The sequence below is a fragment of the Chiloscyllium plagiosum genome, unplaced genomic scaffold (assembly GCF_037043375.1).
Source record: "Chiloscyllium plagiosum isolate Xiang-an unplaced genomic scaffold, Cpla_swu_hap1 HiC_scaffold_40, whole genome shotgun sequence".
Lineage (NCBI taxonomy): Eukaryota > Metazoa > Chordata > Chondrichthyes > Orectolobiformes > Hemiscylliidae > Chiloscyllium > Chiloscyllium plagiosum.
This window is the reverse complement of record NW_028270178.1, coordinates 61,646,520-61,718,608: the sequence shown is the minus strand read 5'-3', so window position 1 is coordinate 61,718,608 and position 72,089 is coordinate 61,646,520. Positions and strand designations below refer to the sequence as shown.

Sequence of the window (72,089 nt, the reverse complement as noted above, 5' to 3'; positions counted from 1 at the left end):
TCACTCTAAGCCCCACACACTCTCCCACCATCACACACACTGCCCCACAACGCACCCATCATCAGTCTCACCCCCAAACACTCCACCACTCTCACACACACTGCTCCACACCGCCACCATCATCACGCTCACCCCCACACATATCATCAACATCGCATACACTGCCCCACACCATCCCCACGGTCACGCTCACCCCCACACACTCCACCACACTCACACACACTGCCCCACACCAGTCCCATCCTCACGCTCACCCCCATACACTCCACCACCATCACACGCACTGCCCCACACCATCCCCACCATCATGCTCACCCAGACACACTCCACCACCATCACACACACAGCCCCACGCTACCCCCACCGTCACGCTCACCCCCATACACTCCACCACCATCACACACAGTGCCCCACACCATCCTCATAGTCACACTTAGCCCCACACACTCCACCACCATTACACACACTGTACCATACCACTCCCCACCGTCACGCTCACCTCCACACACACCACCACCATCACACACACTGTCGCAGACTATCCTCGCCGTCACGCTCACCACCACACCCTCCACCACCATCACACAGTGCCCCTAAACACCCTCACCATCACGCTCACCTCCGCACAATCCACCACCATCACACACACTGCCCCATACCATCCCCACCATCACGCTCACCCTCACACATTCCACCAACATCACACGCACTGCTCCACAGCCCCCTACTGTCATGTTCACCCTAAACACTCCACCACCCTCACACACACTGCCTCACACCACCCCCATTCTTCCCGCTCACCCCCACACATATCATCACCATCGCATACACTGCCCCACACCGCCCCCACCATCACGCTCAGCCCCACAAACTCCACACCATCACACACAGTACCCCACACCACCACCAGTCACACTCACCCCCACAAACTCCACACCATCACACACACGACCCCACACCAGCACCACCATCACGCACGTCCCCACACACTCCACCACCATCACACACACTGTCCCACTCAAGCCCCACTGTCACGCTCACACCCACACACTCCACAACACTCACACACAGTGCCCCACACAATGCAACCGTCACGCCCACCCCCACAAACTCCACAATATCACACACACTACCCTACACCACACCCACCAGCACACACATCCCCACACACTCCACCACCATCACACACACTGCCCCACACCATCCCCACCGTCACGTTCACCTCCACACACACCACCATCACACACACTGACCCACAACACCACCACCATCATGCTCACCTCCACACACCACCACCACCATCACACACAATGCCCCACACCAATCCCACGTCACTCTCACCTCCACACACTCCACCACCATCACACACACTGCCCCAGACCACCCTCACCGTCACGCTCACACCCACGCACTCCACCAACTCACACACACTGCCCCACCCATCCTCACCGTCACGATCAACCCACCCACTCTCCACCACACTCACACACACTGCCCCACACCATCCTCACCGTCACCCTCACACCCACACACTCCACCACCCTCTCACACACTGCCCCACACCACCACCACCGCCACGCTCACCCCCACACACAGCATCAACATCACACACACTGCCCCACAACACCCCCACCGTCACACTCTTCCCCACACACTCGACTGCCATCACAGACACTGCCCCACACCACCCCCACCGTCACTCTAAGCCCCACACACTCTCCCACCATCACACACACTGCCCCACAACACACCCATCATCAGTCTCACCCCCAAACTCCAAACCACTCTCACACACACTGCTCCACACGGCCACCATCATCACGCTCACCCCCACACATATCATCAACATCGCATACACTGCCCCACACCATCCCCACGGTCACGCTCACTCCCACAAACTCCACACCATCACACACACTAATCCACACCACCACCACCATCACGCACACTGCCCGACACCTTCCCCACCGTCACGCTTAACCACAGTCACACCACCACCATTACAGACACTGCCGCACACCATCCCACCATCACGTGCATTTCCACACACTCCACCACGACAACACACTGCTCGACAACACCCCCACCGTCACGCTCACCCCCACACACTCCACACTCTCACACACACTGCCCGACCCCACCCTCACACACACTGCCCCACACCACCCCACCGTCACGCTAACCACCACCCACTCCACCACCATCACACACACAGCCCTACACCTCCCTCATCGTCACGCTCACCCCCACACACTCCACTACCCTCACACACTCTGACCCACACCACCCTCACTGTCACGCTCAAGCCCACACACTCCACCACCCTCACACACACTGCCCCATACCAGCCCCACTGTCACGCTCACCCCCACACACTCCACCACACTCACACACACTGCCCCACACCACACCACCATCACGCTCACCCTCACAAACTCCACACCATCACATGCACTACCCCACACCACCACCACCGACACGCACATCCCCACATACTCCACCACCAACACACACACTGCTCTACACAATCCACACCGTCACGCTTAACCACACACACACCACCATTACAGACACTGCCACACACCATCCCACCATCACGTGCACCCCCACACACTCCACCACGACCACACACTGCTCGACAACACCCCCACCGTCACGCTCACCCCCACACACACCCCACTACTCTCACACACACTGCCCTACACCACCCTCACACACACTGCCCAACACCACATCACCATAACACTAACCACCACACACTCCACCACCATTGCACGCACTGCCCCACACTACCCTCAGTGTCACATTAACCCCCACACACTCCACCACCATCACATACACTGCCCCACACCACCGTCACCGTTCACACTTACCCCCACACACTGCACCAACATCACACACACTGCCCCACACCACCCCAACCGTGACACTCACCACCACACACTCCACTACCCTCACACACACTGCCCCACACCACCTTCACCATCACGCACACCCCCACACACTCCACAACCATCACACATATTGCCCCACACCACCCTGACCGTTCACACTAACCCCCACACACTCCACCAACATCACACACACTGCCCCACACCACCCCAAACGTGACACTCACCCCCACACACTCCACCACCATCACACACACTGCCCCACACCACCCTCACCGTCACGCTCAACCCCACACACTCCACCACCATTACACACACTGCCCCACATCATCCTCACCATCACGGTTAACCCCACACACTCTACCACCAACACACACACTGCCCCATACCACCCCCACCGTTTTGCTCTCCCCCACACACTCCACCACCATCACACACACTGCCCCACACTATCCTCACTGTCACGCTCACCTCCACACATTCCACCATCATCACACACACTTCCCCACACCACCCTCACCATCATGCTCACCACCACACACTCCACCACCATCACACACACTGCCCCACACCATCCTCCAGACTCTGTCGTGTCCTATTATTCCCCCACTCTTTTCCTGTTCCTGTTTCTCCAGTTGTGTGACTGTTTCTAAGAATGTCTTTAAACTTTCCTTTCTCGCTTCTGTAGCTATTGTCACTGCTACTTCCCCAAATGTCTGCACTGTTTCAGTCAGTATTTTACCTGCCTTACCCAAATATTCACTGCTCTGTTGGTGTGGAGTTTCTACTTTTGTGAGCTCTAATCTTCATCATTGTTGCTTCACTGGGAAATTTAGCTGTTTCCACCAACTCTCTGACCTGTTCCTCATGTTCAATGTGGCCCCCAGAGGGTGATGTACCCTCACTGAGCCCAGGCCAACACATGGTCATGAACAATGTCAAAGGCATGCTGTGTACATGTTTCCTCCCTGTCCCCTGGCTAATGCCAGTGCTTCTTTCAGAGCTTTCGATGGCTCTGCCAATTCTGGATATTACTTACAAAATTCCCACAGTAGTTAAACAATCCTAAGGTTTGCCTTACGCCCTTCACGGTGTGCGGGTGGACAGTTTTAATATCATAGTTTTTGGTTCTGCTGGGACTGTCCCCTCACGCTTCATGATTTGATCTCCCCAGTTCAGATATCCCTACCTTCCCAGTTGCGCTCTCTCTGTGAGTTAATTTTAAGCCCGGCCTGGATGACATGACCCATACTCTGTTTAATATCCAGAGATGTTCTATCTCACCAACTGAGGTGATAAGGTGTTGGTAAGATCAATTTGACTAACTCCATGAGCCATATCCCGGTGGGATATACTGGAATATTGTGGGATCCCTGAGGTAACTGTTTCCTCAGACAGCTATCCGGCTTCAGTCAATTAGTAAGGGATACTGTCAGTCTGATGATCCTCTGCTTCAATCTGTTACTGTCACAATTACAACCTCCTCAGCCCCAGCTTTAATGGGATCCTGTTTCTGTGGGGAGTGAGAGGGCCCTCGATCTTTACAGGATCTACAGATAATAACCCACATTCCTGTTTGGGTTACCCACACCGCTGAGTGGGTCCTAGCTGTAACTCCCAAGATTCCCTGACTGTCCCACTCTCCCTGCAATTCAGCTACTTTGGCGATGTCGCCTCTTATTTTCTTCCTGTCCCATTACTGGCTGGAGCATCCCTATGTTATAGTCCAGGTCTCTACATCAATAGTTGCTCCCAATTGTTCTAAAACGGCAACTACCAGAATGGTCCTTTCCTCAGTTTCACACTCCCATATCTGATGCATTTTGTCATATTCCTGATCTACATCGGGACAGGTTCTTCCAGCTTCATCCAGCTTCCTCAGTTGCCACTCCGACTGCTCTCATTTTAGTAATTGAGAGGGTGAGGGGTAAATCCATATCGGTAACTGATATAGATGCTCCTGTGTTAACATCATGTGTTGCTGGAGCCCTAACAGCATGTCAATAAATATTCATGGGCTATGCATGTGCACACGTGAACACAGGCCACACACAATGTGAACACCTATCTCCCTCTCTCTGCCTACGTTCCTTGTCGATGTGCCCTTTTCTGCTTCCCTTGCAACATTGCGAGTCTGGTTCCCCTCCCTGTACTGCAGCTATTCCCTTGTGTTTCTGAGTTTGCCTCAGCTCTCATGGCCCAATTCAGAATTTGTTTACAATTATCTCCCACTGGGAGTCCCATGTTTATAATTACAGTTACATGGGGTTTCGTGTCATCTTTTAAATACATCAAACAAATTTCATCATCACAGGTTGAGGTTTGGTAATCCCCTGTGGTCCTTATATACCTCAAGCTTCCTGTCTGTATGATCCTCGATATTACCCTTGGGACCCTGAGTCACCAAGGTTATTTCAGCCCATTCAGCCTGTCCCCTCCCCAGTGTGTCCCTGTAATATCTGAAAATGCCTGGAGCCGTTGATCGGCTGTGCACTGGGGGGAACCGGCTCACACCCCCACCCTCTCATTGCAGGGACAGATTCTGCTGTACACGTCAGGGCAGCTTGGCCTGAAAGTTTTTTTGCCTGACATCCTCATCAGTGAGATTGCTCACTTCAATTAATTCATCCATCTTCTCCCAATAAGACCCATTATAACAATTTTTCTATCAGGCTGGGTGTTCATTCACCAACATCTGTCATTCAGCCGGGTAAACGGTTCGGGTTTGGTTTTTGTCAGTTCTCTTTGTTGCCCCCTCCTGTCTGTCCAAGTTTGAGTTTTGATGCCAGGCGGTGCCATAGACACGGCCTTCTGGACTTTACAGGGCAGTGGGTCATCCCACCCAATGCCGGCCCTCTCTCTATACATACACTCATAGAGACATAGAGATGTCCAGCATGGAAACAGACCCTTGGGTCCAACTCGCCTCTGCCCACCAGATATCCCTACCCAATCGTGTCCCACCAAACCTTTCCTATTCGTATACCCATCCAAATGCATTTTAAATGTTGCAATTGTACCAGCCTCCACCACTTCCTCTAGCAGTTCATTCCATACACATACCACCCTCTGCATGAAAAATTAGCCCCTTAGGTCTCTTTTATATCTTTCTCCTCTCACCCTAAACCTATGCCCTATAGTTCTGGACTCCCCAACCCCAGGGAAAAGACTTTGCCCATTTGTCCTATCGATGCCCCTCAAAATTTTGGAAACCTCTATAAGGTCAACCCTCAGCCTCCGACACTCCAGGGAATACAGACCCAGCCTGTTCAGCCTCTCCCTATACCTCAATACCTCCAACCCTGGCAACATCCTTGTAAATCTTTTCTGAACCCTTTCAAGTTTCACAACATCTTTCCGATAGGAAGGAGACCAGAATTGCACGCCATCTTCCAACAGTGGCCTAACCAATGTCCTGTACAACCGCAACATGACTTCCCAACTCCTGTACTCAATACTCTGACCAAGAAAGGAAAGCATACCAAAAGCCTTCTTCACTATCCTATCTACCTGCGACTCCACTTTCAAAGAGCTATGAACCTGCACTCCAACGTCTCTTTGTGCAGCAACTCTCCCTAGGATCTTATCATTAAGTGAATAAGTCCTGCTCAGAATTGCTTTCCCAAAATGCAGCACCTCGCATTTATCTGAATTAAACTCCATCACCACTTCTTAGCCCATTGGCCCATCGGGTCCATATCCTGCTGTAATCTGAGGTAACCTTCTTCGCTCTCCATTACACCTCCAATGTTGATCTTATCTGCAAACTTACTAATTGTACCTCTTATGCTCGCACCCAAATCATTCATGTAAATAACAAAAAGTAGACGACTCAGCATCGATTCCTGTAGCACTCCACTGGTCAGAGGCCTCCAGTCTGACAATCAACCCTCCACCACCACCCTCTGTCTTCTACCTTTGAGCCAGTTCTATATCCAAATGGTTAGTTCTCCCTGTATTCCATGAGATCGAACCTTGCTAATTAGTCTCCCATGGGCAACCTTATCGAATGCCTTACTGAAGTCCATATAGATCACATCTATTGCTCTGCTCTCATCAATCCTCTGTTACTTCTTCAAAAAACTCAATCAAGTTAGTGAGACATGATTTCCCATGCACAACGCCATGTTGACTATCCCGAATCAGTCCTTGCCTGTGTTGGCTGTAATAGAACTACCCAGGCTTTACAGCATTCTGTACTTACCAATGAGAGCAATAATTTCAGACTCTGAATTCGGCCTTTCGTGTTATAATCTGTTTTTTCATTGACAGCTGCATACCTTGTTTCCTTATTTGTTTCCCAGCCTTAACTCCATTCCCCGTGGCCTTGAGGCACTACCATTTCTGCTATTTAATCTCTCCTGTCTTCCCCCGTGTGACAGACTGTCATTTTGTCTTTGTCTCACCCCCACCTTCCTCACAACCTGTTACATTTCTGATGGTTCCCAGGCCTCTGTAACTTTCACTGCGCCCCCCTGGGACAATGGCACGAGTTTTGAATTCTCTTCCTCCAGAGATAATCGGAAATCTTTATGGCTGCAGTTTCCCCCAGATTTTATTTTCAAAAACACAGCAATTGCGTCAGTCAAGTATTTGTGAGAATTCATCAACAATTCCAAGCATTTTGATGTAATCTGTGACCCTCCAACAGATGTGCAGGTTTGCTCTATTGGCTGTGCTAACATGGTCTGTAGTGTGCAGGTTAGGTGGGTTGGGTTAGCCATGGTAAATGTGGGGTTATGGGGATAGGGTGGGAGAGCAGATCATTGCAGACTCGATGAGCTGAGTAGCCTCTTTCTGCACCTCAGTGATTCGAACGAGTTGTGATTGTCATCACATTTTCCTGATGCCCGGTTCGTTCAGCTCAGGTACACATGCTGCCTTTGTGTTTCTGTGGGTGCTCACTCACTCCTTTCCTTCTGTTTACATCAATTTCTCACTGTAGGTGAGGCTGAGAATGAATTTGTAAACACAAATATTCCAACCAAAACCACTCACAGGTCAGGACCTGTTTCTGCTGCTGCCGTCACTCACAAGGAACAGGAAAATAAAAGTTCAGTCACGAAACTTACAGGAGCATAGAGGTTATAACCACCAGGAAATGCTGAACTGCTCAAAACGCTTTTCTCAAGAAAAGAGGAGGCTGAGAAGCAGCCTTTTACAAGTAGGAAGCTTTGTGTTTTTGTGTTCAGAGATTTGATGTTGGAATCATTGGGTCTGAAGCATGGTTCACTGCCCCAGGTCACCAAAGTTGCTACCTAAATGTGCATTTTTCTTTCTATCTGTCTGAGTTAACAATCAGATAGACAGGTCAGTGTCTGAGTGCTTTCCCAAATCCCTGATTGAATGTCTTCCCCCACAATCTCAGGTGCCTCACCACTCACTGGGTCATGGAGAAACTCTGCCGTTACAATGAGAACTGTCTTTGCTGTCACCGCTCCTCGTGCTTCCGCCTAATCCCAACTTCCCTTCATTAAATCCCAGCTGCCTCTAGTCCACATGGGCATGTTGAAGAGCATGACAGGAGAATGGATTGAAACCGAGAGTTCAATAGCCAGAATGAAAGAGGAGGAAGGAAATAAATCAGGTTTGTGGATCCCAGGGAATACAGACTCCAAGCTGAGCCCTTTGTGGGCATTCCCACAGTAATACGAGACAGCATTCCATGATGAGAGTTAAACCCGGGTGGCAGGAGATGGAGCCACTGAACATTAGCATGTGTAGCTCAAACACAGGAGGTTTGTTCAGTCAGTAACAGTGTGTTAGACATGGAAGTGAAGTGAGCAATGAGGGGAAATGTTGCCGAAAGCTGCAGATGGGCAAATTTCATTGGAACAGGAGGAGGCTATTCAACCCTTCAACCCTGCTCTGCCATTCAATAGATCATGGCTGATTTCTGGCCTAACTTGCAATTTTCAAAACTCTTCAAACTCATCAATAAACTCCTCTGCAACAGACAAGATCAATATTGAAAAACTAACCATCTGCAAATGCTGGGAAATCAGACACAAAAACAGAAATTGCTGGAGAAATTCAGCAGATTTGGTAGCATCTGTGGAGAGTGAACCTTTGGGGTCAGGTGACCAGCTGCAGCTGACCATTCTGCCTTTTCTGCAACACTCTCTGGAACAGGTTCTGGTGCGAGGGGGATGAGACTGTCAATAACAACTGAGAAAACAGGAGGGCATGCTCAATTAGAATAAAACCCATTTTGGAAAAAGTGAGGACTGCAGATGCTGGAGATCAGAGCTGAAAATGTGTTGTTGGAAAACTGCAGCAGGTCAGGCAGCATCCAAGGAGCAGGAGAATCGACGTTTCGGGCATGAGCCCTTCTTCAGGAATGAAGAAGGGCTCATGCCCGAAACGTCGATTCTCCTTCTCCTTGGATGCTGCCTGACCTGCTGCGCTTTTCCAGCAACACATTTTCAGAGCTAAAACCCATTTTGATCTTTCACTTTTAATTCAACTGCAAACATTATTCATTATCATTTCAGAAATAATAGGCCAGAAATCAACTCGTCATGTCATTGGGCCTGGGAAACTGGTAGTTCTGACCTGGTCCAGCCGGCATGTGAATCCAGACCCTGAATAATGGGGTTGCCTCTGAATCATCTTCTGGGCAGTTAGAATGGATGACAAATGCTGCCCCAGCAAGTGATGCCATGATCCCATGAACAAACAAAATAAATCCGATCACTGTGGTTACCTGTGAACTCGCCGGTGTTTCATCAAGTTGGATATCTTAGTGAATTTCTTCCCACACTGAGAGCAGGTGAATGGCCTCTCCCTGTTGTGTATTCACTGGAGTACAGTGAGGCTGAATAATGTCCTGAACCCAATCCCAGAATGAGAGCACCTGAATGGTCTCGCACTGCTCTCCTGTGACCGGGAGAGATGTAGTCACTATCCTAGCGTATGGTGGGTAAAGATATCTCCGAAAGGGATCTAGTGAGAGTAGATCAGGACAAACTGTTCACATGCATGAAAGAATCAATAATGAGGAGGCACCGATGTAAAGGGATTGACAAAAGAAGCACATGGGACATGAGACAAAATGTTTTCATGCAGAGAAAGTTTATGGTCAGGAATGCACTGCCAAAGAGTGTGGTGGAGTCAGGTACAATGAAGAGGATAGAATTGAACAGTCATTGGAAGAGGATGAATGGGAAGGTTTATGGGGTAAAGGCAGAAGAATAGCATTCAGTGAGGTGATCCTTTGGAGAACTGATGAGCCAATCAGCCTCCTTTTGCACAGTAATAATTCTGTGAACAATTAATTCTGAGCCCTCTAAGGAAATATCAGGGCAGGGTTTGCAAAGAGGTCAGATTGAATGAGGGTCTTGGTGAACAAAAGTGAGACACAGATACAGAAAGGTTTTGGGATGGATTGAATCAAATGTTATCAACTTGCACAGCCACCAACATTACAGCAGTTACAAACAGGAGTGATCAAGAGCATGGAATAAGAGCAGCAACTAAATCTTAAACATTTATGCAGCTGAAGGGGATGCTGGGTAAAGATAACACTGTTAGCGCTTATTTCAGCCAGGGAGCACATCCTTGCTGTATTTATCCCATCGAGCTCCTGAAGAATTTTGTTCATTTCAAGTGTTTCATTTTAGATACTCCAGAGAAGACAGTTTCATGCTCTGCAATCTCTCCTGCCAGGGCAATGCTGCTGTTAGAATTCAATTCACTGCGGCATGTTACTGGCTGCTTCATGGACTGGAACTGGCAATTGAGACTGTAAGGTCACTGTATAAAATATCTTCAATTGTATTGCCAGATTGCCAGACACATGAGGGGCTTTAAGAAAAAAAACTTAACTTGCGGGCATTGAGTGTCCATTGTGGGGACATCCTGTTTAGATAAAATCTATTGATAATTGTTAGAATTGACTTGCACTGGCTCTGGCGAAGTGGTCAGAGCATTATGACTGTCATCGGAGCTGGCAACAAACTTCCCCTGGGTTAGAACTCGTACATGATAGAATAGGTGTGTGTCCTTCATGTAAAGTTATTCAAAATGGTCCTAATTTACTTTCAGAAACAAGTGAGAGAAAGGCACATTACTGAGGAAATTGCATTAGTCCAAAATTAGAAATTCAGGAGAACTGAAGGGAGAGCTGGTGTTGGGAGTTGTCGTAATGATATGGAGAAACTTTTTTTAACAGAGAGAAAGTTCCACATGGGAAACTCAGCTTTACCATCACATCAACTGCAGAGTCGTCCAATTCCGCAGGTCCTGATCCTTATCGGTAATATGGAAAAGGAAAGCCTAGCCCAGAGAAATAATTCCTATGCTCTGCATGCAGTTGAATATTTAACCGGTCATGTGATTTGCGAAGACACCAGTTGGACGGGACCAGGGCTCGGGTATGTAAATGTGGGGACTGTGGGAAGGAATTCGCTTACCCCTCCCAGCAGGACACACACCGACACAGTCACACTGGGGAGAGGCCATTCACCTGCCTCACGTATGGGAAGGGATTTACTCAATCTTACAATCTGCTGAGGCACCGGAGAGGGCACAGAGGATGTAGACCCTTCACCTGCTCCATGTGTGAGAAATAATTCATTCAAATCTCTCACCTGCAGAGACATAAGTGCATTCCCACTGGGGAGAGGCCATTCACCTACTCAGTGTGTGGGAAAGGATACACTAGGTCCTCTGAAATGCTGAAACACCGAGCTCACTCTGGGGAAAGGCCATTCACTTTCTCACAGTGTGGGGAGACATTCACTCTCTCACAGTGTGGGGAGACATTCACTCAAATGCACTACTTGCAGTGACCCCAGAGAGCTCACACTGGGGAAAGGCCATTCACTTGCTCCCAGTGTGTGGGGAGAGATTCACTCAAATGCACCACATGCTGAGACTCCAGTGAGCCCACACAGGGGAGAGGCCATTCAGATGGACAGTGTGAGAGGGGATTCGTGATTCATCCTGCCGTCCCCCCGAGACCCCAGTGAGCCCACACAGGAGAGAGGCCATTCAGATGGTCAGTGTGTGAGAGGGGATTCAGTGATTCATCCCACCCCCTGAGACCCCAGCGAGCCCACACAGGGGAGAGGCCATTCAGATGCTCAGTGTGGGAGAGAGGATTCAGTGATTCACCCTGCCCCCTGAGACCCCAGCGAGCCCACACAGGGGAGAGGCCATTCAGATGGTCAGTGTGTGAGAGGGGATTCAGTGATTCATCCCACCCCCTGAGACCCCAGCGAGCCCACACAGGGGAGAGGCCATTCAGATGCTCAGTGTGGGAGAGAGGATTCAGTTATTCATCCTGTCCCCTGAGACCCCAGCGGGTTTACACTGGGTAGGAGTTGTTTCCCTCTCTGTGTGACAAGGGATTTGCTGAGTCTTCAACACGACTGACAGCCCAGTGAGTGGACACAGGGAAGTGGTCATCCACCTGCTCCGTGTGGGGTAGAGTTCACACATCACTGCAAGACTCTGATTCTGATGTTACTGTTCATCAGAGTCAGAACTGGACCTTGCACATGATGACACTGTTGGAGTATTGATGTTGTGGTTGTTAATCAAATTAACTGGGCTGGAGTTGACTGAATTTATATTGCAACCTTCTGAACCTCAGGATGTCTCTTTGGGCAGTAAGACTCCACAAACAGCAATGTGACAATGAGCAGGGGCCATCTATTTTGATTTAAATTAATTATAGCACTGCTGCTTCACAACATCAGGTACAATGTTGGAGTCCAGCCTTGGTCAACGGCCTGTGTGGAGTTCGCACATTCAACCCATGATAGTGTGGGTCCCCTCCAGGTACTCTGATTTCCTCGCACAGACTAAAGATGTGCAAGTTAGGTGGATCAGTCGTGCTAAATTGCCCACAGTGTCGAGGATTGTGTAGACTAGTGGGTCAGCCATGGGAAATGCAATGTTACTCTGGATTGGTCTGGGTGGGATGCTCTTCGGATGGTTGGTGGGATTTGATGGGCCAATGCTCTCCTTCCACACTGTAGGGATTCTATTCTATGATTGAGGATAAAGGCTACACAGCAGGGTGTCCTTGAGAAGGAGCATGTGGTGTGTATCAATGCTCTTGATGCCTTTATATAGAGATGGGCACCCCTTTATCTCCAGCGCTGACCCCTCACCTCCAACCCTACTTTGATTTCGTCCTTTCCCACTCTGCCACTTGTAATGGTTTGCTTTGCCCATAATGGGCTTTGTTTATAAATATTCAATTGGTTATGCAGGTTGTTTACTGCTATAATCGCATAATGATGATTTTGATGGTGGGAAGGTTGCTGTGATAACACTTCTGGGTCGGAGAAATGGGGAAAAAAGAAAACTCCACAGCTCACAGAACGAGAACAGAAAAGCAGTTAAATCAAACCAAAGGTTCTGACATGGAGGGAATATCTCCCTGGAGTTTGAGTAACTGGAAAGTGATGGTGTCCGGAAGTCGTCGGGATTTTGTTTTATACGGTGTTTGAAATTTTAAAACTGTTATATTCAGATCGTTTTGTTTCTTTTCTTTTTGTTTCATTTATCGTGGAATAAATCCTTACATGTTTTAAAACCAAATTTACAAACTTTGCATTAAACACAAATGTCAAACAAAGTCTATCAAACCATCCCTCACTGAAAACTGATGTGGAAGTGCAATCTCCTGGAGAGTCCCTGTCCTGCCCACTCCTTCCTCCCCGGGTTCCATGGTTATATACAGACCTAGGAGATAGCAGCAGGAGGGGGGCTTTCGGCTTTTCAATCCTGTGCCACCATCCAGTGGGAAACAGCTGACCATCCAGCTCAGTCTCCTGTTCTTGTTGTGTTCCAATCCCCTTTGATGCCTTTACCTTTAAGAACTATATCTAAGTCCTCCTTTAGCTTCATTGCCTTTTGTTCCAGTGCCATTGCTGAGTTACTGTGTGGGTAGGCAGGGGTAATGTGAAGGTTCTACCTCCTGAAGCATGCACTCAGCATCCCTCATCATCCTGCAATAAAAATCAGGTTTCAGTAAATAGAGATAGAAACCATTTCCAGCATATGGGCATCACTGGCTCAAGCAGCATTTATTCCTCATCTCTAGTTATCCTTGAGAAGATGGTAGTGAGCTGCTGTCTCAAACTATTTGCAGTTCATTTGGCGCAGATAGACGACAATGCTCTGAGGGAGAATGTTGCAGGATTTTGGCCGATTGACTCTCAGTCTTTGGTTCGTCAAATGCTGGTTAACTTAATCACGATCTGCACATGATTTTGAGAATTCAGTCTGTGAATCTTCACCATCTAGCACCCTATATAAAGGAATATGTACAGATTAGAAATTCAGAACAGACAATTTTAGTTTCTCTGGAATATCTTTTTCCCTGTCTTTCCCTAAAGCTGTAACCCTCCAGCCCACTTACTCTCTCCCTCCATTCTGACTCTGCTACCCCCTAATGTACACCCTCCCTATTCTCGTGGAGTTCCTGATAAACAGATCAATGCCACCACTTCCCGTCCCTGGTTAGACTCTGCACCCTTTCTGGGTTCACTTCCTTTCCCTTCAGTTGCTGCAAGTCAATAATGTAACAGCAGAATGAAACAAAAGGAAACAGAAAGGTAGGTGGCAGATCCTGGACAGAAGAGGAACCTTCAGCCTGGGAGAATGGGTTAGATCCTTCTTGGTTTCCCATTGTTCGATTCCCAGCATTATGACGCATTGGGGATGTAACTTGGTCCCACGTGGGTGTGGTGACACCTTAACTCCCCGGCAGATCAATACTAAGAGTGGATGTGTTCCTCCTCCAGCCAATCACAGTGTGAAGTACTTTCCGCTAGGTACGCCAAAGCACATGCTCCAAAATCCGCCCACATTCTGTACATGTGCAGTGCTGGGTTTTTCCACACACGTGTGGTCCCTGCCTCAGGGATTGTGGGAGTTGTAGTCCCCAGGAAGCTACTTGAGCCCTGTCTCTGGAAAGTGAATGAAAAGTGTGGGCTGGAGGGTGTTGTCTATCAAATCCCCATTCAGACACACAGGACATATGGGCTGTCATTGGGTTTCATGGAGACATTCGTTTCCACGACCTGATTTCTGACGTGAGGAATATGGATTCAGCAAATTGGGTGATAGAGAGGTTAATAAGGAGGAGCAGATTTTAAGCAGAGGTAGCTGAGTGGTTAGCACTGCTGCCTCACAGCGTCAGCGACCTGGGTTTGATTCCAGCCTAAGGCGACTGTGTGGAGTTTACACATTCTCCCCATGTCTGTATGAGTTTCCAGCCGTGCTCCAGTTTCCTCCCACAGTCCAAATATGTGCAGATTAGGTGGATTGCCCATGCTAAATTGCCCAGTTTCCATGCATGTGCTGGTTAGGCAATTAGCCACGGGAAATGCAGGGTTACAGGGAATGGGTGGGTCTGAATGGGATGCTCATCATAGGGTTGGTGTGGACTCTGCACTATTGGGACTGTATTCTATTCTCATGAAGAAGAATGTACCTATCTCAATGTGCTGTGAATCTGTGGAATTCCCTATTCAAAATGCGGTGGATGCCAGGACAATGAGTAAATTTAATGAAGAGATACAGATGTTTAATTTGCAATGGTTGAAGGGTGAGAGAGAGCAGGCGGGAAAATCCAGCTGAGACCGAGGTGAGCTCAATGATCACCGTATTAAATGGTGGAGCTGGTTCGAAGGGCTGCATTGCCTCTCCTGTGCCCAGTGCTTATCTTCTTACGGTGATAACTGGAAAGCTGAATCCAAAACTCACCACCTTCGCCAAAGGAGATTTTCAGGAAAAGCAGGATAGTCAGGTGGATTAGCATTTCAAACTTAGAAGATGAGGAAGCGTGTAGGAGATAATGATTTTGCAATTTTAAACTGAGGGGAGACAGTGATTTATGGTTTTAGACTGTGTAGGACATTCACAGCGTCCAGAATAGTCTGTTGTGAATATCTATCCTGTACTTTATTACAAAGCCAAGGTCTTTGACAATGAAAACCAAAACAAACAGGTAACATCATCTCACCTTGTAATCTGATAAAAGACTTGTGATAAGTATGGTCAAATTTAGAATACTGTTGGAAAGCGGGAAGGTGAAATCCGATCCAGATCCTGTGCTTAAACAAAGGAGACTACAATAGGATGAGGCAGGAGTTGGCTAATGCAGACTGGAAGCAAAGACTTTACGGTGGGACAGTTGACAGACAGTGGAGGAATATCAACAAATTTTTCAAACTGCTCAGCAAAAGTATATATCAGTGAAAAGGAAGCACTGTAGGAAAAGGAGTAATCTGCCACAGGTGGCTAAGGAAATAAGGGAGTTTATGAAATTGAAATATAAAGCATACAAATTGGCAAAGACCAAGGAGAAACTAGGAGATTAGAAAAACTTCAAAGATCAACCGAAAGCTAGATGGGATTGGGGGAGAAAAGCGATGAGTAGCTATCCCAGGCCAGAATAGCAGTTTACACGGCTAGAGGGGAACCTATTATGTGGGGAACATATGGCCTCTGTAATTGTTGAAGCACTTAACTGTTACCATAGAGATAATCCTGATCAAGTTAAAAATCACAGCACACTCCTAAAGCTTGTACTTCCAAATAAACCTGTTGGACTATAACCTGGTGATGTTTGGTTTTTAACTTTACCCACCCCGCTCCAACACCGGCTCCTCCACATCAGAATCCTGACAGACAGCCCCACTGAAACTGAAGTGCCTGTCAGATACCTGACTGAGCCACAGGGGCGTGGGGGAGGGGTATGTGGTTTAACCACAAAGTGTTGAGCTTAACTCAACTTTTTAACTGTCGTTGCCATGGCGATAACACTGAGAGACAGCATCCATTCAAAACCACAAACCACAAAGGTATAAGAATGGGAGCGGCACATCGGACAGGCGGAGAGTTACCTGATGCTGTCTGGAGGTGTTCTGCATGTACACTATCCAGGTAACTACCATGTCTCATCAATAAAGATTCAAAGAAGACCTCTCAGAGTTCTGTGCCCAGTTATTCCTATCCAGCAGGGTTCAGGAATATGAGGACACAGCAGTCAGTCTTTACAATGGAGGATACGAAGAACATGCCAGTAATTGATAAGGAGACTAAGGAAGGTGAGGACCAAGAAACAATCATTATCACGAAAGTGTTAGAGCTGGGCAAGCTCATGGAGCTAAAGGTAGACAAGTCTCTTTGCTCAGATGAAATACATCCCAGGGTGCTACCAGAGATAGTGGGAGAAATAGTAAATATACTTGGAGTCAGAATCCTACAGCAGAGACAGGCCCTTTTGCCCAAACTGGCCCATACTGACCAGAACGTCCATCCACACTAACCCCATTTCCCTGCACTTGGCCCATCTGCTTCTGACCCTTTGCTATCCATGTATTTGTCCAAATGCCTTTTACATGTTGTTAATGTACCCACCTCAACCACTTCCACTGGCACCTCATTCCATATACACTCTCTGTGTAAAACTGTTGACCCTCAGGTTCCCTTTCATAATTTCTCCTCTGACCTTAAACTGGTGCCCTCCACTCCCAGGGGGGAAAGAAACGGAGTGCATTCACCTTACCCAGGCCTCTCATGGTCTTATACACTTCCAGAAAACATCCCCCCTCTGTTTCCTCTGGTCTAAACAAAAACAATCCTCGCTTGTCCAACCTCTCCCTGTAACTCAGACCCCTGAGCCCTGGCAAAAATTCTTGAAAATTTCTTCTGCACTTTTTCCAGTTTAATAACTGAAACCTACATTACATCCATCACATTTCCAGTATCTCCTCATGGCACTGGAACCGACGTGACAACGTCAATGGATTACAAGCCATGATCGATAATTAACTCCTTTCCAACAATCCCGTTTTCATCGTTTGTTCCATGGTGCAGGTTTCCTTGACTCTTTCTGGTTGCTTGGTTAATTAAAACCTTGTCCTCATACAAAACAAATCTGTAGCTTAATTGTTCCTGGGAAATGTGCCATGTTTTTTCAGACTTTTAACAACAAATGAACTCTCTCTCCACAGTCAACACGCTAACATGGACTTGGCTGTGTCTCAGTAATGTTTCCAGTCACACTGACATTTGAAATATTCGCCCATGGACAGAATATACACCTTTCCTTCCACATGAAAAGGCCAATGATATTCAGATCGGCACGGATCAAGTAACCATCAAGACTGAACAGTAAGTTCAATTTGAATTTCTCATCCACAAATCCGCCCTTTCAGAACCCTACAACAGAGAAAACAGGTCACCACCGTTAACACAGGATGGAAATTCATAAGACAGTGATAGTATTAAATTGTAGTTTCTTTGTTCCCCCAAAGCTTTAAATCTCAGTCTCACAATTGCTCTCTTCTGTGAACTGAAATCCAAACCAATCTCCTCACCCCTTTTCCTCCACACCCAGTTCTCACACACTCTCTCTTCTCTTTGAAATCAGCTTCCTAGCTCCTGCCTGCAGACTAAGAACCAAAAAAAGGTTTCCTCCCACAATCCAAATATGCGCAGGTCAGGTGAATTGGCCATGCTAAATTGCCCATAGTGTTAGATGCATTAGTCAGAGGGAAATGGGTCTGGGTGGGTAACTCTTCTGAAGGTTGGTGTGGACTGGTTGGGCCGAAGGGCCTGTTTCCACACTGTAGGAAATCTAATCTAATCAAATCAATGAATCTGACTTGGAGCCTCCTGGATGTTGGTGAATCCTCCCCCCACCTCCCAAGTTTCCTTCCTGGTCAGAACCAAACTGATTTTTTTCCCCCCCGTCTGGAACATTTTATTTATTTCCCCCCAGGAACCCTCTGATAAGAACCATCCTGCACACACTGGCCAAGTCATATCTGATTGAACTAAGATAAACCAAATTAGAAATTTAATTGCAGGCCCATCTGTGTTCCTTTCCATAACATTCCTGAATCTTCACACGAGTTCTGATAACTTTCTGCAAAATGCTCTCCCCACTGATAGCCGACCACTTGTCATGATATCGGGGCAGGGCCATTTCCCTGGGTCCTGTTCCCAGAGGGAGGAAACTGCGAATGACAGATTAATCCCATACACGCACAGCCTCCCTCCTGGCACTGACCCGCCCTGCACATACACCAACAATTGCTCAGTACTGCGCCTGTGCACTGGTCTCCCCTCCTACAGCACATGCTCCAGATCACACACGAAGCTGGGTGATTGACAGCAGCTGCTGCCCAATAGGGTGGAGGGGGCGGGGCTGGAGATTGTAAACAATGAATGAATGTGGATGACACTGGGGGGTGGACAGGTCAGTGAGGGACAGGATCAGTGCAGCAGTGGGAGGGGACCCTGGACAAACTGAGCAATGGGAGAGTCTGACAGGAGAGAAACTACAGGAAGGTTCTGTTGAGGCTCAGGCAGGGACAGCTGGGAGACAGCATGGCCTGGTGGCTTGGGCATGTTTTCCAATCAGCCTTTTCAAAGATGCTGTTACTCAACTCTGAGCCCGATCCTCCTGGTTCAGAGGTAAGGACACTACCACCATTTCCTGGTGGACTAGTGGAAAGAAGGGAAGATTTTCTCAATCTCTCTCACATGGAAACTCCATGAGCTCCTCCCACTTACTGTCTACGGTGGGGATAGAGACAAAGCCAATGGGAGCGTGGTTCGGGATATAGGGACTGCCTTTCAAATGGAACTTACCTGTGTGGGTGATATTAACATGACTCAATACACAGTCACCAACACAAACCTGATGTACTTGAACTTTATCCAGAATATTAACACCCATAACTGGGTGACACACACCCAATGTACAGAGTTAAGGCCTGGATATTAATAATGGCTTTGTGTATGAGAAATCACGTCTCATGAACTTGAGTCAATTTTTTTGAAGTAACAAAGAGTAACAAACATGACGGCAAAGCAGTGGAAATGATCTACATGGACTTCAGTAAGGCATTCAACAAGGGTCCCCATGGGAGACTGGTTAGCAAGGTTGATCTCATGGAATACAGAGAGAACTGGCCATTTGGACACAAAACTGGCTCAAACGTAGAAGATAGAGGGTGGTGGTGGAAGGTTGCTTTTAAGATTGGAGACCTGGGTGTCACAAAGTATCAGTGCTGGATCTACTAATTTTCATAATTTATATCAATGATTTGGATGAGAATATAGGAAGTATTGTTAGTAAGATAACACCAAAATTGGAGTTGTAGTGGACAGTGAAGAGGATTACCTCAGATTACAATGGGATCTTGATCAGATGGTTGAATGTGCTGAGGACTGGCAGATGGAGTTTAATTTAGATAAATGTGAGGTGCTGCATTTTGGGAAAGCAAATATTAGCAGGATGTATACACTTAATGCTAAGGTCCTCGGGAGTGCTGCTGAACAAAGAGACCTTGGAGTGCAGGTTCATAGCTCCTTGAAAGCAGAATCGCAGGTAGATAGGATAGTGAAGAAGGTGTTTAGTATGCTTTCCTTTATTGGTCAGAGCACTGAGTATAGGAGTTGGGAGGTCATATTGCGGCTGTACAGGACATTGGTTAGGTCACGCTTGGAATATTGCGTGCAATTCTGGTCTCCTTCCTATCAAAACAATATTGTGAAAGTTGAAAGTTGGCAGAATAGTATTACAAGCACGTTGCCAGGGTTGTGATCAAGTGCTGAAGGTTGCATTTGGGACGCTGACCTTTATTGGTCTGTGCACTTATCAATAAATGGACCTGGGTTCAATTCCACTATCCTGGATTCATGTCACTGACCCTGACTACTGCATCCCCTGTCACTACAGCTCTGCCATTCTCCTTCCTCCCGTTCTGTGCAGCGGAGCTATCTGTGGTGTCATGTCATCATCTGTTGCTGATTTCCCCTGAGAGTCCACCCCCCTTATAAAATCCCAATCGGTGCACAATATCTGTTTGAGAAGCGGAGCGATCAGTGGGGAGTCCTGCACTTCCTTCCTGAGCCTCTTACTTGATCTGATGGTCACCCATTCCCTTTCTGCCTGTGTAACCCTCACCTGCAGTATGACTAACTCACTAAACATGCTGTCCATAACATTCTCAGTATTGCTCCACAGTGAGTTCACTCTCAGCTCCATGTCTGAAAAGCAGTTTCCCAGTAGTTGCAGATGGGCAGTCTTCCTGCATACATAGCCATCGCGGACACTGGAAGTGTCCCTTATTTCCCACATTGTCCAAGAGGAGCACACCACTGGTCTGAGGTCTCTGATCACAATGTATCTCTCGTTTCAGCTAGTTACTCCTATTAGGAGAATTTAAATGAGCTAGCAACCTTCCTTCTCTTCAAACATTTCCATTATAATCAAAAGCCCCGATCTTTACTTAAGCTGACATTTTATACTTTAATAACTGTTTTTTAAAAAAAACTCAGCAGGTATCGCTTACAACTTGGCTGTTCCCATTGAGATCATATGAATTTCTGAATGGCCAGCACGAAAACTGAAGCTGTCGTTCACATTCTCCCTGTCTCCCCTCGCTCTGTTTCCAACCAACTGCAAAACACTCTCATTGAGCCAATCAGCACCCACAGTGCAGCCCTGTCATTTTCATTGTCTACTCCCACCAACACTGCCCCAACCTCCAATGTATCTCAATGGGAGCTCAGGAACAGCATCTCATCTCTCAATTCAGCCCTTTGTAATCCCAGAGTCAACAAGGACTTCAGCAGTTTCTGAATGAACAGACAGTTGTCAGAACCTGGAACATTCCACCTGAAATGGTGCTGGAATTTGAGTCCATAAGGAATTATAATGAGAAGTTTGCAGGAATTGAAAATAAGGAGTTTACAGATTAACATCATGAAGTGGGTGGTTGGGTCTAAATCTGAGAGTTCTTACAAAGAGATGAGGTGTAATTTGGATAAATCTGTGCTCTCTCTCAGGCTAATACCTCCTTCCACAGCTGCAGGTCCCAGAATTGAACACAAACCCCAAGGGTGATCCAACCACAAATTTGAACATCTTTCTGCTTTTTGCTTGAAATAAAAACCAGATACTTGCCCACAGACAGAACAGACACACCTTTCTCCTTCCACAGTTAAATGTCAATGGTATTCAGATCCTGATGACCCTGCTGATGATAGAAAAATGCTTTTGAGATCCCTGTCTCAATTATTCTCAATTAATATCCTATAAAATGAATTGACAAAACAAAATTCACAGTCAGTGCAGGCTGAACAGTAAAGACAAATATTTCTCTTGGTATGTGTTTGATGTGTAAATTCTCCTCTTTCAATCACCCCGCCCCCACCCAGGAAGAGGACATGTCCATGTGCCTCGCTGTACCTTGCCCCCAATAAAGATGGCGGCCATAACCCAGGACCTATCACCGCCTGAGGGCCACAGCCATTTTCCCTTTTGCCCTAAACGTGGGACCAAGAGTTTCTAATTCAGGCCTAACTACCTGTACAGAGTGTAATTAAACCCTCCCAGTCTAAACCGGATCCAACTCCCCTTTCCTGGTTCCTCTTCCTGCACACACCAAGGGTCATTCTAGGTCCAGTGACCCTTCCTCAGAACCGATGGCAGCTGGGAAAATTAGAATACCTACAGTGTGGAAACAGGCCATTCGGCCCAACAACTCCACACCCACCCTCTGAAGAGTTTCTCAACCAAACCCATCCCCCGACCCTATTATTCTACACTTCCCCTGACTAATGCACCTAACCTATACATACCTGAACACTACGAGAAATTCTGCTTGGCCAATTCACCTAACCTGCATACCTTTGGACTGCAGGAAATAGGGGTATAAAGAGTAGATAATAGGTGAGGTCAGTGCCCAAAAGAAACAGTAACATTTGGAAAGACAAAGGAGTGGATAACAATCTAGTGGGAGGGTGCTTGCCTGTTAATGAAGGGCACAGGAACCTGTGTCTGGCAGCATCTCAGTGGAGGTGCTGGAAATGGCAGCTGATGATCTACGCTCTGCTACAAAAAAGACCCTGAAATTCCAGCTGCCTGCTACTTTAACACACGAGTCTGTTCCCTGGCCAACATCTGTCTCATGCTTACTGCAGTGTTCCAGTGAAGCTTGATGCAAGCTGGCAGAACACTCCAGGACATACCAAAACGCCCCGTATTTCAAGGACTGCAATTTCCCCTCCCGTGTGGTCAACAACAGTCTCCAGTGTATCTCCACCACTTCCCACACCTCTGACATTGAACCACACCTCTCCAACTGCAACAAGGATAGAACCCACTAGTCCTCACCTTCCACCCAGATACAATGTATCATCCTCCGCAATTCCACCACCTACAATCGGATCCCACCAGATATATTTTCCTCTCCATTCCTTTCAGCATTCCACAGAGACGATTCCCTGTGAATTCCCAGTCAGATCCATCCACCCTCCACTCCCAGCCCCTTCACTTGCCAATGCAAGAGGTGTAAAACCTGTGCCCACATCTCCCCCTCACCCCCAAAGGACCCTTCCACATCCAGCAGAGATTTTCCAGCACATCCAAACACCTCACCTATTACGGCCTTTGATTTCGGTGTGGTCTCCTCTCCACTGGGGAGTCAGGACACCAACTTGCGGAATGTTTCAGGGAACATTTCTGGGACACATCCACCAACCAACCCAACCATCCTGTGGCCGACCACTTCAACTTCCCCACCCACTCCGCCAAGGACATGCAAGTCCTGGGCTGCCTTCACCACCAAATCCCAGCCACCTGATGCCTGGAGGAAGAAAACCTCAACTTCCACATTGGGACCCTTTAACCACAGAATCAAGGTTTCCTCATCTCCCCGCCCCTGCCTTATCCCAGATCCAACCCTCCAACTCGACACCACCCTCTTGAGCTGTCCCACCTGTTCAACTTCCTTTCCAATTATTCACTCCACCCTCTCTCCATTACCCTCCACCTACATCTACCTATTGCCTTCCTAGCTCCCTTCCCACCAATCCCACACATCCCTCTTATTTATCTCTCAGCCCTCTTACTACACCCCTCCCCCTCCAATCCCGGCATTCCTGATGAAAGGCTTATGCCCAAAACTCTTGCTCCTGGGATGCTACCTGACCTGCTATGCTTTTCCAGCGCCACACTTTAACGCAAGCTGGAAGAACAACACGTCATTTTCCACTTGGGGACCCTGCACACCTCTATCCCCAGTATCAAATTCAATAATTTTAGGTCCTGAACTCTTCAATGTCCTAGCGCCCTAGCCTCTTAACCCACACACCAGTCCTTGTTATCATATAGCCTGCCATTACACACTACCTATGCTTAGCCACTAACAGTCCCCATAAACAGCTATTTACCCTTCCCCTCCAACGCTCCCATCTCTTTCTTTGGACTCTATCACCACCTATCATTTACTCCTTAACTCCAACCTTCTGCATATAAACTGACATTTCTTTTCAGTCGCATCAGTTCTGAGGAAGGGTCAGCGGATCCAAAATGTTAACTCTGATTTCTCTTCACAAATGCTGCCAGACCTGCTGGGCTTTACCAGTACCTTTTGGTTGTTGTGTGAGATTTACAGCATCCGCAGTTCTTTTGGTTCTAATTTACCAGGAATTTCTAATTCAGATCTAGCAGCCTAAAACCGTGTTTATAAACACTCCCAGTCCACACAAACACAATTTCTCTCCCAGTCTCTCTCACTCCCTTCCCACTCACTGAGTACACCCCCACCACAGTGACACTGCACCTTCAGAGTTCATGGTCACGTGTTGGCCCACTGGACCCACCCCTCATTCACTCCCATTGTCTGGAGGATCACACCAACTCTCCTATTGGTCTGAAGCTGCCATCAAGCACCCGGACCCCATTGTGACACGAGTTGTGCGCTCCTCCCAGGATTATTGGAGGCTGAAGGGTGACCTTACTGAGGTTTATAAAATCATGAGGGGCACGGGTAGGATAAATAGACAATGTCTTTTCCCTGGGGTGGGGGAGTCCAGAACGAGAGGGCATAGGTTTAATGTGAGAGGGAAAGATTTAAAAGGGATCAGAGGGTTAACTTTTTTCACAGCAGGTGGTGCGTGTATGGAATCTTCTGTCAGGGGAAGGGGTGGAGGTTGCTACAATTAGATCAATTAGCATCTGGATGGGTATATGTATTGGAAGGATGTAGTGGGATGTGTGCCAAGTGTTGGCAAATGGGACGAGATTAGGTTAGGAAATCTGGTCAGCATGGACTAGTTTGACCAAAGGGGTTGTTTTCATGCTGTACATCTCTATGGCTCTGCACTAGAATGAGCTTCAACATTCAGTGAAAGGGGGCAGTATCACAGAGTAGAGGGACTGGGGGCTATTCATCCCATTGGGGCTGTACTCTCTCCCTCTGGAGATGGTGCCAGTCTGTCCCAACTCACCTCCCATTTGCCTGTATTCCTCCAAATCCTTCCTTAAAAGAAGCTAAATTGCAAATTTATTTTGACAATAATTACTGAATCTGCATCCAACTGTCGTTCAAACTGATCCACATGCTTAGAACTTACGGAATAAAATAATGTTCACATTTTTAACCTGCATTATTTGCCAATTACTTTAAAGCAGTTACTAAAAATTATGACGTTAATAATTTCTCCATCTGTCTCTCTTTAAATTAAATATCTTGGAAAGAAATCTGCTCCTGGTTTAAATCACTGCTTAGCCTTCCGAGCTCCAAGGAGAATTATCCGACCTTCTCCTAACTCTCCACATAGAGATGACCTCATGGTTCCGGAATTCGATCCCTCTATTAAGAAAAGCTAAAACGCTGTATGCCTTCTAAACAACACCGTCAACCTGGGTGGCAACTTTCAAGGATCTGTGTATTTGGACACTGAGATCTCTCTGCTCATCTACACTACCAAGAATCATACCATTAGCCCAGTACTTTGCATTCCAGTTATTCCGACCAAAGTGAATCACCTCACACTTGTCTGCATTAATCTCCGTTTGCCAGCTCTCAGCCCAGCTCTGCAGCTTATCCAAGTCTCTCTGCAACGTAGAGCATCCTTCGTCACTATCCACAACTCCACCGACCTTAGTGTTGTCTGCAAATTTACTAACCCACCCTTCTACACCCTCATCCAGGTCGTTTATGAAAATGACGAACAGCAGTGGACACAACACTGACCCTTGCGGTACACCCCTGGTAACTGGACTCCAGGATGAACATTTCCCATCAACCACCACTCTGTCTGCTTTCAGCAAGCTAATCACTGATCCAAACTGCTTTATCTCCCACAATCCCGTCCTTCTGCATTTTGTACAATAGCCTATTGTGGGGAACCTTACCGAACGCCTTGCTGAAATCCATATACACCACATCAACCGGTTTACTCTCATCTACCTGTTTGATCACCTTCTCAAAGAACTCAATAAAGGTTTGTGAGACACGACCTACCCTTCACAAAACCGTGCTGACTATCCCTAATCAATTTACTGTTTCCTAGATGATTATAAATCCTATCTCTTATAACCTTTTCCAACACTTTACTAACAACTGAAGTAAGGCTCACTGGTCGAGAATTACCAGGGTTGTCTCTACTCCCCTTCTTGAACAGGGAACCACATGTGCCATCCTCCAGTCTTCTGGCACTATTCCTGTAGACAATGACGATTTAAACATCAATGCCACAGGCTCGGCAATCTCCTCCCTGGCTTCCCAGAGGATCCTAGGATAAGGCCACTGGGCCGGATGGGTTTTATCTATTTTCACACTCTGCAGGATTTCTAATACCTCTTCCTTATGAACCTCAATCCCACCTAGTCTAGTAGCCTGTATCTCAGTAATCTCGACAACATTTTTGTTTTCTAAAGTGAATACAGTTGAAACATATTCATTTAGTGCTTCCCCTATCTCCTCTGACTCCACATCCAACTTCCCACTACTATCCTTGATTGGCCCAATCTTATTCGTCATTCTTTTATTCCTTAAATACCTATAGAAAGCCTTAGGGTTTACCCTGATCCTGTCCGCCAACAATTTCTCATGTCTCCTCCTGGCACTTCTGAGCTCTTTCTTTAGGACTCCCCTGGCTATCTTGTAACCCTCAAGCGCCCTAACTGAGCCTTCACATCTCATCCTAACATAAGCCTCCTTCTTCCTTTTGAAGAGAGATTCCATTTCCTTTGTAAACCACAGCTCCCGCACTCTACAGCTTCCTCCCTGCCTGACAGGTATATACTTATCTAGGACAAACAGGAGCTTTTCCTTGATCTTTGAGGGTTCCTATTCTCTGCCTGGTTACTCGTTTATCCTTAGTGTATTTCTGGAATCTCTGGATTCTCCGGGAACCTATTTCCCAAAGCCCTCTCATGTCCCGTTTTGCTCTCCTGGTTTCCCTCGAGTATACTCCTACTGCCCCTATACTCCTCCAGGAATTGACACAAACACAATGTCTGCACCTGCCATATCCCTCCTTCATTTTCTTGACCAGACCCTCAATTTTTCTCAACGGGCAGCATTTCCCACACTACCTGCTAAGGCCTTAACAGGATCATACTGTCTGTGTACTCTCGTTGTCGCAGGCCTATGGACGCAATGGCAGATGAGGACAGAGAAGCAATGATTCTCAGTAAAGAGGTCGTGTTGGGAAAGATAACAGCCTAAAGATAGATGGGTCGCCTGGCCGTGATGGAATGCATCCCAGGGGACGTTAACAGATGGTAAAGTGTAAATAGCAAATGCACTCGTGATAATTCACTAAAATTTGCTGGACTCTGGGACAGTTCTGACAGATTGGCAAGTTGCAAATGTGATGCGAATATTTTAAAATGGACCCGTTAGCATAACGTCCTTAGTGGGGAAGATGCCCGATCTCTTAAGGAAGAAATAGTGAGCTATGTGGATAGAAACTGTCTCATCAACCAGACACAGCATCGATTCATGAAAGGTAAACTTCACTAAGATGAGTGGTAGTGTGTGCCAAGGCCACTGTAAGTCTGCACAGGGATACAGGTAGGTTACGTGAGTGGGTAAGAATTTGGCAGATGGAGTTCAATGTTGGGAAAGGTGAGGTCATACATTTTGGTCGGACCAACAGCAAACTGATGATGAAATGGTGAAAACTTGCAGCATGCTGCTGTACAGAGGGAGTTGGGTGTCCTTGTGCATGAATCACAGGAAGTTGGTTTGCAGATACAGCAAGTAATTAAGGCAGTGAAGGGAATATTGTCCTTCATTCCTAGAGGGAGGGTTATGCTGCAGCTGTACAGGGTGCTGGTGAGGTCACACCTGGAATACTGTGTACAGGTTTGGTGCCCTTACTTCAGGAAGGATGTACTGACACTGGAGGAAGTGTAGAGGAGGCTCACTAGTTTTAGTCAGGATTTCAGAGGGTTAGCGTATGCGGAGAGATTGAGGAAACTGATAGTATGCTCATTGGAATTTCGAAGTATGGGAGGTTGGATAGGAAATTATGAACGGAGTAGATAAGATATAAGCAAGGAGGTGATTTCCGCTGGGGGTGGGTCAAACTAGGAAGCAGAGCATCAAAATAAGGGGGTATCAGATTTTGGACAGAGTTCAGGATGGACTTCTTCAGCTAAATCTGTGAATCTGTGGAATTTGCTGCTGAGTGCAGCAGTTTAGATTATCGACTTGACTATCTTTAGGTCAAAAGGTAGATTTGTGAACAGGAAAGGAATTAAGGATTATGGTGAGAGATCAGGAATGTGTATCTGAGGACATGAAAAGATTAGCCCTGATCTTACTGAATGGCAGAGCAGGCTTGAGGGGCCAGGTAGCCTGCTGCAGCTCCTCTTTCTTATGTTCTTATGTTCCCACTTTCCAGCCATCCCTTTCCCTGGGAATAGCAAAGGAATATTAAAATTTCTCGGCCTTGTGCTGTCAAAATTCACCTTTGTCCAATTTAGAACACCGTTTAGATCTGGTCTATTATTTTCTGTAACTATTTTAAAACTAGAAGAATTATCAGAGAATCCGGACAGCGTGGAAGTTGGCCATTCAGCCCATCACAACCACACCGACCCTCAGAGACTCCTACCTTACCACTGTAACGCTGCATTTCCCATGGCTAATCCACCTAGCGTGCACATCCCTGAACACTCTGGGCAATTTCACATGGCCAATCCACCTAACCTGCACATCCCTTAACAATATGGGCAATTCAGCCTGGAATATCCACACAACCTGCATATCTTTAGATAGTGGGAGGAAACCAGAGCAAACAGACAAAGCCCACGCAGATAATAACAACAAGGTGATCATTCCTTTCTTATTTCCCAGTTCCACCAAAATAACGTCACTGGATGTACTCCCAGGAATATCCTCCCTAAGCACAACTATAATGCTATCCCGAAACAAAAAGGCCACTCCGCCTCCTCTCATGTCCCCCTTTCTATCCTTCCTCTTGCATCGACACCCTGGAACATTAAGCTGCCACTCCCACTCATCCCTGAGCAACGATTCTGTCATACTCTTGATATCATAGTCCCATGTTCAAAACCATACCCTGAGCCCATCTGCCTTCCCTGTCAGGCCTCTTGCATTGAAGTAACTGCAGTGTAACTTGTCAGTTCTACCTGGTTCAGTGCCTTGTCCTTGCCTGCCTTAGCTGTTTGACTTCTGAACTGTACCAGTCTCAGACATAACTCTTTTCTCACTATCACTTTGGATTTACCCTCACTGGATTAATGCCTCCTGAGTAACACTAGCAAATCTCCCTGCCTGGATATTAGACACTTTCCAATTCAGGTACAATCCATCCTTCTTATGCAGGTCCACTCTACTCCAGAGGAGATTACAATGATCAAAAGATGTGAATCCTTCTGCCCTACACCAGCTACTTAACTAATCATTCATCTCCTCCATCCTGCTATTCCTACTCTCACTAGCGTGTAACACCGGGAGTAATGCAGATATTATGACCGAGGACCTACTTTTTTATATTCCAGGCTAATTTGCTATATTCTCTCATCAGGACTTCATCTTTACCCCTTCCTATGTCATTGGTACCAATGTACAATGACCTCCCACTGGTCGTTCTTCCCTTTGAGAATATTCTGCTACCTGTCCGAAACATCCTTGACCCTGGCACCAGGGAGGTGCCATCCCATTCTGATGTCTCACTGTCAGCTGCAGAAACAGCAGTCTGTGCCCGACTACAGAGTCCCTTATCATCATTGAGTGTTTGGAATCTGATATACCTCTCATTATAGTAGAGCCAGTCTCAGTAAGTAACTTGGCTGTCAGTGCAACATTCCCCTGAGAGTCTTTGACCACCTACATTTTCCAAAATAGTATACTTGTTTCAGATGGGGATAGCCACAGGAGACTCCTGCTCTACCTATCTCCCTCTCCTACCTTACCGAGAGGTAACCTATCTACCTAACTGTATCTGCAGTTTTCCGGCCTGAAATTGCCACCTATCACACACCTGACTCTTGTAAATTCTTCATTACCATTAAGCACCGCTCCATCAGATGCATGTGATACAAGAGGTATTGCTTCACTTCCTGCAGGCTATCATCAGGATCATTCAAACTCTCCCTACTCTCCTCCAGGAAGTGCACAACACTGTACGAATGGCCATCTCTGCACTTTAATCGGTAGACCCAGAAAAAGGCAGTCTTACAGCTTTACAAAAGACTACTCGAATACATTAGTACCTGTATTTTATATTTAAAACATTCAACCAAAAGATCATAATAGAAGCATTTAAACTAATAAACACTCACTCTACTGAATGTTGCAGATTTTAAAATGTAAAACAGAGTAAGATTTACCTTTTAAGAGACTGAAACCCACTGAGCTGATCCCCGGCTGTGGGTCACAGACATACAGCACGGAAACAGACCCTTCAGTCAAACTCGTCCCTGCCGACCAGATATCAGAAACTAATCCCTTCCCATTTGCCAGCACTTGGTCGATATCCCTGTAAACCCTTGCTATTCATATACCCATCCAGATGCCTAATAAATGTTGCAATTGTAGCAGCCTTCACAACTCCCTTTGGCAGCTCATTCCATAAAAGCACCACCGTCGCATGAAAAAGTTGCCCCTTAGGTCCCTTTTATATCTTTCCCCTCTCGTGCTAAATCGATGCCCTCTGGTTCTAGACTCCCTCACTCCAGTGAAAGTACCTTGTCTATCTATCCGATCCATGCTCATGATTTTATAAATCTCTGGGCGGCACGGTGGCACAGTGGTTAGCACTGCTGCCTCACAGCGCCAGAGACCCGGGTTCAATTCCGCCTCAGGCGACTGACTGTGTGGAGTTTGCACATTCTCCCCGTGTCTGCGTGGGTTTCCTCCGGGTGCTCCGGTTTCCTCCCACAGTCCAAAGATGTGCAGGTCAGGTGAATTGGCCATGCTAAATTGTCCGTAGTGTTAGGTAAGGGGTAAATGTAGGGGTATGGGTGGTTTACACTTCGGCGGGTCGGTGTGGACTTGTTGGGCCGAAGGGCCTGTTTCCACACTGTAAAGTAATCTAATCTAATCTAATCTGAGATCACGCCTCAGCCTCTGACACTTCAGGGAAAACAGCCCCAGCCAATACAGCCTCTCCCTATATCTCAAACCCTCCAACCCTGGCAATATCCTTATAAATCTTATGTGAACCTTTCAAGTTACACAACATCCTTCTGATAGGTGGAGAACAGAATTGCGCACAATATTGCAAGAGTGGCCAAACCAATGACCTGAACAGCCGCAACATGATCTCCCAACTCTCTTACTCAATACTCTGACCAATGAAGGAAATCATACCAAACACCTTCACTATCCTATCTACCTGCGCCTCTACTTTCAAGGAGCTATGAACCTGCACAGCAAGGTCTCTTTGTTCAGCAACACTCCCCAGGACCTGACCATGATGGGTATCAGTCCTGCTAAGCTTTGCTTTTCCAAAATGCAGCACCTCGCACTTATCTGAATTGAACTCCATCTGCCACTCCTAAGCCTATTTGCCCATCTGATCAAAATCCCATTGAAATCTGAGGTAACATTCTTCACTGTCCACTATACCTCCAATTTTGGTGCCATCTACAAACCTACTAATTATACCTCCTGTGTTCACATCCAATTCATTTATATAAATGATGAGAAGTAGTGGACCCAGCACCGATCCTTGTGGCACTCCACTAGTCACAGGCCTCCAGTCTGAAAAATAATCATCCATCATCACCACCCTCTGTCTTCTGCCTTTGAGCCAGTTCTATATCCAAATGGCTACTTCCGTGAGATCTAACCTTGCTAACCAGTCTCCCATGGGGAACCTTGTCGAACGCCTTACTGAAGTCCATATAGATCACTCTACTGCTCTGCTCTCATCAATCCTGTTTGTTACTTCTTAAAAACCAGATCAAGTACGTGACACATGATTTCCCATGCAGAACGTTATGCTGACTATCCCTAATCAGTCCGTGCTTTTCCAAATACACGCAAATCCTGTCGCTCAGGGCTCCCTCCAACACCTAGTCTAGCACAGCGTCTGTCGTTCCCGGGCTTGTCCAAACCGCCTCCGTTAAATAGTGGCGCCATATTAACTAACCCGCAGTCTTCTGGCACCTCAGCTGTAACTATCAATAATACAAAAATCTCAGCAAGAAGCCCAGAAATCACATCCCACGCTTCCTACAGAATTTTAGGGTACACCTGATCAAAGCTTGGGGATAGGTCCACCTTTATGCGTTTTAAGACATCCAGTACTCTGTAGTATGGACATTTTTCAAGATGTCACCATTTATTTTCCCACATTCTACATTTCCGGTGTCCTTCTCCACAGTAAATACTGATGCAAAATATTACATCTTGATAAAACAAATGAGGGCAGGACTTACACTAATTAAAAGTAAGGCTTTGAGTCGTGATATGGAACAAACAATTAGAATGTTTAAAATACATTCAGACAAGTATATAAATAGGAAATATTTGGATAAATGTGGATCAAGCGGAGGCAGGTGCGATTAGATTAGTTGGGAATTATGGTCGGCATGGACTGGTTTAACCACAGGGTCTGTTACTTTGCTGTATAACATTATGACTAACTCTCACTATCACTGTGAATTCCTCGGTCCTCACAACTCCCCAGATCACTTTCACCTCATCCAGACTAAACCCTTCCTTATCTCTAGAAATTCTCCCTAGACTCAGGACCATCACTATCTCTGGTATCACAAATATCTCAATCTCTGTAACATCCTCCAATCTCCTCCCATCTCATCACCCTCACAATTTCAAATCTTGACAACCCCCACAAATCTGTCCTTCTCCACAGTAAACACTGATGCCTCTTGTTTAGTATCCCCCCAACAACCCCATCTCCTGCGTCTCCACACAAAGGCTGCCTTGTTGATCTTTGAGGTGGCCTATTCTCTCTCTAGTGACCCATTTGCTCTTAATGCATTTCTAAAAACCCTTTCCCTATTCCTTATCCTATTCGCCAAAGCGGAGTCCTGTCCCCTTTTTTGCCTTACTGATTTTACTCTTAAGTATACTATTCTTGCCTTTATACTCGAAGGATGTTTGTGATTTTTTGGATTGGAATAAATGCAAAATATTACATCTTGGTAAAACAAACGAGGGCAGGACTTACACTGATTAAAAGTTGGGCCTCGGATAGTGATATGGAACAAAGAGACCGAGGGGTTCAGGTCTTTGAAGTATGTGTCACATGCAGACACGGTGGTTGAGAAGGGGTTTAGCACATTTGCCTTCATTGCTCAGATCTTTGAACCTCGGAGTTGGGACGTTTTGTTGAGGTTGTACAGGGTGTTGTGAGGCCTCTTCTGGAATACTGTGCCCAGTTCTGGTTGTGCTGTTATAGGAAGGATATTATTAAATCGGAGCAGGTTCAGAAGAGATTTACCAGGATGGTGATGGGAACGGAGGGATTGATTTATAAGCAGAGTCTGGATAGGCTGGGTCCTTTTTCACTGGAGCACAGGAGGCTGAGTGGTGACCTTATTAGAGGTTTATAAAATCCTAAAGATTAGATTAGAGATTAGATTACATTACAGTGTGGAAACAGGCCCTTCGGCCCAACAAGTCCACACCGACCCGCCGAAGCGCAACCCACCCATTCCCCTACATTTACCCCTTTACCTAACACTACGGGCAATTTAGCATGGCCAATTCACCTGACCTGCACAACTTTGGATTGTAGGAGGAAACCGGAGCACCCGGAGGAAACCCACGCAGACACGGGGAGAATGTGCAAACTCCACACAGTCAGTCGCCTGAGGCGGGAATTGAACCCGGGTCTCCGGCGCTGTGAGGCAGCAGTGCTAACCACTGTGCCACCGTGCCGCCCAAAGAGGTTCAGTAATGTGAACAGCAGGTGCCCTTTCCAGGAGGGGGCGCGATTGAAGATTGGGGACATACTTTTTAACGTAAGAAAAGGAAGGCTTTAAAAAGAAGTTCTGGATTTTATTTTTTGTTTTTGCACAGAGAGTGGTTCACATGTGGAATAAACTTGCAGAGGACGTGGCAGCTGTGAATACAATTACAATTTCAGGGTAGCACAGTGGCTCAACGGTTCGTACTGCTACCTCTCAGCGCCAGGGACACAGGCTCAATTCCTGTATTGGGTCACTGTCCATGTGGAGTTTGCATATTCCTCCCCATGTCAGCGTGGGTTCCTCCAGGTGCTCCCGTTTCCTTCCACAATCCACAGATGTACAGGGTAGGTGAACTGGCTGCGCTCAATTGCCCATAGTGTTCAGGAATGATTGAGTTGAGTGAATTAGTCAGGGGTAAATGTAGAGCAAAAGGGTAGCGGAATGGGATTCTAATAGGAAAAAAAACATTTGGACCCATATATCAATAGGGAATGGTAGGATGGACTTGGACCAAGTGGAGGCAGATGCGATTAGTTCAGTTCGAATTTATGGTCGACACGGACCGGTTGGACCACAGGGTCTGTGTCGATGCTGTATAACTTTATGACTCGTTACCTCTGTAAATTCCTCTATGCTTGGAACTCTCCCTATCAGTGCCACCTCATCCTGCCTTACAAATCCTCCTCATCTCTATAATTCCTCTCCAGCCTCAAAATCCAAAAATCTCTATCACAAATATCTCTATCTCTGTAATATCCTCCATCCTCACAATCCTTTCCAACTTGCATCTCCTCCAGTTTCATTATCCTCCCCATGTCTAATCCCCTCCAGTCTCTCAAAGCTCTGCTAGATGTGCCTTTCTTTATTTCCAGCTTTCAGGATGCCCAATGTTTATTTCTCACTTGATGATGGCCCTTTCCAATTCCTGTGCTGAGCTTCTGAATTTCCTCTTAAACCTCTGCGTCTCACTTTCCTCCCCAAAACATTTACCAATCACGTGTCATCTATTCTCGTATCACCTTTTCTGACCTGATGTCCAATGGAGCCTGTCATATTCCTATAATAAACATCTCAGCGGTCTACAGAACAGAAAAAGGTCTGGTGGTCCATCGGGTCTGTGAGAAAAAAAACTACCACCGAATTATCCTCATCTATTTTCCATTACTTGTGGAAAAGTGTCATGTATCATGGCATCGCAAGTGCACACTAAATACATCTCAAATGTTTTCGGGATTTCTGTGTCTCCCACCGTCACAGACAGTGAGGTTTAGTGCAACTGTTGCTCGATGACGACATCACCCGCAGGGATACAGAGCAGCTGGGTCTATGCAAACCAGAGGTCGCCCAACACATTGGGAAGGATGGCAGGGTCCCTGAGAGGGGGCACAGGAGAGTTACCAGGATGGTTCAAGGAATGGGGGATTTTAGTTGCAGGGACATGGGTGTTGTTAATACATATCAAGACTATCCATCTATTATAGATGGACTCTTGTTCTCAACCTCTCCCCTTGCCTGGGCTGTGGTAACCTTCAGGTTAAACCACCACCAGACGTCTCTCCCTAACGAGAGAGCAGCCCGATGGTCTGGTAGGACAATACTGACTATACCTTTTGCGCAGTGATGCCACTGTACCTCGGGGGTGGAGAGAGGGAATGCTGAATGTGGTGGATGGGACTTCACTCAGGCAGAGTGCTTTTTCTTGGAGGATGTTCACTTTCTTTAACATTGCTGGGAGCTGCACTGATGCAGGCAAGTGGAGAATGTTCCAACACAACCCATGTGTGCCTTATAGACAACAATCAGACATTGGGGAATCTGGGGTTTGGGGAAACTGAGATTGTTCTCCTTGCAGCAAAGGAAATTGAAGGGAGCTGAGAGACAAGTGCTTACAAAACATATACATTAGGATGTTAAACCTTACACTCATCAAAAAAGGATTACTGGACACATATTGAAGATTTCGGGGAGATCTATTGACAGGGTGGTTTGATTCAAAGGAGAATTTTTATGCAGAAAATGGAATTGAGCAGGAACAAAATACTCACACACAGTGCAAATATCCAGGTCCTGATGAATTGAGTAATTCAGTCAGAGTTTTGCGTTACAATTACTGAGATTCCCATCTGAATATCCACCTGTAGTATCCTGTAATACAAGTTTATAAAATCTGTCACTGTCAGGTCAGGTTAGTAACTCACACCATCCCCTCCTCCTGGCCCAGGATGACTGTACACATTACTCTTTGTGGAGGTCAGCAGTCAGTTCAGGGGGAAATCTATCTGGGTTTCTATGAGTTTCCACCTTGGGACTTCATGTGACTGAACAGGGCAGATCTTTGACACATGGGACAGAATGTTCCAAGAGTCAGTGAGATGCGGAGAGTAGGATTTGCTTCCTTTTCTTTCCTTCCGTGTTGCCGCTGTGCCTCATCAATAAGACATGGGGAGTGAAAGGTTCATGCAGCTTGATGGGCAAGTTGTCTCCATTCTGACCAATGGGCAGCAAGGTCCTCACAGTTACTCCAAAGAGTCTCTCTGAAAAGACAGCAACTCAGCATGCTTCCCACTGCCCGGTGCTCCCTGGAAATATTTAGAAGAATGAGGGGGGAATCTCCTAGAAATTGCAGAACAGTAAACTTCCAGAAGGATTATAAACTGCTTACAGAGAGGGATTCGTTGGAGAAGTGGATAAGTTGGTAAATGGAGCATAACTTGGGATAATGTGAAGTTGTTCATTTTGGAGGAGGTAATAAAAGAACAGAGGACTATTTAAATGGTGGAAACTGTAGAAACCTGCAACACAAAAGGGACCCGTGGGTAACTGCAGGAAACAAAGAAGGCTAGCACACAGTTACAACAGGTCATCAGGAAGGGAAAAGGAATATTGTTCCTGATTTCAGGGGATTTGCAGTATAAGAGTTTGGAGTATATATCTGAGAGCCACTTTATATAGTGCAAGTGAGACCACATCTGGAGTAATGAGAGAAGGTTTGGTCCCTTTATTTAAGGAAATACATCACTTCATCTGAAGCATTCAGAGAAGATTGAGTGGGATGATCCCTGGTTTGCAGGGACTATCTTTTAAGAAAAGGCTGAAGAAGTTGGGACTCGACTCATTGGATTTGGGGGAGAATGAGAGGGGATCTTATTGAAACATATAGGCTTATTAAGGGGTATGACAGGGTAAATACTGAGAGGATGTGTCCCATCATGAGGGAACCTAGAACCAGACTCTGGGTCAGTTGCAGAATCAAGGGTTCTGTTTTAGATTTGCCAACTTTAATGCAACACAGACATGGGTAAGGGGTTTCAGTAGCAATGGAGCTGGGGTGAGGTGGAGAAAAGCAACATTTTAGAGATTGGAATTCCTGGTGTTTGTGATTGTGTAGATGTCTGTTCAGAAGATCACCTTGGGGTCAGAATATGAGAGCAATATTGTGAAGAGTGTAGTTCTGCCTCAGGCATTTACCAGTGAGAGGGAGGGGCTCAGCAGTAAGGGAAAGGAATTTGTAATAGCAACTGAAGGCAATGGATTTAATCATTGCAGTGTTTCATTGGAGGAAATTGCAGCCAATCAAGTTGTAGGCGTGTGGTGAGCAGTTTGATGAATGAGTAACAGTGGAGCAATGGAGAGGGATGATGGGGAGAGAGAGCTGGGCATTGTCAGTTTAAATGTGAAACCAATACGATGTCACATCCTGGCAGTATGTAGGTAAGATACAGGAGGGGACAAAGATAGATCCTGGATGGACACCACATATGAAGAATTCAGAAAGGAAAGGGAGAGTGGAGATGGAGCAGGATTTTCCAACAACCTTGATGTCAAATATTAGTTCTTAGCAGAATTAGAGAGAAGGACATAACCAGAAAAGACAGACAGAACAAGGAACATAATTTGTGAATTGGTGAGGGGGAGTGATGAGGAGGAGCCAGACTCCAAAACTGCTATTTTTACATCAGTGACATCACCCAACTCCACCCTAGTCTCAGCTCATTTACTGAAATACTCATCCATCCTTGTGTTATCTCTAGACTTCGTTATCCAAACACAGTCCTGGCCAGCCTCCCACATTCAACTTACATATAAACTCAAGAATATCTATAAATCTACTGCCCAAGTGTTCACTTGTACCAAAACTTGCTGATTCATCAAAAGGCTCCTATTTACAAGCAACAATTTAAAATTCTCTTTCTTGATGTAATTCCTGGCTGTGAACATCCCTGTCTCCCTGCACCATACAACCTGTGAGACCTCGACAACTCATTTTCTTTCAGACTCCCAAAGATGCATTTATTCATTGCTTCACCGGTCTGGCTGTTTCGACACGGTCAAGGCAACACAATCTGGAATTCGCACCCTGACCCTCTCAGACCTGCTTTCCTCTTTTAAAGTATTCTTGAAAACCTGCTTATTTGGCAATACTTTTGATCACCTGACCTAATATCCCCATCTGTGGCCTTATGTCAGAAATTCTCAACTTCTGTGAAATTATAAAAATGATAAAAATACAAACTGTTGTTGATTTGCACACACATTGTCAACTCTTCACTGTCGCAGTGAACAATCTGTAACAGCTCTTCCCCAACTACATTGTGGGAGCACCTTCACCACACGAACTGCAGCTATACAAGGAAGTCAAACATCACCCTCTCCACAGGCAATGGGGCTTTAGCATTAATCACTGGTGTCTGTGGAGAGAGAAACACAGGGAGTGCTAAATGCATTACAGGAAGTGAGAATGTTGCAAAATTTAATGGTCAGAAATGGAAGGAAAATGCACTCTTGTTGAAAACAAGAATTATTCACTGGCAAAGATACTGTGGAAAATTTAGTCCATTTAGAGAGCAGCACATTGTCAGTGGTTGGGCAGCAGAGGAAAATTAACTTACAAAAGGTCTGTGAACGAACAGTAAAACACTAAACAAGCCAAACACCCTGTATCCCAAAACTTTAACTCCCCTTCCCGCTCCACCAAGGACATGCAGGTCCTGGGCCACCTCCACCGCCAAATCCCAGGCATCTGATGCCTCATCGTCTGTGTTCGGATCCTCCAACCACATGGGATCAATGTGGATTTCACCAGTTTCCTCATTTCCACTCCCCCCACCTTATCTCAGATCCAGCCTTCCAACTCAGCACCGTCCTCTTGACCTGTCCTACATGTACATCTTCCTTCCCACTGATCGGCTGCTGCCTGACCGGCTGTGATTTTCTAGCATCACACCCTTTGACATTGAAAACATCCTGACTCTGACACTGTGTAAATCCTGCCCTATCACTCCCTGCCAGGGAAGGCTGCGCATGCGTCCCCCTGCAGCTTGCCCCTCACAAAGTCGACAGCCACACACGTGTCCTGTGGATCACTGCCCCCAATAAGGATGATGGTGATCACTCATGCCTTTCACCATTTTCTGGTTTGCCACAAACACGGGCCTGAGATTTTCAAATGTGTGTTTTCCGATGTGCACTAAGTTCTGTAAAACGTCTCAGCCCATTCCATTAAAATTTCCTTCCCTTCCTGGTCAATAGATCTTTCCTTAACCGTGCCCTGCACCTTCACACATTTCCAATGGCTTGGTCGCAATAACACTGTGCTGCCAGTGAAGCTTATCACGTGGTTGAGTATAGCCACGCCCCTCATTCACTCAGATTGGTTGGAGGATCAACCAGCACTGGCTCATCTTCCAGACCCATCCCCATCATCTTATTGGTCCTGCACTGAGATCAATCACCAGAGGCCCATTGTGGGCTGGAGCATGCTCAGTGTTTCCTGCTTTTGCTGCTATTCATCAGGTATAACAGAGAGGGTTAATTCCTGTTTCTCCTAATGTCAGACATTAACAACAACTTCCTGCATTGTATGGAGCCTTTCACACTGACAATTCTCCTAAAGTGCTTCATGAATGCTGGAAACGTTGACTAAAGAGAACAACTTTAAGATACATCTTTGAGGAGTACAGAGGGGGTTAGGAATGATATTTAAGAGGATTTTTTTAGATTAGATTACTTAGACAAACCATCCAAAGAGCAACCCACCCAGACTATTCCCCTACATCTAAAACTACGGCAATTTAGTGGCCAATTCACCTAACCCGCACATTTGTGAACTGTGGGAGGAAACCGGAGCACCCACGCAGACATGGGAGAATGTGCAAACTCCACACAGACAGTTGCCTGATGCGGGAATAGAACCTGGGATTCTGGAACTGTGAGGCAGCAGTGCTAACCGCTGTGCCACCATGCCTCTGGAGTTCTACCACACCTAGTTGTGAATGGTGATGGACAATTAAACAACTCACTGTAGGAAGCATCACAGATATCCCCACCCTTACTGATGAAGGGACCTCACACACCCATGCACCAGATAAGACAACAGCATTTGCAGAAATCTGCAGCCGGAAGTGCAAAGTGGGATGATCCATCTCAGCCTTCTCCAGTGGTTTCCAACATAACAGCTGTAAGTTTTAAGCCAGTTTGATTCAGTTTGAATAACATCAGGAAATGGTTAAGTAGTGCAAAGGCTACGGGCCCTGCCAATATTCTGGCAATAATACTGATGGTTTGTGCTCCAGAACTTGCCACCCACCAAACCGAGTACCACTCCAGCACTGGCAGCTACCGACAATGTGGAACATTGCCCAGGCATGTTCAACACAAAAACACAGCCAATTTCCATCTATCAGTCCACACTCGATCAGCAGTAAAGTGATGGAAGATGTCATCAACAGGACTATCAAGCTGCAGATGTTCAGCAACAGTCAGCTGAGTGACACTCATTTTAGGCTCCACCAGGGCCACTCAGTTCCCGATTGTGGTACCGCCCTGATTCACAATCTGGCAACCAGTTGAATCCCGGAGGTGAGTTGAGGGTGACAGCCCAGTCCCACTCCAAAACCTCTATTTCTAGCTGTGTCTACCCTTGTCTCAGCTCATATACTCTCATCCACCTTGTGTTTTCTCCAGACTTCATTATCCAAACACACTCCTGGCCAGCTTACCATATTCAACCTCCCTGTAATCTCAAGAAATTCTAAATCTCTGCTACCCAAGTACTCCCTCGTACCAAAACTTGTTGATCCATCAAAAGGCTCCTATTCATAATCAACAACATAGAGCCACAGAGATGTACAGCATGGAAACAGACCCTTCAATCCAACCCGTCCATGCCGACCAGATATCCCAACCCAATCTAGTCTCACCTGTCAGCATCAGTCCCATATCCCTCAATTTAAAATTCTCACCCTGGATTCAATTCCTTGTTGTGATCATCCCGAGCTCGCTGCAAAACACACCCTTTGAGACCTCGACAACATTCTCTTCCAGACTCCCAATGATCTGTTAATTCATTACTTCACCTGTGTGGCTGCTTTTACAGTTGCCAAAGCAACAAGGGCTGAAAATCGCAGGCAAAACCTCTCAGGTCTGCTTTCCTCCTTTAAGACATTCCTCAAAACCTGCTTATTTGGCAATGCTTTTGGTCACCTGACCTAATATCATCCTTCTCTGGCCTGATGTCTGAAATTCCCACTAATATTTTTGTGAAATTATAAGCAGGATAATAAAACTACAAACTGTTTTTGATTTGGACATTATCTTCAAATCATCACTGCTGCTGTCATGAATACTCTGTAATCTCTCTTACCCAACCACATTGTGGGCGCACCTTCACCACACAAACTGCAGCTGTACAAGAAAGTCAAACATCACCCACTCCACAGGCAACTGGGCTTTGGCATTTATCACTGGTATCTGTGGAAGGAGAAACACAGTTGATGTTTCAGGGAGTGCAACACGGATTACAGGTAATGAAAATGGTGTAGAATTTGAAAGTCAGAAATGGAAGGAAAATACACTTGCTTATTGGAAAAAATAATTCTTGACTGTCAAAGATTTTCCAGAAAAAAATGAAAAAGCAGCACATGGTCAGGGGCTGAACGGCAGAGAAAATAATAACTTACAAAAATGTCTGTAAAAGTAATCGTAAAATACTAAACAGACCAAATATACACCCATTGTTCAAGACTGAGAAAGCGAGATAATGACAAAGTGGTCATAAGGGAGCCCAGAGAAGAAACAGAGCAGTATAAGTTGTTATGACCCCACAGTCATAGAGATGTATAGCACCGACACAGACCCGACAGTCTAACTCATCCAAGCCAACCAGGTATCCAAACCTAATCTAATCCCATTTGCCAGCACTTGGCCCATTTCCCTGCAAAAGATTCCTAATCATATCATGTGTCTATTTAGATGCCTTTAACAAAATTTAATTGTACTAGCCTCCACCACTTCCTCTGGCAGCTCATTCCACCCACTGCATGAAAGAGTTGCCCTTTTGGTCACTTTGAAATTTTTCCCCGTTCACCCTAAAGCAATGCCCTCTACTTCTGAACACTCCTACTCCAGGGAAAACACCTTTGTTCATTTACTCTATTCATGCCCCTCATGATTGTATAAATCTCCATAACATCACTGCTCAGCCTCTGGCACTCCAGGGAAAACAGCCCCAGCCTTTTATGCCGCACCCTACAGCTCAAATCCTCCAGCCCGAACAACATCCTTGTAAGTCTTTTTTGAAACCTTTCAAGCTTCACAGCACCCTTCTGATAGGAGGCAGGCCAGAACTGCACACACTATTCCAAAAGTGGCCTAACGAATGTCCTGTACAGCGATATGACCTCCCACATCCTATACTCAATGCTCAAACCAATGAAAGAAAACTTACCAAACACCTTCTTCATCATCCTATGTACCTGCAACTTGACTTGCAAGGATTATGAACCTGCAATCCAAGGTCACTTTGATCGACAAGCATCTCCAGGGCCTTGCCATTCAGTGTACAAGTCCTGCCCTGATTTGCTTTTCCAAAATACAACACCTCACATTTATCTAAATTAAACCCCATCTGATCAATATCTCATTGTAATCTGAGGTAACATACTTCCCTATCCACAATATCTCCAATTTTGTATGATATGCAAACTCATTTACGATACCAAATCATTTAAATGAATGACGACACAAATCCAGAAATAAACATCTATTTTTCTGAGTTTCAATGTGCTCTGAGTAAATCCTGCCCAATGTCTCAGTACCAGGGAAAGGCTGCACATGCGCTTGCTGCATCTTGCCCTCTACAAAGATGGCGGCCACGCACGTGTCCAGTGAGTCGTTGCCCCGAATAAAGATGGCGGCGTGCACGCAGACTTGCAGCCGCGCTGAGGCAATTCCCCGTATACTGCAAACACGAACCTGGGACGTTCAAATTTGTGTTTTCCGACGTGCACATTTTGTTTGTAAAACCTCTCCGCTCTTAGCAACACGGTTTTTCTCCCGTTTTCCTCTGTTTATTTCTTTCCTTGCCGTATCCTTTCGCTCCATAACTTCCTGAGCATTCATTACAGTGACTCTGCGCCGCACCCGAAGGTGATCACGCGGTCTTGTTCCGCCCTACATTCACTTTGAATGGTTGGACCAACCTCCCGCCAGGTCCTCCAGCTCCGCCCACCGTCCTTTCATTAGTCCAGTGACATCAGGCACCCGGGGTCCCTTTGTTGGCTCGAGCATACGCAGTGCGTCCTGCGTTTGCTGATATGTTGGGTAATGTGAGAGTTTACTGAGGGGAAGGACTCCCTTTGTGTGAGCTCTGCAGTAGATTTCCTTTATTCATGGAGGGAATTGTCTGCCTACTCATGACTGCATAGTTGTGATTGTTGAATCAATGCCATCTGAATCGATACATAAACACCCCATTTTTACTCGTTCACAACATCTGAGATCTTTACACATTATATCACGCTCTTCTTTGGAGACAACAAAGTATGAAATGAAGCCTCAAGGAATCGGAGCAGGAGTAGAGCATTCATCCCCTCCAGCTTGTTCCCCCATTCTATCAGATCATGGCTGGGCCAACCCAGACCTCAACACCTCTTTTATGCTTGATCCGCATAGCCCTCAACTGCTCAATATTTCAAAAATCTATCTGCCCTCTTTTAAAATAATTTGAGATAGAATCATAGATTCCCTACTGTGTGGAAACAGGCCCTTCAGCCCAACAAGCCACACTGACGCTCCAAAGAGTAACTCAACCATTCCCCTTCCACATTTAACTTTCACAATTGTTTGGGCTAGAAAATTATAGCCATTCACAGGGAAAAAATTCTTTACATTTTTTTAAAATAAAGGTTCCTTTATGTAATGTCCCCTGGTTTGAGATTTCACTGGTTCGAGAAGATCGAGTCAACATCTACCCTGTCAAGCGCCTCAATGTTATTTTTTTACATAAGATCACCCCTTATTTATCAAGATTCTATTGAATAATGTCCTAACCTGCTTATCTATTCTTGGTAGGTCAACCATTTCATCCTCGAAGCAGCTAAGTGAATCCTTTTTTAAATGGTCACAAATGTTGGTTTATCCTTTATTAAATATGGGAGCTAGCATCGTATATACAGCACTCCAAGTGAGGTCTCAGCAACAACCAGTGTGGTTAACCAATTCTCAGTCCATGCTAAGTATGATTCCCCTCTCTTAAGTCCATGCGGACTCTGTCCAATCCTGTCATTGTTCTGTAAGAAACTTGACTGTACTCCAATGTAGTTAGTAAATGTATCTGTATATATTTTCAAAAATCGATCACTTGTAAATGCTGGACCCATGCAATATCAATGAATTAGTGACTCTGAATTTGGGTTATAATTTTTTTTTGTTAATTCCTTTTCATACTGTGTTATGCAGACAGCACTAAGCGAGCACTCTTAATTGTGAGTAACTTTGAAAACAATATATTTTAAAAATGACATCCCAAAATGCGACCTCATTATTGTGCAAGGAGGATTTCGCATTCAGTAGTTTGCAGATAAAATTGAACAGATGTTTGCTGCAATTTGGCCAGATTGAAGATTACACCAAAGTTGCAACTCTGCTCTCAAATGTTTACCTTGACACTGCCCAAGGCGATACTGTTGGGACGTCACTTTGCCATTCTTGTTCACCAACTTTATATCCAGGTTTAATGCTACAGTCATTCTCGTGCTTGTAATTTTTGACAACTTCTCTTTTAGGTACATATGTAATTACCATACTGAAATGTTGCACTGAATGGTACCAAATCTGAGATTAGTCTCTAATCTGATAGTAACATGCTCTGACCCTTTTACGTATGTATTGGCATAAGTCTATGCCAGTTATTTTTCTGAAGCCTATGATTCCTGATGAAGGGCTTATGCCCAAAACATCGACTCTCCTGCTTCTCAGATGCTGCCTTTGCTTGCAGTGCTTTTCCAGTATGACACTTTTCGACACTGAAATCCAGTTTCTGCGTCGTCACTTTCTCCTTTGAGTCGATTAAACCAAGAATAATTTTTATTGATCAAAGTGCAATAGGAACCAAATCATGAAATTCAGATATCGCACATTTACCCTAATTCTGTGAAGGCTAAGACATTAGCAAATTATTGTCAGTAATTGAAACCATACTGACAAACTCGTGCAGTATCAGTGATTCAGTAACCTTGTATTATGCAGATCGCTGAAATAGTCATTTTTGCACCCACCTTACCCATCTCCTCCTGTTGATTTGTTGTTCTTTTCAAACTTCATGTAATGCCATTCAACTATTGTTAGGTTACACAAAGCTGTGCCATGGGGCAGTACCAATTGGGTCATTACACACCTTTCCAAATTCTACTTTCCTTCTGCTTTGCCTGTATGTTGTAATTCGCGAGTACAAGATCATTGACCAGAAAGATTAATACTGCCTGACCTTTAGAGTGTTTCCAGATATAGCACAGCTGCAGTATTTTGTTTTGCACTCAGCTATTTGTTGTTCTCACTTGTTTCTTTGTGAAAGATTACAAAATTAACTTGGATGAATGAACTTACGATTTCTTTAACCAATGTTGGGAGAAAAAACGTCAGTGTTTTAAGTGCTAATAAAGTAAAATAAACTGATACTCAGTAGAAAGGGGTTAAGATGGATATGGAACAAATGCTGGCAAATGGGACTAGATTAATTTAGGATAACTGGTCTACATTGGCAAGTTGGACTGAAGGGTCTGATTGTGTGTTGTACAATTGTGACTTCATTCTCTCAATTATTCAAGAAGTTGAATACTTCGAGGAGGAAAAGGATTAATGCATAAAATGCACCTGAAATGGTTATTGAGGTATATCAAACTCACATTGTTTCATTACTTTTTCCTCTGGATTCTTCAATGACCAAACTTGTTTTGTTATCTGAATAACTATCTATCATGTGATTTATTTCGTACAAAATATTTCGCTAAGATCTAGTGAACTATTAAGAAGTGTTCATCTTTAAAATTTAAGCAGTTTGATTATTAAGCAAGAAAAGATTAGCGATTTACTCCCATTGAATCATTGCTCTATCTTTTCTGAGCACTGAATATATGGAAGTCAATTCTGAAGGAAAAAATCCTAGTCAGTAATGTTCCCACATTTGTGGACTAATTGCTTCTGGTCAATCTTCAGACTATAGAGGCTAAGAAAGAAATGAGTTGGCCAAAGTTGGAAACATCATTCGGATGGACTGTGCTCATTGGGGAAACTTGCAGGATCTCTAGAAGAAACACGTGATTCAGAGAGTATGCAATAAACCTGAACATTGCTCTTTTTTTCATAGAGCTTGGGACCTGTCTGGAGCATCACCGAAGTTAGTATTGTTTGTCAAATTTCCAAACTTGCCAAATTATTGTTGCTAAATGCAGGTGAAACTATCAAAATACATTTCACACTCCCCAGCTAGGAATCTGGTTCCTGTTTGTCGGTCCATACATTTCTATGGATAAGAGATATTTTAAATGTGAGCACTCCATTTAACTATTTGAATTCATCATTGAAGTATTTAAGTCATCTTGCATTCTTAATTTTCGAATTACTCAATGTGATTTTTTGTCCCCCCTGAATTTTCCAAGCACTGGGCAGTTCTGGAATATTCCAAATATTTACAATAGATGCATTTACACTATTGAGGCAACCTGGCAGATTTGAATACCATTCAGGTCGTCAAAAACAATACATAAATAATGTTTTGAATTGCTTACTGTACACCAACAACGTAATCCAAGTACTATTCAAACCACAGATAGTCTCCCAAGGATTCCAAAATCTAAACAGTGCATCCCAGATATGCTCACTATCACCATCTGGGAGCAATGTCCCAAAATGCTCCCAGAATTTAGAAAGCACACACACTGCCCTCCAAAGCTAAATCTGCTGTCACAGGCTTCACTGCTATTGCATACAATGATATTTATTGTCCAGTTCTTTAACGTGACAATGATTTTACAAACAATTTATATAATACTTTAAATCCTGAAGAAATGTGATGTCAGCCCTTTGTAGAAGTGAATGGAAAGTGTGATGTTTGCTTGACCTTTGGCTCTATGTATCAGACCGAACTGAACCTTTAGCAAGATGTGGGATGTTTCCCACACACTTTGTTTAAAAAAGCAAAGATTATGCTCTGAGGTTTAAATATTCAATCAGGTTTAATAAAAATCCTTCCAAAAATTGAGAGTTTGATTTCAGCTCCTTTAAAGAGACATGTTCTCGGCCTTCAATTTTGTGACATATGATCATTCTTTGGTAAAGGTGGCTGTGTGCAACACTGCAGGATGTTGTACTGAAGTGCCTCATTGGGTGGATGAGCTTTATTACTGGTGTAACTCGGCTAATTTTGAGATGGAATGTCAATTTGAGTTAAATCTTGTTTTTAAACCGAGGCGTGCTTGTGTAACTCGAGTGTGGAAACTATGCTCGTGTTTGCATTGAACCTTTCACATTTGAAGATCAATATTTTTCCGATGTGCTTTGTAAATAAAGCTCAATATCGAAAGCACAGTGCTGGAAAACCGCAGTTCCAGCAGCATCTCTGAGGGGAATAAAACATTGTAATTCAAAGTCTCATGACCTTTTGTCCGTTCAGACGAAGAGTCAGTAAACTTGAAATGTAACATGTTTTTCTCTTCACCGATGCCCTCAGAACTGCTGAGATTCTCCAGCACTTTGTTTCTGGGGTTCAGATCTCCAGCACCTGCAGTTTATTGTTTTGATATCGATCATATGATTTGATTTGGGGAGCGAGCCGCAGCAACTGTGATCAACTGGGATAAAACTCCCCAACCATGGAAAACAAACACACTGTTCTTTATACTTTGCAAAACACGACTGTAAATAAGAAATGAAATTAAGCTAAGTGCAAGATGGCATATCACGGGCCTTGTCTCAAACCTGCTACTCATCTTTGAGGACTGACCTGTCAGAATTGTGTTTGCTCTCTTCCTTTGAGATCACAGTCCACAAATGTCCCAGTTCCAATTCCTGGGCCAGGCCCGGTTACCACATTGCAATGGGGTGGGGAGCTTTGTGTCAGCCTGAAGTTTTTGTTAAGAGCAACATTGCAGGTTGAAGTTGACGGTTTTGACTAATATTGCGTCATCAAACTTGGAGGAAATCCTTCCGAATGTATTGATTAACTGCACTGAGCCTGTTTACATGCAGCCCTGTTAGTAGTGCTGTAATATTATAAGTTAAGAATCACACAGCACCAGATTATAGTCCAACAGGTTTAATTGGAAGAACACGAGCTTTCGGAGCGCCGTTCCTTCATCAGGTGATTGTGGAGGGCATAATTCTTAGGCACGGAATTTATAGCAATAATTTACAGTGTGATGTAACTGAAATTATCTATTAAAAAATACCTTGATTGTCTGCTGAGTCTTTCACCTGTTCAAATACCATGATAGTTTCACTTCTTTCATGTGTAAATCACAAAATCCTTTTTAAAAACTTGCATTCCTGACAGTGGCACACCCAATCACTCACTGTATTATTCACTGCACAGTCTCAACAAAGGAATGAAACTGGATGAACCACATTTCATCTACCAATGCACCAGAAAATACAACAACACAATCAGCCCTCTTGACCCTGCAACTTCTGCCTCACTGTGGGCCAACAACAGCAGCAGAACTGCTGTTTATGGAGTTCAACATGGATAAATGCGAGGTGATGCATTTTGAAAGGTTGAATTTGAAAGCTGAGTACAGGATTAAGGATAGGATTCTTGGCAGCGTGGAGGAACAAAGGGATAATGGTTTGCAGGTACATAGATCCCTTAAAATGGCCACCCAAGTGGTCAGGGTTGTTAAGAAAGCATATGGTGTTTTGGCTTTCATTAACAGGGGGATTGAGTTTAAGAGACGTGAGACCTTGTTGCAGCTCTATAAAACTTTGATTAGACCTCACTTGGAATACTGCGTCCACTTCTGGTCACCCTATTATAAGAAAGATGTGGATGCTTTGGAGAGGGTTCAGAGGAGGTTTACCAGGATGCTGCCTAGACTGGAGGGCTTACCTTATGAGGAGAGGTTGACTGAGCTCGGACTTTTTTCATTAGAGAAAAGGAGGAGAAGAGGGGACCTAATTGAGGTATACAAGATAATGAGAGGCATAGATAGAGTCGACAGCCAAAGCCTATTTCCCAGGGCAGTAATGACTAATGTGAGGGGTCATAGTTTTAAGCTAGTTGGAGGAAAGTATAGAGGGATGTCAGAGATGGGTTTTTTACGCAGAGAGTTGTGAGAGCATGGAATGCGTTGCCAGCAGCAGTTGTGGAGCCAGGGTCATTGGTGACATTTAAGAGACTCTTGGACATGCATATGGTCACAGAAATTTAAGGGTGCATACATGAGGATCAGTGGTCGGCACACATCGTGGGCTGAATGGCCTGTTCTGTGCTGTACTGTTCTATTTTCTATGTTCTAACTGTACTCCAGCCCAATCTAAAATCTCATGGCTTGGTATATCCCCCATTCAACCATTAACATCAAACCAGGGGATCAACCCTAGTTCAATGGAGAGGTCCACAGCGCATGCCAGGAGCAATACCAGGCATACCTAAAAATGTGGTGCCAACCTGGTGAAGCTACCCAACCCGCATGCCAAACAGCACAAGCAACACCAAATAGAACTGTATGATCCAACAACCAATGGATCGGATCTGAGCTCTGTAGTTATGCCACACCTAGTCAGGAATGGTGATGGGAAATTAAACAACTCACTGCAGGAAGCATCGCAGATATCCCCAACCTTACTGATGGAGGGGTCTCACAACCCATGCAATAGACAAGACAACAGCATTTGCAGCAATCTTCTGCTGGCAGTGCCAACTGGATGAGCCTTCTCCATTGGTCCCTCACATCACAGATGTGAATCGAATTGGTTTAAAACTTATTTCAAATCAGATCAAGAAATGGAGAAGTAGTGTGAAGGCTGTCGGCCCTGCCAACATTATGGCAATAATACTGATGGCTGTGCTCCAGAAATTGCTGCCCACCAGACAAGTACTGCTCCAGCACTGGCACCTACTGCCATTGTGGAACATTTCCCAGGGATGTTCAACACAAAAACGCAGGACAGCGCCAATCCAGCCAATTTCCCTCCATCAGTCGACACTCGCTCAGCAGTGAAGTGATGGAAGGTGTCATCAACACTACTGTCACGCAGGTGCTCAGCAATAACCTTCTGTGACACCAAGTTTGGGTTCTGCCAGGGCCATTCAGCTCCTGATCTTGTTACAGAATCAATTCACAAGCTGACAAACAGCTGAATTCCAGAGGTGAGGAGAGGGTGATAGCCCAGTCCCACTCCGTGACCACTATTTCGACTTCAGTGATATCACCTGACCTCACCACAGTCTCAGCTCATTTACTGAAACTCTCATTCATTCATTTTGTAAACTCTAGATTTCATTATCTAAACCCACTCCTGGCCAGCATCCCACAATTACCCTCCCTATAATCTCCAGAATATTGAAAACTCTACCGCCCAAGTGCTCACTTTTACCAGAACTTGCTGATCCATCAAAAGGCTCCCATTTATAAGCAACAATAATTTACTTTCACATCCTTGACTTAATTCCTGGCTGTAATCATTCCTATCTTCCTGCAACACACACCCTTTCATATCTCCATAACTCATTTTAGTTTAGACTCCCAATGATGTGTTTATTTTTGAGTTCAGCTGTGTGACTGTTTCTATAGATTCCAAGGCAAAACGGTCTGGAATTCCCACCCTCGAAGATCTGCTTTCTTCCTTTAAGGCATTCCTGGAAAAATGCTTATTTGGCAATGGTTTTGGTCATTGGACATAATATTCTCCTGCTGTGGCCTTATGTCAAAAGTTCTCAATATTTTTGTGATATTAAAAACATATTTATTTGTCCAGATATCTTCTACTTTTCACTATCGCTGAGTGAATAATCTGTAATGTCTCTTGCCCAACCATGTTGTGGGAGCACCTTCACCATTCAAACTGCAGCTGTACAAGGAAGTCAAACATCGCCCTCTCCACAAGCAACACGACTTTGGCAATGATCACTGGTATCTGTGGAAGGAGAAATACACATCATGTTTCAGGGAGTGCAATATGAATTATAGGGAGTGAAAACGGTGCAGAATTTGACTCTCAGAAATGGAAGAAAAATCCACTCACTATTGGTAAAAAGAATTCTTGACTGTCAAAGATATTGTGGAAAAAAATAACCTGATAATGGAGCAGCATTCGGTCAGGAGTCGGTCAACAGTGGACAATCCATTTATAAAAAGGTCTGTGAACGTAGGAGTAAAATACTAAACATGGCAAAAATACACATGTCAGACTGAGGAAGCTAGATAATGAACAAGTGGACATCAAGGAGCCCAGAGGTGAATCAGAGCAGTGTTCACTTTTATGATCCCACAGTCAGAGATGTCTAGCACAAAAACAGACTCTTCAGTCCAACCCATCAATGCAAACCAGATATTCTAACCTAAACTATTCCCATTTGCCAGCACTTGACCGACATCCCTCTGAACCCTTCCTATTGAAATGACTTTTAAATGTTACAATTTTGGTTGCCCTTTAGGCTCCTTTTGAATTTTCCCCTCTCACCCTAAACATATATATCCTCTAGTTCTGGGCTCCACCACCACAGGGTAAGCACCTTGTCTATTTACGCTATCCATGCCCCTCACGATTTTATAAACCTCTTCAACATCACACCTCAGCCTATGACACTGCAGGGAAAATGGCCCCATCCTATTATGCCTCTCCCTGCAACTCAAATCCTCCAAACCTGGCAACATCCTTAAAAAATCAATTCTCAAACCTTTCATGTTTCAGTGCCTCTTTCTGATAAGAGGGAGACCAGAATTCCAAAAGTGGCCCAACCAATGTCCTGTACAACTCCTTTATTCAATGCTCTGACCAACGAAGGGAAGAATCCCAAACAATTTCTTCACTATCCTATCTACCTGTGACTCTACTTTCAAGGAACTATGAACATGCACTCCAAGGTCTCTTTGTTCAGCAAGACTCTCCAAGACCTTACAATTCAGTGTGAGTCCTGCTCTGATTTGGTTTTCTAAAATGCAGCACCTCATATTTATCTTAATTAAACCCTATCTGCCACTCCGCAGTGACGGGCAATTCTCACTTTAAACCTACTGGCAGATTCGTTTCCCCCTAACACAACTTAGAAGCCGTGGCCCTGATGCCAACTCCCTTTTGTGTCGAGCTGGTACAAATGGAATCCCCACGGTATTGTTGGGCATGATGGTGGGCTCACATCACATCGTCTCCATCACATCCCAGGCAAGGGGCACCGAGGGTCCCTCCTTTACCTCCGCCTGTAACCAGCTCAGATGCTGAAACTAACCTGTGAGATTTACTGCAATACCCACTTGTCCTGTCATCTTCAATAATCTGTTCTGATATACACTCTGGGCCTTCTGTTCCTGCACCTCCTTTATAACAGTCCAACCTGTTTTATATTGTCTTTCAATGTCCTTCCTCCCAAAGAGCATCACCTCACACTGCGCTGCATTGATCCTCATCTGCCATACACCTGAACACTACACCAACATATAACTTTACTGTTGGAGTTCCACACCGTCCTCAACAAACTTCACAATTCTTTCAGGTTTGGTATCTGCAAATATTGAAACTGTCATACAGTCACACTCCACCCAAAAATACTGACACACACCAGGCAGAGCGAGTGAAATATTGACACACTCTCCATGTCTGTATTACTGTCAATGTATAGTGAGTGCCTCTATGTGTCTGTATTCGTGTGTGTATCTGTGTGGGGCAGGTCTGGAAGTCTCTGTGATGTTTAAAGTGATGTAATATCTCACGATATGGGTTCTGAGTAAGGATCACTCGATTCAAAACGTCAACTTTCATTTTTGTCCAAAGCTGCTTCTAGAGCTGCGGAGATTTCAGTTGTTGTCAATCTCTGTTGTACCCCCATCCCGATCCCCCATCCCACTGTAATCGTGATGCTGAAATGTGTACACGATCAGGGATTCAGTCTGGGAGGGAGAGAGGGAGGGCAGCAGCTCACAGCACAATCCAACCTGAATTTTGATTGCGCCAAGCCCAGACACACACGCATACACACGCGGGTGAACATACACACACGCACATGCACATGCACACACTAGGTTGGTTTGGAGATGATTGTCATTGTACTTAGGCCCTCAGAGTGGAACATGTTCATGTGCAGAAATGCCTGCGCTCCTTCTGCAATGTGGAAATGGTTTGTCACTGGGTAGTATTTACAACACACAGTGTAAACATTAAAGTATATTTCCAGTGCAATTATATCCAAGCAATTCCGAGTGAGCCACTTTCCAAGGCAATGAGATTAATTTTAATGCACTTCCAGTAACTTGGAATTTTTAATGTTTTACTCTTACATGTGAGAAAGGATGGGAAAGACCTAAACCAGACCAACAGAGTGTGGGATTGTATCACTTTAAAGAAAAGTGGGAAAGGGAAAAGAAGGGAGAGTGGTTTTGACCCAGTTTCAGTGATTCACACCAAAAACAAGAAGAGTTTCCATTGACCAGAGATGCACAGACAATGATCCACACAGTAATGCAGAAACACGTGCAAATAGCACAGAGCGATAGACATGCACACAGAGGTTAACAGAGACATATATAGAAACACAGGAATAGACCAACACGAACAGAAATATGCAGACATAGACTTGGACATGCAAACACACATAGAGTCATCGAGTTATACAGGGTATTTGCAAACAGGCCTATCGGCCCATAAAGTCCCTGCTGACCATAATCCCAAACTAAACCAGTCCCACCTGCCTGCGCTTGGCCCAGATTTGTCCAAATGTTTTCTTATTCTTGAACTTAATGCTTAATTCTTGTACTTAACCAAATGCGTTTTAAATGCTATAACTTTACCCACAATCTATCACTTCCTCAGGAATTTCATTCCCTTCAAGAACCACATGCTGTGTAAAAAATGAATCTCCTCACAGGTAATGATCAGTTGGACCAATAAATTTGTAGGAAGCTAAGGAAGTGATTGTTGGGTCCCTTGCTGAAATGTTGTTTTCATCAATAGACACAGGTGAGATGCTGGAAGTCATGAGTTTGACTAAAGTTTTGCTATTAAAGAAAATGGAAAGAAAAATCCAAGAACTATAGATTGGGGAGCCTGACATCAGCGGTGGGCATGGTGTTGGAGGGAATCATGAGTTACCTGATTTACATGCATTTGGAAAGGCAAGGACTGCTTAGGGATAGGCACAAGTGAGGATTGCAGATGCAGGAGATCAGAGTCGTGATGAGAGTGGTACAGGAAAAGCACAGCAGGTCAGACAGCAGCTGACGAACAGGAAAATCGGCGATATGGACAAAAGCTCTTTATCTGGATAGTGAAATAGAGTTGTGTGGATAATCATGTCTCACTAATTTGATTTTGTTTTTGTTGAGAAGTAACGGACAGGATTGATGATAGCAGAACACTGGATGTGACTGATATGGACTTCAGTTCCGCATTCGATTTTGCTTCACATGGAGACTGGTTAGCAAGATCAGATCACGTGGAATACAGGGAGAATTACCCAGTTGGATATAGAACTGTCTCAAAGGTAGAGGACAGAGGGTGGTGTTCGAGGTTTGCTTTGCAGACTGGAGGCCTGTGACCAGTGGAGGATCACAAGGATCATTGCTGGGTCCGCGCCTTTTCGTCATTTATATAAATGATTTCGATATGAACATAGGAGAGTTAGTAAGTTTGCAGATGACATCAAAATTGGAGGTATAGTGGCCAGCAAAGAAGGTTACTTCAGATTACGACGGGATCTTAATCAGATGGGCCAATGGACCGAGGAGTGGCAGACAGAGTTTAATTTAGATAAATATGAGATGCTGCATATTGGAAAGGCAATCAGAGCAAGACTTGTACACTTACTGGTAAAATACTGGGGAGTGTTGCTGAACAGAATGACCTCAGAACAAGTTTATAGTTCCTTGAAATGGATTTGCAGGTAGATAGGACACTGAAGAATGTACTTGATATGTTAATGGTTAAGTGCATTGTGTATATGCGTTAGGAGACTGGATTGCGACTGTACAGGACATTGGTTCGGCCACTTTTGGAATACTGAATGCAATTCTGATCTCCCTGCTCTGTAGGAAGGATGTTGTCAAACTTGAAAAGGTTCAAGAAGGGCTTACACTGAGGTTGCCATGGTTGGAGGGTTTGAGTTACAGGGAGAGACTGAATACGCTGAGCCTGTTTTCGCTGGAGCATCAGAGGATGAGGGTTGATATTAGATGTTAGTAAAATCATGGGTGCAATGGATAGCGTGAATAGCCTAGTTCTTTTCCCTCGGGTAGTGGAGTCAAAAACTAAATGGCAAAGATTTAAGGTGGGATAGGAAAGACAAAAACGGGGTCTAATCGGCAACATCTTCATGTAGAGGATGGTCCATGTGTAATGAGCTGCCACAGGAAGGTATTGAGGGTGGCACAATTACAACATTTAACAGACATCTGGATGGACAGATGAATGGGAAAGGTTTAGATGGAAATTGACCAAATGCGAGAAAATGGGAGGAGAATAATATTTGCTATCTGCTTAGCATGGACACGTTGGACCAAAGGGTCTGTTTCCATGCTATACAGCTCTATGACGCTATGTCCTTTAAGAAACTTCCTCCACTTATCTTAAAACAATTCCTCACTCGAGGAAAAACCTCTGCAAGGCTACCTCTCAGCCTCCTACACTCCAGTAGAAAATGTACGAGTCTGTTGAGCCTGTCCTTATAATTCAAACACTTCATTCCCAGCAACATCCTGATAAACCTCTTCTGAACTCTCCCGAACTTGATAATAGTCTCGATATAACAGGGCGACCAGAACTGCACACAGTCCTCCAGGACACGCCTTACGAATATCCTGTGCAACGTCAACATACCGTCCCAACTCCTGTACTCAAAGGACTGTCCACTGTTATTTGTCATTTATGTAAATGATTTGGATGTGATTATAGGAGATATAGCTTTTAAATTTGCAGATAGACACGAAAATTAGAGGTGCAGTGAACAGATAAGAACGCTACCACAGAGTCAAATGGAATCTTGTTCAGATGGGCCAATGGACTGAGGAGTGGCAGTAGAACATATATTTAGATAAATGCGAGGTGCTACATTTTGGAAAAGGAAATCAGAGCAGGACTTATACACTTAATTATAAAGTCCTGGAGAGTGTTGCTGAACAAAGAGATCTTGGAGTACAGGGTCATATTTCCTCGAAAGTAGAGTTGCAGGTAGATAGGATAGTCAAGCAGGTGTTTAATATGCTTTCCATTATTGTTCAAACCACTGAGTACGAGAGTTGAGAGGTTACATTGCGGCTGGACATGATATTGGTTAGGCCACTTTTGCAATATTGCGTACAATTCTGGTCTCATTCCTATCGGAAAGATGTTGTGAAACTTGGAAGGGTTCAGAAAAGATTTACAAAGATGTTGCCAGAGCTGGAGGATTTGAGCTGTAGGGAGAGCCGGAATTAGCTGGGGCTGTTTTCCCTGAATCATTAGAGGCTGAAAGGTGAATTACAGAGGTTTATAAAATCATGAGAGGCATGCATAGGGTAAATAGACAATGTCTTTTCCCCGGGGTGGGCGAGACAACAACTAGAGGGCATAGGTTTAAGATGAGAGTGGAAAGATTTCAAAGGGACCTCAGTGGCAATTTTTATACATAGACGGTGGTATGTGTATGGAATGAGTTGCCAGAGGCTGGTCAAATTAAAGTATTTAAAAGACATCTTGATGAGTATATAAATAGGAAGGATTCAGAGGGATATGGGCCATTTTTGGCAAAATTGACAAGATTAGGTTAGGCTATCTGGTCGACATGGACAAGTTGTACCAGAGGGTACGTTTCCGTGCGGTACATCTCTATGATTCTATGTCTATATAATGAAGGGCATCAAGTCAAACACCTTCATAACCACCCTGTCTATGAATGAAGCAAACTTCAATGAATTATGCCCGAACCCCTAGGTTGCTCTGTTCTACAACACTACCAATGACTCAGCATTCGTGGGCGGCACGGTGGCGCGGTGGTTAGCACTGCTGCCTCACAGCGCCAGAGACCCGGGCTCAATTCCCGCCTCAGGCGACTGACTGTGTGGAGTTTGCACATTCTCCCTGTGTCTGCGTGGGTTTCCTCCGGGTGCTCCAGTTTCCTCCCACAGTCCAAAGATGTGCAGGCCAGGTGAATTGGCCATGCTAAATTGCCCGTAGTGTTAGGTAAGGGGTAAATGTAATGTTATGGGTGGGTTGCGCTTCGGTGGGGCGGTGTGGACTTGTTGGGCCGAAGGGCCTGTTTCCACACTGTAATGTAATCTAATCTATTTAATTGTATACGTGTTTCTTTTAGTTTGTTTGCAATTCTTTAGCCCAGTGAGTGATAATACTGGGGAAGGAAGGCTGGAAAGTAATCAGTTACCTTGTACCATTTAATGGTTTTAGGAAGAGGGCAGTCACACGTGAGAGCTGGGAAACAGTGATCGGCGTTTCAGGCCAGAAATTATGCCCTGTTTTTGTCTCTGATGTTCAGTATTGATATCTATTCAAGTTACTTCACAGTGCAGTGTGGGTCTGCAGGATTTCATTCCCTCATTTTGCAAACTACAGATAATAGCCATTTTATCTGGAAATAATAGCCAAGTATTTAAAGATGTTCATAGTTTATCTCGAAGGCAGAGCAAATAAACTCGACATCCTACTGTTGAGGCAAGTATCTTGCATTTTTTAACAACGTTGTTATTTTAACTGGGTAATTCAGTAAAGTGAATCAGATTTCAATGGATCCATGCCGATCTGAAAGCTGGCATTTAAAGTTTAAAAAAATTGGGCATGGTTTAGATATTGTGTAGTCGGTAGTATCCCTGCCTCTGAGGCAGAACTCTGTATTCTATTCCAATTCCTGAACTTGTCTGGTAGTGTCCCTAGCTCGAGACCAGATTGTCTGGATTCAGGTGCAGCATGACAAGAAAGGCTGATGAACAAACACACAGGAGAATAATGTTGCAACTTATGGGGCTATTGTGGAGATGTGGTACTGTCCTTAACTCTGGCCCTCTAAATTCCAATCCTACTAGGGGTGCTTTATAATATGCCTGAACGCGTTGACTAAAATGATTTTAAAATTGTGGTTTGATCTAGGTGAAAGAGGTGTCATTATCGAATTTCACAACTTAAGCCCCAGATGACTGAAAGCACAGACCCTGAGTGGGAGGCACATTTGCACATTCTAGAGGTTTATAAATTCAGGAAGTGCATGTATAGGAGTGAGTAGTGAAGATCGTTTCCCCATGATTGGAAGTCCAACATTAGAAGGCATAGATTTAATGTGAGAGGGGAATGATTTTAAAGTGACCTCGGGACAACTTTTACACTCAGAAAGTGGAGCGTGTACATAATGAACTGCCAGAAGAAGTGTTGGAGGTTGGTATAATTACAACAGTTAAAAGGCACCCAGATTGATATATTAATATGAAGGATTTAGAGAGCTGGCAAATAGATTAGATTCCCTACAGTATAGCACAAGTCCACACCAATCCTCTGAAGAGTTACCCACCCAGAAGCATCTCACTATATTTACCCCTGACTAATGCACCTGACATTATGTGTTATTTGGCATGGCCAATTCACATAACCAGCACAACTTTGGACTGTGGGAGGAAACCCACGCATACACAGCGAGAATATGCAAATTCCACAAAGTCTGTCACCTGAGCCAGCAATCAAACCCAGGTTTGTTGGTACTGTGAGGCAGTAGTTGCTAATCACTGAGCCACTGCACCAACCCAAGTAAGGCACGATTAATTTCAGAAATCAGGTTGGCATGGACGAGTTGGTCAAAAGTGTTTGCTGCCGTGCTGTACAACTCTTAAGATTCATCAAGTCATTTGATCTAGTTCCCTGTGTAATCTTCATTGTCCACTATATAGCCACACTTGGTTTTATCCACAATCTTTCTAACCACGCCTTCTACAATTATCATCTGAATCATTTGCCTAAATGTCAAACAAAAATGGATTGTCCCTGTAGAACACCACGTGCACAGTGTCACAAAGCTGGTCCCTTTTCTCTAAAAGCTTCCTTTTCTCAAAGATACTGTTTCCTTGATGTTTTATTTCCAGAGGGGTCATAAATAGTTCCCGGCTCCAAGGTGATTGGTTTGGTACAGAAATTAAACGGTTTTGTGATTAAAGGTATAATGAAAGGGGAGCGGTCAGCTCTCGAGGTGAGCAGTTCAGTCCTGAACCAGTTTGTAGTTTAGCTGTGTGGACAGGCTCTCTCTCTCTCTCTCTCTCTCTCTCTCTCTCTCTCTCTCTTTCTCTCTCTCTCTCTCTCTCTCTCTCTCTCTCTTTCTCTCTCTCCTCTCTCTCTCTCTCTCTCTCTCTCTCTCTCTCTCTCTCTCTCTTTCTCTCTCTCCCCTCTCTCTCTGTCTCTCTCTCTCTCTCCTTCTGCCCTTCTAACTTTAACCTATAAGCATTTGTTCCATTTGTACTGTTTTTAAGGGGGGTTTGCTTATTGGGATGGCTGTGCACTTCCAGAACAGCTAATTAAGTCTAGCTTGAATAGATTGAGTTCTTAAGGGTTTCTTTATTGTGTTGTTTGTGTTTCATTATGTAGTTTTGTGAATTTTCTTTTTGTCTATTTTAAAACCTGATAATTTTCACTGTGCACTTTCTGAAACAAATTACAAAGTTATGGTCTGCGCTGCCTGCTCAAGAATATTTTGAGCGGCCTTGTCTAGTCCATAACAACAGGCCTCCAGTTTGAAAAACACCCCTCCTCAATAATGCTGTCTCCTGCGATTAGTTAAACACACGCACGCATACACAGACACTTACACGACACACACACACACTCACACATACACATGCACCCAGACACACACACAGAGACACACAGACATACACAGACACACACACACACACACAGACAACACATGCACACAAACACACACGGACCCACAAAGAAACGCAAACACACCAAAATACACACACACTGTCAGACACACACACACAGACACACACGTGCATGCGCGTGCCGCACATTCACACATCATAGTGTCTTTAGGATATAACTCGATAAGTTATGATTAAAGATGGGCTCAAGGCTTGTTGTGAGAGGGTAGTAGAACTGGCTTAAAAGACATGTCAGCCATGAACAATAGTTCAGTAGACTGGATGGGCCAAATGGCCTTTTTACTGCTCTAATTTTGTACGCTCTATGGTATGTGCATTCGTCTGTGTTCGTGTGTATTTGCATGTGCATGTGTGTCTGTGTGTACGAGTTTTTGTATGTCTTTGTTTTTGTGAGGTTGAGTGTGTCTGTGTGTGTGTGTTTGAGTGTGTCTGTGTGTGTATGCCTGTGTGTGTCTTTGAGTGTGTCTATGTGTACCTGTCTGTGTATGTATCTCTGTGTGTGTCTGCACGTGTTTGTCCTCTTCATCACTTTTAGAAATGGAAATATCAATGTACATTTTTGTAATTTCTATACTGTTTGTCAATCACCTTTCCATCATAGCTTGAGGAACTTTGTTTCGTCATGAATTTGTTATTTTAACAGATGAAGGAAATCTACATGACTTCTTCTTAGGACGACCCTGACCCATTGTGAGACCTAATATCAAAGGCCATATCACCAAACTGGATACACCGATACTTTACTGTGACTAATGGCAGTCGAAATGAAAACAGTTACTCAACAACCCAGAAAACTCTGGACCGGTGAGCCTGACATCAGTGGTGGGTAAGTTGTTGGAGGGGATTCTGATGGATAGCCAATTGCATGCATGTTCAAAGGCAAGGTTTGATTGGGGATAGTCGCCATGGCTTTTTGCATGAGAAATCATGTCACACTAATTAGACTGAGTATGTTAAAGAGGTGACAAAGCAGATTGATGAAGGCAGTGTTGCAGATGCTTTCCGTTTGGACTGGAGCAAGTTCTTCGGCAAGATTCTGCATATTAGGCAAGTTAATAAGGTTAGGACACATGGGAACCAGCGCACCCAAGCCAATTGAATAAGAAAACTAGGTTGAAGCGAGGCGACAGAGGTTGGTAGAGGATTGCTTTTGAAATTGAAGGCCTGTGAACGATAGTGTGCCACAAGGATCAGTGCTGAGCCCATTGCTTTTCGTCAATTATATAAATGATGTGGATGTGACCATAGGTGGTAAGGGTAGCAAGTTTGCAGATTGCACCAATTTTTTTGGTGTTGTGGGTAATGAAGAAAATTATCTCAGAGTGCAATGAGACCTGGATCAGGTGGGCCAATAGGCTGATGTGTGGCAGATGGAATTTAATTCAGATAAATATGAAGTGCTGCATTTTGGGAAGCAAATCGGGGTAATGAATTGAAATTCACTGAAGGATGTTGCTGAGCAACGAGAGAGAGATGTAGATGCAACGCTCCTTCAAAGTGAACAGGATAGCGAACAAGGTGTTTGGCATGTTTGCCTTCATTTGTCAGAGCATTGAGTTTCGGAGTTGGGATGAGTTTCGGAGTTGGGATGTCATGTTACAGCTGTACAGGATGTCAGTAAGGCCACATTTTGGAATACTGTGTGCAGTTCTGGTCTCCCTGCTGTACGAAGGTTGCTGTGAAACTTGAAAGAGGTCAGAAAAGATTTATCACGACGTTCCCAGGTGTGGAGAGTTTGAGCTATAAGCAGAGGCTGAATGGGTTAAAGCGGTTTTCCCTGCAGAATTACGGGCTTAGGGCCGACCTTATAGAGGTTTATAAAATCATAAGGGGCATGGACTTTGTAAATAGATAAGGTGTATTTCCCAGAATAGGGGATTCCAAAAATAGAGGGTATAGGATAAAGATGCAAGGGGAAATATTTTAAATGGAACTTAGAGGCAATGTTTTCACACTGAGGGAGGTGTGCATATGGGATTATCTGCCAGAGGAAGTGGTGGAGTCTGGCATCTTGATGGGTATCTGAATAAGGAGGTTTAGAGGAATATGAGCCAAATCAGACTCGATCATGTTGGGATGTCTGGTCAGCACAGACAAGTTTGCGTGCTATATGACTTTATAAGAGGGATGAGGAGACATTCTAAACAGGCATTTCAAGTGGGAATTCTCTTCCCCGCAAGTTTGAGATGCCTCTTTGTTTACATTGATTCAAAGCTGAGTTAGTTAAATATTTGACAGAGAAGTGAGTCATGGATACAGGATACAGTCAGGAAAGAGGGGCTGTGACCATAACCTGATCAGCCACAATCTTAGTGCCTGGTGGAGAAGACTCAAAGTGTCTAATGGCCCACTCCTGCTACTCAGTCCCACGTTTCTATGTTCCATTCAGTCCCTCAAACCTGCTAGACAGGAGCAGTTAGAGGCTACCTACTGCGATACCCTGGTGCATAGAAACACAGGAGAACATTCAGCCCCTCAAAACTGTCCCACACAATTTGACCTGGTTTGGAAAATGTAATTGAAAAGCCCAGGCTGGGTATGAAAGAGGTCGCTCATCTCTCTTTACAGAGCTTCCCCTCTCTGCAACTTGCGCTTCATTTGTTGGTCATGTTGTAGACCCAGTTTCACTGTGAATACAGTCCCTATACCTCAACCAGAGATGGTTAAAACAATCTGGCAACATTCAATAACAGACCTTCCAGGAAAATAACACCCTCTACTTTCCAATAATAGAATGTGAGAACCCGTGTGGGCGGCACGGTGGCACAGTGGTTAGCACTGCTGCCTCACAGTGCCAGAGACCAGGGTTCAATTCCCGTCTCAGGCGACTGACTGTGTGGAGTTTGCACATTCTCCCCGTGGGTTTCCTCCGTGTGTTCCGGTTTCCTCCCGCAGGCCAGGTGAATTGGCCGCGCTTAATTGCCCGTAGTGTTAGGTAAGGGATAAATGTAGGGGCATGGGTGGGTTGCGGGGAGGTGTGGACTTGTTGGGCCGAAGGGCCTGTTTCCACACTGTAAGTATTCTAATCTAAAAACCCCAGAAACTGGTATATGTCATTCATCCACACCGCCCACCCCTCACCCCGCAAGCATGGCTTCACCCACAATAAGGTCTAATATCCTCTTTTATATCCAATTCTTCACAGCCCTGGTCAAAAAGCACTCCCTGCCCCCACACTGTGACCTATTGATATGAGCAAAAGACGTGAACACAAGGGCTCAGGGAAGAGTGACCGACCCTGACATCAAGGCAGCATTTAACTGATGTTGGTCTCAAGGAGCATGAGCAGGATTGCACTTAATGGGAATGAGTTGTAAACTTCCCTGGTTAGAGTGATTTAAAGCATAAAGCACAATAATTGTGGTTTGTGTACAAAATCCATGCAGTTCTGGACATGTCCGCAAAAGATCCTCAAGGTAGCTTCCTCAGCACAAACATCTCCAGCTGCTTCATAACTGTCTTACCCACACCGTAAGATTAGAAATGGGGGTGTTCACTGAAGATCACACGTTATTCAGGAAAAATGCCCCCCTTCAGCTCCTGAACTAGTCTGTGTCCATGTGCAGCAAGACCTAGACAACATTCGGGCTTGTGCTGTTGGAAGTATCTGTAACATTCATGTAACAGTGCTGCTGGACACTACACATTTCCACAGTTAAAAGGAGGAGATTATACAGCTCCTCACGTTAGCTTCACAGGAATATGAGGAAGTCATTAAGCTTAATTATTTTTTTGGAGAAATGCAGAGATAGCCCATTTAGTGCCTCCACCCAATTACACAGGAAGAGAAGGAATCACGTGTTATGGACGACAGCAGAGCTCCTTAAAAATATTTGAAGGTGTTGGCCTAGACGCTATTAATAATTAAGTGATCTGGTACAGTTAGATCCCATAAACATGTACTTGGCAAAAAGGAAAGATCAGGCACAGATTCTCAAATGCAGTTCTCCAATCGAGGAGGGAAAACAAATCTAGAGAAAATTTAGAGAGAGTTGCAGCCAGGAGACTTCCACTGAAGCTTCCAACTCTGTGGAGACCCCAATAGTTTCTGATTTTCCTGAGAAACCAAAACCCTCCCTGTATCGTGGCTGCCAGAACTGCACACAGTATTCTATCTATGGCCTAACCAATGTCATGTTTACCTCATATTATGTTGCCTCAATGAATAAGCACTATGCTTACAGTACCGTGTGATTTCTTAACTGACTATTACACTGTCCAGTCACATTCAGGGATGTGTGGAGAAACACCCTCTAACGTCCATCGTGTTCTGCTGCTCATTGAATTCTCCCTTGTCTGGTTACTTCTTACAAAGTGCATCACCTCATATTTATTAGGGTTCCATTCCATCTGCCATTGATCTGACCATCTGACTATTTCACCTGTATCTTCCTGCAACATAAGGCCTTCCTCCTCGCTGCCAACTACCTGGCCAATCTTTGTGTCTAACACAAATTGCGTATTACACTCAGTCCCCAGCCCCCACCACCACCCCTTCCACATTCACATTTATATCATTTATGAATACCACAATAACTAGATACACTGCATTGCTCGATGTGGTCCACCACCTGACACTGGTCTATCTCTACCATCTTTCCAGTATCTTGGCATGCCATAGCTGTTCTCCAGTCCTCTACCACCTCCCTTGTGTGGTCAGATTCGACTAAAACATTTAGGTCAGGACATTTCCTCTCCTGTGTCCAACAGAATCCTGCGATAAAACTCATCTGGACTTTACATTATCCAAAACATCAATCCCAACTTGCATCTTCTTTAATTTGTTTGAGAGCTTCCCAGTCCATCTTCTTGAATTCTGTACCTACATCTTCCTTCTCCCAACTAAACAGATGTGAAGCTCTCGTGTTACAGTCTATCAATGCTCCCCAGTTTCACATACTGATTACCCCCTTGGTTTCGAAATGGATCCTAATTTTTCCCTGTTTATTCAGCAATGGAGGAGACCTGAACCAAGCTGGAACTGATCTCAGCCAAGCTGCAGAAGCATGACTAGGAAATCCAGCGTCTCGGGCCACATGTCGTGGAGGTGGAAGAGTGGACCGCGGCTTTGGAAACCATGGCAGTATCCTCGGCGGGTCGGGTCCAAGCCTTAGAATGGTAGGTACAGACCTGAGTAGAGCAGGTGGAGGACCTCGAAAATTGGAGCCGTCAGAAGAACATCAGCTTGGTCAGGCTGCCGGAACGGGAACAAGAAAGCCAGCTCGTCAGCTTCTTGGAACAATGGCTCACACAATGTTTGAAACTGGAAGTCAGGGCAGACTGGGTGTGGGTCGAGCGGGCCCACCGGGTCGCAGTGTGCAAGGCCCGGATCGGAATAGCATCTCTGTCCGGACCTTGTGCAACTCCAGCACGATAGAAAAAAACAGGTGCTGGAAGCTTCTTGAGCCTTGGGGCATATCGTACAGGAGACTTTAACTGACGTATGGACCCGGAGGTGGATAGGATGTCGAGGGGTATCGGACGTATTTCCCCGCCACCCAAGCAGCTGGTGGACCTGAACAGGGGCTGGGTTGGTAGATGTGTGAGATGTCTTCACGCTGAAGATAGGGACTTCACCTTTTTTTGTAACCCACATAAATGCTATACTAGGATTGACGTGTTGTTTGCCCATTAGTCTTTTTAAATTCGATGCTGTCCGTTAGAATTGGGAACCATTTCTGATCATGTGGCACTGTGCATGGAGGTCAAGGATGGTGGCAATGGGACAGGATCACGGCACTGGCATGAGGATTCTTTCCTCCCGAAGGATAGCAAATTCATTGAGTATTTTTGGGGGGAATTTAATTTTTTTTGGAACATGAACTTGTGCACGACCAGTAATCCGACGGTGCTCTGGGAGATTGTCAAAGCCTATACAAGGGATTTGATTATTTCTTACTCGGTGACTCAGAAGTTGCAGAAGGGAGAACAGCAGCGTATGCTTGAGGCTCAGCTGAAGAGAGCTGAGACACCATATTTTATCAGACTGTCTATAACTTAATTGCAGCAGATTACAGCCCTCCGGACGGCTCTGAATGCTGCATTCGCCCAGAGAGCAAAGAGAGAGATTTCCTTTGCGAGACAAAAAGTATTCAAACATGGTGATAACCAGGTAGATATTAGGCATACTTGGCCAGAAAGAAGATTGCTGCTATTATCACCCGAGATCCCAAAAAGATTAATGCAGCATTCAGGAAGTTTTACTCTGGGTTGTTCCAGTCAGCGGGCTGTGAGGACTGCTTGGCGACGATGGAGTCCTTTATTAAGACCTTGGACCTCCCAGGTGCATTTTCAGAGGAGGCGCCTCTTTAGAATGCACTCTGATAATCCGAGAGATACAGGAGACAGTGAGGCAGCCCCAGAGTGGTAAAGCCGCCGGCCCAGTTGGATTTTCGGAGTGAGATTTAGAAGCAGTTCATAGACATGCTTGCTGGGCCAGTGTTGGATATGTACAATTATTGTACAGTCAGGACTGCCTCCCATCCTCTCTGAGAGAAGGAAATATTTATCTTATTCTCAAGAGAGGGAAAGTCCCAGAGGATTGTAATTTGTATGTGCTATTTCATTATTAAACGTGGACTTTAAAATTTTGTCGGAAATGCTGGATTTGAATGTCCATTGTGAAAGAGCACCATTTTTATTAGGGGCAGTCGGTCCTCTGATAATATTGGAAGAGTGCGAAATATGGTTCCAGTGTGCCAGCAAGGTTCGATTCCAGGCTCGGTAGTCTCCCTGGATGCAGAGAAAGCACTTGACCAAATGGAGTGGATGTGCACCTTTTATGTCCTTGAATGGTTTAGTCTTGGAGGGGTCTTCGCCAGGTGGGTGGCAGTGTTATATAGTGACCCAAAAGCAGCGGATTTCACCAATGGTATAAGGTCTGACAATTTTATTATTGACAGTGGCAGCCAACAAAGTTGCCCCCTTTCTCCGTTACCATTTACATTAATGTTTGAGCCGTTGGCTGAAGCAACCCGGAGTGACGCCAAAATCACTGCTAAAGAGGTAAGATCAGGAAGGCATAAGACCACCCTTTAAGCAGATGGCGTTCCTCTCTTTGTAACTAACCCAATGATATCTGTGTCTTGCTTAGTACGAATGATTAATTTATTTGGATCTTTCTCAGGGTATTAAAATCAATTTTATGAAATTGGAGTCCATCCCTGTTGGGGGATTATTAGAGTACCCGACCTTGGGGTGGAATCTGATTCCCTTCCAGATGACCACAAGGAGTTATAGGTATTTTTATCATCCAAACCTTCAATCAATTATATAAAGCTAACTTCGTGCAGTTACGAGAGAAGATAAGACAAAATCTTCCAATATCCTCTTTGGGTTAGCTCTGGTTAAAATGAATGTCCTTCCTTGTTTATGATACCCCATGCTAATTCTCCCTTTGACGCTGCCCTGGAAGGCACTACGGTGGCTTAACAGTTGGCTTTGATCTTTCATCGTGCGTCACAGATGGCCTCGTATTAACCTGGACAAACTGCAGCTTCCACAGTGAATGGGGGCGTGTCGATTTTTCATACTTTTAAGAAATACCAACCAAGTTCTTTTCTATCAATATGGCTGATTGGGCTTGTCAGGACCCGGGTCAATTTGGCTGGACATCGAGGCCTTCTCGGCAAATTGTCCCCTCATTAATCTTTTGTTCATGGACAAGCTAAGGACTGTTATGGAGAGTTGCAGAAACCGATTGTCCTTAACACAGTGAAAGCATGGAGAATGATGGGACAAGTTGAGGGCACTTTACAAAAAAAAAACTTCGGCTTTCACTCTCATTGTAGGATTGATAGGATTCTAGCCTGGATTGATGGATTCTGGCTTTAGGCTCATGGAGTCCAGATGAGTTTCCTGTTTGGGAGAATTTTTTGACAGGGAGGTCATGATGAATTTTGAGCAACTGAGCCAGGAATATGAGGTACCTAGGAGGGACCTCTTTTGTTACTTTCAGCTTCAGGACTTTATCCAGAAAAAAATACTATATTAATGGTTCGTCTCTGCAAGTCAGATATGGAGACGAGAGTGCTTCAGAGTACGGGCACTCTCTCGTTCAGCATCTTCTGTCGTTTATTAGGAGGTAGTGCCTCGAAGGACATTGACCGTGTTACACCAGTGCAGGAAGAGACTATTCAGCCCCTGGAGCCTGATATACAGTTATGGGGGGAGGCCAGTCAGCTCCTCGAATCGATAACACTGGGCCCAGAGTAGGCCATGCAGCACAGTACCCTGTTATGCAGCAATAGTATCAGTCTATTCAGCCTCCTCAAGTCTGTAACATCGGAACTGGAAGAAGTCACACAGGGATTGGAGATTGGTGCCCTGGGATACCAGGAGGACATTCAGTCCCATCGAGCCTGTTGCACGGGAATTGGAGAAGGATGCAAACTATAAGATTTCTTACGGGAAGGAGGAAGATGTTTACCTCACGGACAGGAGAGCGGACAGGCACGTGGAACTGAGGCCGCAATGACATCAGCTATGATTGTATTCAATGGCAGAACAGGCCTGAGCGGCTGGATTGCCGAACTGATGCTCCTCGTTCTTATTCAGCGCTTTGAATGTGTTACACATTAATGGGGGGGGGGGGGGGGGACTGGTTATCAGACAGGAAGCAGACACTCTGGATAAATCAGCCTTAGTCAGTTTGACAGAATGTCACCGGTGGAGTCACACAGTGACCAGTGCAGGGTCCACAGCTCCTTACAATCTGTATAAATGATCAGGAGAAGTGGAACAAATGTACTGTAATTATGTATGCCGATTAAACTAAGATAAACAGGAAACTAAATTATCAAGGGAAGGTGGAGAGTCTGTAATTGGATATGGACAGGTGAAGTCAATGGATAAAAGTTTAGCAAATGGGATTAAAGATAATATATATTCTGTCATTTTCTTAAGGAAGAATGGTAGGTAGTATGTTACTGAAACGGAAAAATACTACAGGACTTAGTAATGCAGTGTGTACTAGAGGTTTCATTCTGACCCAATCAGACACGGGAAGTGTTCTCCATCTTCCTGATGTTCCCAGGGACCCCATTGCTCTCAACCACCATATATATCCTCGGTCTCCAAATGGTGATGCTGACGTCGGCATACTGGGAGATGATGGATCTGTCACCCACTCCTGCCTGGAAAGTTCGGGATCACAGAAGCTGAGTGAAACAGTGACCCTGGCAGCAACGTCCTCCCCCTGGTGGGAGAGAGTGGATACAGCAGATCCCTTTCCCCAAGCACACTCACTTCGTGGTTTCAGATCTTCCTCTCCATTTGTTGTTCATCTTACAGACGCAGGTGTTGTAACTACAGTCCCTATTCTCCATCCAGAGTTGGGTCACCAAATCCTCAGGTCTCCCTGAATGTCTGAGGCGGGTCAGCGCACAACATCTCACAAACCATCCCCAGCACCTCCACTAACTTTTCAATAACAGGAGTCAGTCAGAAGCCCCTCAGCTACAAGTTAGATGCCTGCGCTTTTACAATTATACTCGAGAGGTTTCCTCGTGTTACTGACTACACAATCTTCTGAGCGGGACAAGCACAGGGGTTCAGTGGACGCGCACAGACCAAGGTTCAAAGGCGTGTCTACAGCTGTTTGAACCTCTGTCCAACGTGGAGCACCACATGGGGAAGACCGGTAAGTGAACAGCAGCCCAGCACGCACACACCCCTGTCCATGGATCACCACATGGGGCACACCAGGAAGTGAACAGCAGCCAAACACCCCGCCCCCCCCCCCGCCCATGGAGCAGTGCATGGGACACACTGGGCAGTGAGCAACAGTCAAACACATTCACCCCTGTCCACGGAGTACCACATGAGACACACCAGGAAGTGAACAACAGCCCAGCACACACCTCCCTGTCTATGGACTACCACATGGAACACACTGGGAAGTGAGCAACAGTCAAACACATTCACCCCTGTCCACGGAATACCACATGAGACACACCAGGAAGTGAACAACAGCCCAGCACACGCACCCCTGTCTATGGAGCACCACATGGAACACACCAGGCAGTAAACAGCAAACTGACACACACCATTTCATTGTTTCTGAGCCTCACAATGGCAGCTCTCGATACACTAGGGATCCAAATGGGACCCACAGCCGGGACGTACAGGAGACCACGAGCCATATGTTTTGCACATAGGTTCTGATCTTCATAATGATTTCCCCGGGATTCCAGGGATATGAGCACCGCCGGCCAGGTTACGGGACAGAAGGACGGATATTCATGTTATAATTGGATGATTACTTGATTGACAAGTTCAGTAAACGTGGCTCTTCTCAGACAAATGGGATTAACTTCATGAGTAGTATTTTCTTAGGTCCAATAACAAAAATAAGAATATAAAGTAAATGTGCTGACAAATCAGCTGAAATCCACGACACAGAATCAGGCACCATAATCCAGATGATATATCTGTGCAGAATGTAGTAGTGTTCAGACCAGGCTAGTGTACTGCTCAATACAACCCAGCAATCTGTGCAGATCACACCAGTCCATGAACTACCACTCAAGCACTGGGAGCTATGCAGTGAACAGCAGTGAATTGTTATATAAGGGAGGAGCATTTTTTTTCCCAGCATGTACAGCAGTGTACGCCACACCAGGGCATGGATCTGTAAACCAGGAGCAGTTACCCTCCCAGCATGTAGAGCAGTGTACGCCACCGCAGGGCATGGATCTGAAAACCAGGAGCAGTTACCATCCCAGCATGTAGAGCAGTGTACGCCACCCCTGGGCATGGATCTGTAAACCAGGAGCTGTTACCCTACCACCATGTAGAGCTGTGTACACCATCACAGTGCATTGAACTGTAAACCAGGAGCAGTTATCCTCCCAGCATGTAGAGCTGTGACAACTGCCACAGTGCATTGTTCAGTAACACTGTGTTAGATCACTGCACAGCGTGGGGAAATCTGCAGCCCATGCTGGAAGTGACAGGATGTGCAGCTCCAATCCATTTGCAACTCCATATCTCCATTGTATCAAAGGATGTAGAATATCTCAAGAGGATAGAGGAAAATGACTTAGGATTAAGTAGGCAAGGATCAGACAAGGCTCTAGAAGGTTACAAGGTAGTCAGGAAGGAAGTGAAGAATAAACTCAGGAGAGCGAGAAGCGGGCATGAAAAAGACTTGGTGAGTAGGATTAAGGTAAAACTTAAGATGTTCTATACTATTGCGAGGAACAAGATGATGGCTTTAGTGAGGGTAGGGCTCATGAGGATAGTGGAGGGAACGTGCGCCAGGAGTCGGAGGAGGTAGGGGAACATAGAATATAGAACACTACAGCGCAGTACAGGCCCTTCAGTCCTCGATGTTGCGCCGACCTGTCATACCAATCTGAAGCCTATCTAACTTACACTGTTCCATGTACGTCCATATGCTTGTCCAATGACGACTTAAAGTTGGCGAATCTACTACTGTTGCAGGCAAAGCATTCCAAAGCTCTCGCTTTAGGTCTTTCCTGGCTACCTTGTAACCCTCAATCGCCCCAACTGAGCCTTCACATCCCATCCTAACATAAGTCGCCGTCTTACTCTTGACCAGAGATTCCACTTCATTCGTAAACCACGGCTCCCGCACTCTATAGCTTCCTCCCTGCCTGACATACATATCTAGGACACACAGTAAATTTTCCTTGAATAAGCTCC

The 72,089-nt window shown here is 45.2% G+C and overlaps 1 long non-coding RNA gene across 2 annotated transcripts; it reads right to left on the bottom strand.

The window, feature by feature from the left end:
* Positions 1-33,471: 33,471 nt before the first annotated feature.
* LOC148138566 (uncharacterized) lies at positions 33,472-41,791 on the bottom strand. Of its 2 annotated transcripts, none has more exons than XR_015753913.1 (3): positions 41,732-41,791; positions 36,135-36,234; positions 33,472-33,566 (listed from the first exon to the last, which is right to left on the bottom strand). It is a non-coding gene; the product is annotated as an uncharacterized LOC148138566 (long non-coding RNA). The 2 variants fall into 2 exon arrangements; XR_015753912.1 differs by lacking the exon at positions 41,732-41,791 and adding an exon at positions 38,603-38,688.
* Between the last annotated feature and the right edge of the window lie 30,298 nt (positions 41,792-72,089).